At 38.7% G+C, this 69,884-nt stretch overlaps 8 protein-coding genes and 3 pseudogenes across 13 annotated transcripts; 4 read left to right on the top strand and 7 right to left on the bottom strand.

Moving 5' to 3' along the window:
- The first annotated feature begins 446 nt into the window (after positions 1-446).
- On the top strand, positions 447-7,880 carry LOC133727983 (probable fatty acyl-CoA reductase 5; annotated as a pseudogene).
- Positions 7,881-12,068: 4,188 nt separating this feature from the next.
- LOC133730357 (uncharacterized) lies at positions 12,069-12,533 on the bottom strand. Its single transcript, XM_062157966.1, has one exon. It carries the CDS (start codon positions 12,531-12,533, stop codon positions 12,069-12,071), a length of 465 nt encoding a protein of 154 aa, XP_062013950.1.
- Positions 12,534-19,498: 6,965 nt separating this feature from the next.
- Positions 19,499-22,197, bottom strand: LOC133733068 (UDP-glycosyltransferase 71K3-like; annotated as a pseudogene).
- Positions 22,198-24,062: 1,865 nt separating this feature from the next.
- LOC133731722 (pleckstrin homology domain-containing protein 1-like) lies at positions 24,063-25,791 on the bottom strand. The gene is made up of 2 exons (XM_062159128.1): positions 25,236-25,791; positions 24,063-24,216 (listed from the first exon to the last, which is right to left on the bottom strand). Exon 1 carries the CDS (start codon positions 25,693-25,695, stop codon positions 25,261-25,263), a length of 435 nt encoding a protein of 144 aa, XP_062015112.1. The 5' UTR covers positions 25,696-25,791; the 3' UTR covers positions 24,063-24,216; positions 25,236-25,260.
- A 1,622-nt stretch (positions 25,792-27,413) lies between these two features.
- On the top strand, positions 27,414-29,303 carry LOC133733724 (uncharacterized). Its single transcript, XM_062161368.1, has 3 exons — positions 27,414-28,123; positions 28,475-28,819; positions 28,907-29,303. Exons 1-3 carry the CDS (start codon positions 27,521-27,523, stop codon positions 29,159-29,161), a joined length of 1,203 nt encoding a protein of 400 aa, XP_062017352.1. The 5' UTR covers positions 27,414-27,520; the 3' UTR covers positions 29,162-29,303.
- A 291-nt stretch (positions 29,304-29,594) lies between these two features.
- Positions 29,595-30,705, bottom strand: LOC133732831 (probable fructokinase-4). Its single transcript, XM_062160419.1, has one exon. It carries the CDS (start codon positions 30,659-30,661, stop codon positions 29,690-29,692), a length of 972 nt encoding a protein of 323 aa, XP_062016403.1. The 5' UTR covers positions 30,662-30,705; the 3' UTR covers positions 29,595-29,689.
- Positions 30,706-35,417: 4,712 nt separating this feature from the next.
- Positions 35,418-37,014, top strand: LOC133730358 (uncharacterized). Its single transcript, XM_062157967.1, has 3 exons — positions 35,418-35,882; positions 36,209-36,499; positions 36,602-37,014. The coding sequence occupies exons 1-3, from the start codon at positions 35,418-35,420 to the stop codon at positions 36,854-36,856; spliced, it is 1,011 nt and encodes a 336-aa protein (XP_062013951.1). The 3' UTR covers positions 36,857-37,014.
- A 153-nt stretch (positions 37,015-37,167) lies between these two features.
- Positions 37,168-39,613, bottom strand: LOC133732830 (uncharacterized; annotated as a pseudogene).
- Positions 39,614-40,142: 529 nt separating this feature from the next.
- On the top strand, positions 40,143-42,513 carry LOC133732627 (probable NAD(P)H dehydrogenase (quinone) FQR1-like 3). 4 transcript variants are annotated; one of them, XM_062160212.1, is made up of 5 exons: positions 40,143-40,198; positions 41,001-41,088; positions 41,219-41,312; positions 41,476-41,741; positions 42,137-42,513. In XM_062160212.1, exons 2-5 carry the CDS (start codon positions 41,063-41,065, stop codon positions 42,360-42,362), a joined length of 612 nt encoding a protein of 203 aa, XP_062016196.1. In that variant the 5' UTR covers positions 40,143-40,198; positions 41,001-41,062; the 3' UTR covers positions 42,363-42,513. The 4 variants fall into 4 exon arrangements, with proteins under 4 accessions (XP_062016196.1, XP_062016198.1, XP_062016197.1 ...); XM_062160214.1 differs by having other exon boundaries at positions 40,168-40,198; positions 41,466-41,741; XM_062160213.1 differs by lacking the exon at positions 40,143-40,198 and adding an exon at positions 40,419-40,482.
- A 58-nt stretch (positions 42,514-42,571) lies between these two features.
- On the bottom strand, positions 42,572-47,787 carry LOC133732626 (anthranilate synthase alpha subunit 2, chloroplastic-like). Of its 3 annotated transcripts, none has more exons than XM_062160208.1 (11): positions 47,600-47,787; positions 47,208-47,392; positions 46,909-47,098; positions 46,425-46,576; positions 45,783-45,898; positions 44,977-45,223; positions 44,831-44,887; positions 44,495-44,647; positions 43,617-43,697; positions 43,323-43,409; positions 42,572-43,020 (listed from the first exon to the last, which is right to left on the bottom strand). In XM_062160208.1, exons 1-11 carry the CDS (start codon positions 47,766-47,768, stop codon positions 42,697-42,699), a joined length of 1,761 nt encoding a protein of 586 aa, XP_062016192.1. In that variant the 5' UTR covers positions 47,769-47,787; the 3' UTR covers positions 42,572-42,696. The 3 variants fall into 3 exon arrangements, with proteins under 3 accessions (XP_062016192.1, XP_062016194.1, XP_062016193.1); XM_062160209.1 differs by lacking the exon at positions 42,572-43,020 and adding an exon at positions 43,147-43,188 and having other exon boundaries at positions 47,600-47,786; XM_062160210.1 differs by lacking the exon at positions 47,600-47,787 and having other exon boundaries at positions 46,909-47,087; positions 47,208-47,346.
- A 6,738-nt stretch (positions 47,788-54,525) lies between these two features.
- On the bottom strand, positions 54,526-58,864 carry LOC133732029 (cell division control protein 6 homolog B-like). The gene is made up of 15 exons (XM_062159486.1): positions 58,489-58,864; positions 58,009-58,404; positions 57,720-57,794; positions 57,541-57,647; positions 57,309-57,415; positions 57,163-57,222; positions 56,980-57,053; positions 56,625-56,675; positions 56,455-56,504; positions 55,940-56,075; positions 55,548-55,637; positions 55,207-55,269; positions 55,021-55,116; positions 54,829-54,921; positions 54,526-54,713 (listed from the first exon to the last, which is right to left on the bottom strand). The coding sequence occupies exons 1-15, from the start codon at positions 58,837-58,839 to the stop codon at positions 54,681-54,683; spliced, it is 1,782 nt and encodes a 593-aa protein (XP_062015470.1). The 5' UTR covers positions 58,840-58,864; the 3' UTR covers positions 54,526-54,680.
- Between the last annotated feature and the right edge of the window lie 11,020 nt (positions 58,865-69,884).

A 69,884-nucleotide genomic window follows, 5' to 3' on the forward strand; every position in this document is an offset into this window, starting at 1 on the left:
GTGAGACGATGAGAAAAGAAAACAACATCTGATAGATGAAGATGTTGCCCAGATAATATCACAAAGGAAAAAAATAGGGTTTAAAAGATAAAATCAAGAAAGTTAAAAAAAAAAAAAAAAAAATTTCGTAATTAAGAAAACATAGAAATATAAAAATAAGAAATTATGCTTTGATGATATGGATATACCACATAAGCTGCCACCTAATGTGGGTTCTAGGTGGTTCCCAAAATGTGGTTTGCCTAGCATTACTCATTTATTATATACGTCCTGCTATAGAATTCTGGCCAATCGGTGAAGTTTACTGATGGCTAGCTATATAAACCCATCACATTAGGTTTTGAAATTATTCGATCATCCAAATTAAGCATTAGGTTAAGTGCACTACTCGACCAAAAGCTAGACTTCATTCCCTCTATCACTTCTAATTTTAATTATTTTCTTAAATGTAGTTGGAGAGCATAGTGGCATACCTACGTAATAAGACCATTTTGATAACTGGAGCCACTGGTTTCCTTGGAATGGGTACTATAGCTCTCTCTCTCTCTCTCTCTCTCTCTCTCATCAATTTGTTACGTTAATGTATTATGCAGTACTCGTAGAGAAAATTTTGAGGGTTCAACCCGACGTCAAGAGGCTTTACCTTCTTGTAAGAGCAACTGATGCTGAATCTGCTGCATATCGAATGAAGAATGAGGTATTCTATAACATGCACAACTACATAGTCGTTAATTATTTACAAATCAAAAATGGCAAGCACACATGCATGCAATAACAGTAATTGTGTTTCCATGTAATTTTGAAATATTGAAGACCTAGAGTAGTTTACTAGTTTACTTTGAATTTGTGCACCAAGATCTTAGGGAAGGAGTTGTTCAAGGTTCTGAAAGAAACATGGGGTGAAGATTTTGACTCCTTTATATCTCAAAAAGTCGTTGCTATACCGGGAGACGTAAGTTTTGAAAACCTAGGAGTGAAGGATGTCATACTGATGGAAAATATGTGTACTGAGATACAAGTCATAGTGAGTTCTGCAGCGAATACCAAGTTTGATGAGAGGTAACAAATACGTGCCACACAAATATCCAACTTTCTATAGTTAAATTTGTTTTTTCTTACACTAGTTCCATCTTTGATGTTTTCTTCCGCATAAGGTAAATTTTGTTGGATATTGAAAATCTTACATCTGGAAAGTGACAAAATAAAATATAACTTATAAGTGGGTGGCTTATTTCTAATGTATTGAGGCCTTTTTAGTTTTTGAATTAAAACTCAACACCTAATTGGTAGTTAAAAGTTTGTTCTTTTATTTTTTAAACTTCATTTGTTTTTTATTATTAATTGAAACAATTAGTCTTATATGAGTCGAACTCACAACCTTCTACTAAAAGGGAAAATTATGCCACTAGATCAAATGGTACTAGGCTCATAATTTTCTTTTTTATGAAAAGAAAAAAAATTAGTATATAAAAAAGTTAATATAAACTACAAATTGCTCACATTCTGTGGGTGTAGAGAAGTGGGTGGTTACCAGTCTAGAATTAGGTATAGTTGGTTTTTTTTTTTTTTATTGGGAGGTATAGTTAGTTTCTGAAAATAATAATTTTCTTATTCATTGTTTATTTAAGTTTTTTTTCTTTTTTCCTAACAATTTAAAAGATATATAAAAGTTATTTAATATTTGGGGTATAAAAGTAAAAAAAAATTCAGTTATGGTGAGCAAGTCCTCTTCTTTTTTTTTTTTAGGGAAGCGGAGTCAAGCTCCATTCAATATAACAAACGACGTCACTGCGTCAAGCTAGAGAGATTCGAAAATCTCTCATAATACAAATTGAAGAACAGATTAAGTCTGCACAAAGCAGAGGTGCCTAAACTAAAAAGTTCAAACACATTACAAACTGCACAAAGCAGCCAAATTATTACTAGCCAACAAAACGAAAAGCCTAAAGGAACTACCGAAAAGAAAAGCAAACAAAATAAACTTCCCTAACCCTACCCAGTCTAAAAATGGAACTACTGTCTTGAGCATCTTGACGCCTAAGACCTCCAATGGTGTACGTCACAACAAATCAACACAGCCACAGTACCAATCAAAGATCGACATAGGATTAAGAAAGGAACATGCCTCCTCCCATAGACCCCACCCAACCCAAAATTGAAAGAGAAGAAAAAGGAGAGAGATGGGCTAACCCATCTAGACCACAAAACTGCAGCCCAGACAAGTTGGAGGCCCAATGGCCCAGAGCCCATCTCCTCCCTCTGTTCCCTTCAGATCGAGCAGACCGGAGCTGCCGGAAGGACGCGCTCCATCAATCCTCTGGCGGGCGAGCGCGCTCCTCCACCATTGCCTTGGACTACGGTAGAAACTCCGGGACCTCGGCTTAGAAGCAAATCGCCTCCCCAAAACCTAGGGTCGCCCTCCTACCAAAAACTCCACAGAGCCTCACAGGGAGTCGCCGCTCAACCAGGCCGCCGCGATGCCCTAATCTGGGTACCACCACCGCCCTCGATCACAACAATCGCTACTGTTGTCTCTGTGGATCACCACCGTCGCAAAATTCGAAACGAAAACCAGGACAATCGCAATCCAGACGAGACTTCCGACTCGCGCCGCCGCTGTACCGTAGTCGCACACCACCCTGAGAGCGCGCCGCAGCCTGGCCTGGTCCGGGGAGAGAAGCTACACCACCGCCAGCAACACGAAACCCTAGGTTTCGTTTCCGAGGTCGCTCCAAGAAACTCGGAGGCCTCCAGCCTAGCTATCCTGGAGGAATACTTAGCAAGTCATCTTCTCTTAAATATAGCATAAGTATAGATAAAATAAAGGGGTTTTGTCCATTTACCCCATTTCTAGGGATTTTTTTCTCCCTCACCCCATTAAGTTTTTTTAATTCCCTCTTACCCAATACACTCTAAGGGAGTCTTCTCTAATACCCCATTAAGATTTTTTTTTTGTTTTTAATTTTTTTTTAATACCATTTTACTCCTCACCCCTTTGTTACTTAGAGAGAGAGAGAGAAAATGGAAGAGAGAGAAACTATATGAGACTTCGCCGGAGCCCGTCACCGGCCGCCGGAATCCGGTCACCGGCCGCCGGATTCCGGCCAACTTTCGCCGGAATCCGGTCACCGGCCGCCGGATTCCGGCCAACTTTCGCCGCTCACCGGAAATTGCTGAAAATCTCACCGGAAAGTTTTTTTGCCCCTAATAGACATCTATTGCCCCCTAATAGAGGGGCAATAGACGTCTATTGCCCCCCAATAGACGTCTATTGCCCCAATAGTCTATTGCCCCCTAATAGACGTCTATTGGCCCCCAATAGACGACTATCAGCCATGTATTGCCCCCCAATAGACGACTATCAACCATGTATTGCCCCCGAGTAGACGTCTATTGCCCCCCAATAGACGTTTAGATTACCAAAATGGTAATTAATCTTCCTAAAACTACACAAATAAAACTTTGATTAAAGAAAAAAAATGAGGAGATTACATCAATTCAAAACGTCTATTGCCCCCCAATAGACGACTATTGGCCATGTATTGCCCCCCGATAGACGTCTATTGCCCTCCAATAGAACTTTCGGTAGCTGAAATGAGAATTTATATTCCTAAAATTAGACAAATAAAACTTTGATTAAAGAAAAAAACGAAGAGATTATATTAATTGAAAAGCGCCTATTGCCCCCCAATAGACATTCAAAAAAAAAAAATTCACTTTCTGTCTGCCCCATTACTTTGGGCACCCAAGTCAAGAGCGCGACCAAGACCACCGGATCGAAGCACCTCTGGAGCTCGCCGCTGACTTCTCTCACCTCTCCGAATCTCCAGTCCTCGTCGGAGTTGCGAAGAGCCGCGCTGCAGGTGAAGCAAGGGAGCGGGCGAGCGGCGCCGGATCTGGGGAACACGCCGGCATGGAGCTGGTGACGTTGGAATGGTCTGAAGAACGAAGCAGCCTGAATTAGATTCGATTCGAGCTTATGGTTGCAGCGAAAAAGCCGACATTGAGCTGGTGAGGTTGCCGGAATTCGTTCATGGTGGTTGAGATAGGAAGTTGAATCGGAGAAGATTGATGGAGGAAGTCGGCGAGCTCGTCGGTGAATGAACCTCGATCAACATCTGCTGGATCTGCTTGGAGATTGGGAGTTGAATCGGAGAAGATCGATGGAGGAAATCGGCGACATCGCTCCGGTCAGTCGGCGCCGGAAGTAGAGAGAGAGAGAGAGAGTCGACGTCTGGGGAGAGAGAGAATGAGTGGCAGTTCTTGTAATTCATTAATTGAGTTAAGGGTATAATGATAATTTGCCGTCAAATTGTGTATGTGGGAATAAAAATCTGTTGCTGGGGTAAGTGAGATAATTTTTGTTTATTTTGGTGCTTTTGGTCAAGAACCCTAAAATAAAAGACAATATCTTTTTTTAAAAAAAAATTTAATGTGATAAAATATGTTGACATGATTTTTTATATTTTTTTGACTTGAAAGTTAAAGTAGATATTTCTGACAAATAACATTGAGTGGAATTTCTGACAAATGTCAGGCATTAATAAAGCCCTTTTCGTTCTAGATCTGTTTGACTGTCATTTTCTTGTTCATGTACCTGACTGCTTTCTCTGCCCCGTCTGTCTTTCTTTCTCGTTCTTCCATTATTATTACCCGTCAATCTTTTTTGTATACTAATCATGCAAATGTGATGACTTATAATAGAAAGCTTTTCTTGTTTTGGTGATCGAATTAGTGTATAACTTTTGTAGCTAGTGACCTGCAAAGTGCAAACAATCTCCATTATTCTTGGCACCCTGTACTGGTTCTAATATTATGATCAAAATTCTTCACTTATTAGGATAATTGTTAAACATTATATCTACGAATAATTCATTTAATTTGAGATCGCTTGAGAATCGAATTATTAATGCAATTTAACTATTGAATAATTTTTTCCTTGTTAAAAAGATAATCCTTGGAGGTTGATCTAAAAGAGAATACCTCTAAATATAATACTAAAGCATATATATGTTTATCTCACATTAGTAAAATAATCATATATATATTTGCTGGGTTTGCAGATATGATATATCCTTGAGCATCAATACATTTGGAGTTCTGCACATGTTGAGCTTTGTAAAGAAATGCCTAAAAATAGAGATGCTTCTCCACATATCAACTGGTAGTATTTATATCTTTTACTGTTCTAATTAATTAAGATTGCGTAACTTACATAACATTTTCTATTCTAAATAATTAGTACTAGCAAGCAGGAACCCGCTATGTGTGTGGGAGAAAAGAAAATAAAAACTGAAACGTAGTGGGTAATTTTTGAAACCTTTTTTTTTTTTTTCCTTTTTTCTTTTCCTCTGTGAACTGACTTTTTGTGTCATGTTTAAATAATTCAATTATAAAGGTTTTTAAATATTTGAGGGTTAAAACCGTAAAAAAATCTCTCTTTATTTTTTTCTTTCCATGTCTCAGTCCTTGGATTTGCATAACTAATTAGTGGTACGTGTTTTCCAGCATATGTGTGTGGTGAAGAGGCCGGACTTATACTAGAAGACTCAACTTCAATGAATAAGAGGGTCAAGGAGATGAGCCTCCCTAATATTAATATAATAAGTCAGGCGTGGGGATGAGCCTCCCAGCTTGGCTGAGTTCCAAACCCCTTTCAAAAAAAAAAAAAAAAAAAAAGAGGGTCAAGGAGATGCCTAGATCTGATTTCGAAGTAGTAGAAAAGAACCTAGTGAATGAAAAATTGAATGACTTGAGAACACAAGATGCTTCAGAAGAAGTTATTACAAATACAATGAAGGATCTCGGCATTGAAAGGTCTTAGTCATCAACCTACTTACTTTTGTAGTATTCAAAATCCTTATTAGTTAATAATCTTTCTCATTCTTTAAACTTAGTTTTCTCCAAGTTGTGATGAAAATAAAAAAGGAAGAGAAAATACTTTAAAGATTTCCTTCTATACAACTTAATTTGTAGGGCTAAACTACATGGATGGCCAAACACCTATGTATTTACAAAGGCGATGGGAGAAGTTCTCTTAAGTCATCACTCTAAAAACAATCTGCCTTTTGTCATTGTACGTCCAACTGTAGTTTCCAGCACATACAGTGAACCATTTCCAGGTTGGGTTCAAGGTTACAGGTATATATGAGAGCCTATGCACTTCAAAACACTTGTTTGGGAATTGGGAAACATTGTTAACCCCTATAGCTTATGAGAGGTTAATGATATTTCTCAATAAACCTCTATTATTTGTTTGATTTGGTCCCTAATCAGGTCAATACTAAATTTGTGTATACATGTGTTCAATGGATATCTGGGTGGTTAAAGAACTGTTGATAGCGTAATTGCTGGTTATTGTAAAGGAAAGCTGACATGCCTACATCTTGATCCTATGACAGTATGTGATATGGTGAGTTTAAGTGTATGTATTCATTCTGCATAAATAAAAAAGAGTATAAGTATTCATACTTGGTGTATTTTAAACTTGATTATATGTGAGGCAAAATATGGTGATTCATAGCACCTAGGGTCTATGAAGAACAAATTAATGTAACCCTTGAGTTTATAATATATTGCTACTATCTAGAAGGAAACAAGAAAATAAATAAGTTAATTATTTCTTTTATGTCAAAGGGTATCTAATTATATTTGTAAGCAGATTCCTGTGGATATGGTGGTAAATTCAATGATAGCAGCGATCGTGGTGAATGCAAATAAATCATCCAACATCATTTACCATGTGGGAAGCTCACTAAGAAATCCAATAAAATTCAATGATATTCATAGTTTTGTAATGAAATACTTCACCAAATATCCATGGATTAACAAGGATGAAAAACCTGTCGTAGCGAGGAAGATCCGAATATTCAAGAGCATGGCTACTTTTCATATGTACATGAAAATTCGCTACTCACTTCCTTTGAAGGTTTGTTCTAACCACTCACTAGATTAGTAGATTATATAATTAACATGAAGAAAAGTTACTTAATCTTTAATCAATTAATACATTAATCTCAAACTTTTGATATAATGGTAGAAACTCCTTAATTACTTAGCATACCACTAGAGAGAATGCTTGAATCTCTTAATGTATGCTTAGAGGAAGTGCTGCCTTTAGGAGAAGAAAAATTGTCAACCAAAACAAGATGTATGCTTAGATGGGTGGGTCATTATATATATATATATATATATATATATTATCTTCTATTCATCAATAAGATAATGTCGTATATTCATGAATAAAAATTGAAAAAGAACAATGTCGATTAACAAGATCTTGTCGTTCATAAATTTAATTTCATTCTATTTGCAAAGGGATTAAAGTTGGTGAACAAAGTATCTGGCCGATGTTTCCAAGATATATATGTCATGTATAACCAGAAACTCAGATTGGTGATGCGCATGGTGGAGCTATACCGTCCCTATATGCCATTCAAGGGCATGTACGTATGCTTTAACTGGTTATAATTAAACATAACTTGATCATTTGTAATCATGTAATGACACTAACAGTGTGAAATGTTACATAGTTTTGACGACACCAACACAGAGGAGTTGCGAAAGATAACAAGAGAAGGTTACATAGAAGTAGAAGATTTTAATTTTGATCCAACATGCATTGATTGGGAAGACTACATTATGAACACTCACATTCCAGGATTCCTGAAACATGTTCTGATCAAATGATGGATTTGCATTGGGATGCAATGATTTATATGTACGTATGTATGTATCTCTGTGTGTGTGCGCGTTGCAAACTTGTAAACTTATGTGTTGGATTTGCATTATTATTGTCTAACTACCTAGATTGCGAATAATTGTATTAGTCGTCCATATAGCTGCTATCAAATTAAAAGAAAATGCACCTCCTTCTGTCATTCAGTTTAAGCACAATTTACTATTTATTTTGGGATATGTTTACTAAATTGGAGGAAAAGCTGGAGAGAGCAAGAGTTGGAGATAGAAGGCTGTTGGTTGATCAGAGTTGCGCTTGCAAACGGTGGATTTATACTCCATGGTTTAATGTAGACTAAGACATCAGAACTTCAGAAGTTGAATTGCTGTTTCTTTATATATATGATTTTGAAAGTTAGGCAATACAGTAAGTTAATAACCTCAATATCAATTTCAATTTTGAAATGCTTTGAACTATAGGGAACATGGAAAAAGAAAGAGAATGAAGAAATTGATTTTCATTGATTTGTGCAATTGCACTCTTTACAATATATAGCAGTATACATGGTTACATTTACAGAAAGCATTCAACTGTAATTACAACAATATCAAGCTACTCAATCCTAGCCTTGTAACTGATGCTAAACTCTAGCCATAACAGATCCTTGACAATAGCAATATCAAGCTAGAGATAAATCAATTAATGGTGAAGACTTGGTTGTTGTAACTGAAGCTTGATTGGAGGAAGAATCTGTGGTTCTAAAATCCCCCCTCAAACTTGAGGGTCCTGGACTCACAAGTTTAATTTGCTTGACATCAAGGAATGGCAATGCTTATGTAATGGCTTGGTGAGCAGATCAGCCGGTTGATCTACGGAAGGAATGAAGCAGACCCTATGGCTCCCAATGGCAACCTTTCCCAGACATAGTGATAATCAAGTTCTATGTGTTTTGTGCGAGCATGAAAGATAGGATTGGAAGCCATGTATGTTGCGCTTAAATGATCACAATGCAATAACACAGGAAATTGAATATTAGCACCAAGTTCATAGAGAAGATAGCCTAACCACATTGTGTTAGCACAAGCATGAGCAAGGGAGTGGTATTCACTCTCCGCGCTAGAGCGAGCTATGGTGGGCTGCTTTTTAGAGCACCAAGAGATGAGATTTGAGCCAAGGTACACGAGATAGCCAGAAGTGGAACGCCTAGTGGTTGGACAACTAGCCTAATCAGCATCAGAATAGGCTGAGAGATTAACAGGCTGACGCTGAGGTGTAAAGAGTAATCCATGTCCAAGAGTGCCCTTAACATATCGGAGAATGCGTTTGGCAGCAGTGAGATGTGGTACATGCGGCTGACTCATAAATTGAGACACCAAGTTTACCGCAAATGCAATGTCAGGACGTGTTATAGTAAGATACTGTAATGATCCAACCAATTCCCGAAAAGTTGTAGGATGTTCAAGAAGTGGTCCATCAGTAGCAGTAAGATCAGACTTGGCAGACAGTGGTGTACTGACAGGCTTGCTCAACAAAAGATCGTGCTTAGAGAGAATATCATGAGCATATATATTTAAGCTAATTTATGTGTAGCCCATGCTGATGAGTAGTAACCTGTAAGCCAAGGAAATAATGAAGGGGACCTAGCTAGGTCCTTGATGCCAAAACCTCACCCAAGTCACTGTATAAAGCTCTGAAGAAGACGGTCATTACTCCCAGTCACCACAATGTCATCAACATATAAGAGAAAATAGATAATATGTGGACCATGGCGATAAATAAAGAGAGATGGGTCTGCAAGACTCTGAGTGAAACCAGCAGATAATATAAATGTGCTCATACGATGGAACCAAGCACGTGGTGCTTGTTTCAACCCAGAAAGTGCTTTGTTAAGCTTGCAAACATGGTGGGGTTTTAAAGGATCAACAAAGCCAGGAGGTTGTACCATGAACACATCTTCCTTAAGAATGCCATGAAGGAAGGCATTCTTGACATCTAATTGCCTGAGAGGCCAACTTCGGGAAACATCAATAGTAATCACAGTACGAATAGTTGCAGGCTTAATAACAGGACTAAATGTTTCATCATAATCGATACCTTGTTGTTGATGGAAGCCTTTGGCAACAAGACGGGCCTTGTACCTTTCAACAGAGTCATCTGATTTCCTCTTGATAAGGACCACCATAAGGTTGAGACTTTTGAAGTGGCATTGCCGGCATGTGATGATTAGCGCCAGTATCAGGATACCAATTAGGATCACCCAAAAAATGTGCACCAGCAAAGGGAGGGGCAGTGGTTGGGCCAGCGAAACTATGTGGACACTGAGAGAGATGATGCTGATTTGTGTGACAATTCGGACACCACTGTGGACCTGGGCCTAAAAGCCCACTCTACCAATTAGGACGTGCTGGCCATGAAGAAGAAGAAGACCCGTGTTGGGAAAACACGGGCTGCGATGGCACAGTGGGGAAAGGGCAAGACGCGCCTCCACAACGGCTCTAGTAGTGGCGACCGCCAATAAAGGCGCTCCGGCCGTCACGATGCGGCGGAGGACCACGGGACTGGAGATCCGTGACAGATCGGGGATGGGCTTCGACGGTAGAGCCACGGGGCTGGGCGTCAATGGCGGAACCGTGATGAAACAAGGCTGAAGCATGAGAATCAGAGGAACGGACATTTTGCTGGGCTTCGAAGGCTAAGATCCTTGCACGAAGATCAGAAAAATCAGGGAGCGTAGACTGGGCAAGCGCCTTGGACCACCAAAATTTGGTTGTGGGAATGCACCACCAAAATTGGGTTGCGGATAGTATCCACCCCTCCTTACCCCGGTGCATACCCACAACCACCTTACTCCGATGGATTCCTACAACCTCCATTCACCGGTGGATTTCCACAACCTCTCTTCACCGATGGATTTCCACCACCTCCCTTCACTGGTGGTTTCCCACAACCCCTTTACCCCGGTGGATACTATCCGCAACCACCTTACCCCGGGGGATATCCAACACAACCACAATTTTCACCTTTCTCTACGGGTGATTCCACCAACCCTAACCCTAATGATGACCCTTCAAACACAAATTGGATTGCTAGAGAGGATGAAGATCACGATGAGAATAATTAGGTGATTATGCATGTTGTGTAATTGTATTTGACTTATTCCTAGTTTTTCATTTATGTAAGCATAAATTTTATGAAATAAAAGTTGTATTTGAAAATTCCTCTTATTAAAGGACACACCTTATATTAAAAATCATAGCACATAAAAAACATAATACAAGCCAAATTAAAATCACACTGACATAAAAAACATAAACATTAGCCAAATTAAAAGCACACAAACATAAAAAACATAATACAAGCCAAATTAAAATCACACTGACTTAAAAAAAACATAGACATTAGCCAAATTAAAAGCACACAAACATAAAAAAACATAATACAAGCCAAATTAAAAGCACACAAACATAAAAAAACATAGACATTAGCCAATTATTCCTAAAAACCTATACCAGATCTAGATCTCCATGTTGCCTTGAATGTTCCAGAAATGCTCTATCAGATCTTCTTGAAGGTTTAAGTGACTGTTTGCACATCTAATGGCATCGTATCGATCTATGAATCCGTTGAAATAATAATCATCTCTACCAACAGGATCAAAGTTATCACCGGTCGGTCATTCCCAAACCGTAGCCAACTTGGGCCTCATATTGTTATCCTCTTCTTCATCGGACTCCAAATCCTCATTGCTGTCATCTAGTCTTTCATCCTTGATTATCATGTTGTGTAATATAATATAAGTCAGCATGATGTATCGAATGTCTTCTTTATCCCACCCACGAGCCGCTCCACGAACAATACTAAAGCGCGACTGTAAAATGCCGAAACATCTTTCCATATCCTTCGTGTACCCCTCTTGAGCCTGGGAAAACTTCAGATCCATGGGTCGTGTAGGCCTTGGAATTGATTTCACGAAAGTCGCCCATCTAGGATAGATACCATTAGTGAGATAGTAGCCTAAATTGTGAATTCTATTATTCACTTGAAATTGGATCTGAGGGACTCGACCAGCAGTGAGCTCGCCAAACAATGGGGACTTAGCAAGCACGTTGAGGTCGTTGCATGATCCAATAATTCCAAAGAAGGCATGCCATATCTATGTGTCATAAGATGCGACTGCTTCGAGGATGATAGTGGGGATACGTTTTCGACCGTTGTATTATCTAGCCCAACCTGTTTGGCAATTCTTCCATTGCCAGTGCATGCAGTCGATGCTTCCAATCATCCCAGGAAAACCTCTTCTCTCAGCTTTGGCGAGAAGTCTTCTGAGGTCGGCCTGTGTAGGAGCCTGGAGGTATTCTGCGAAGTACAGATTAACGATTCCTCTTGTAAATCATTTCAGAGCCTCGATAAAGGTAAATTTCGTCATCCGACAATACTCAGCGCATTGATCTGCCCCAGCACCGTAAGCAAGCATTCTTAAGAAACATGTCAGCTTCTGCTCGAGAAGTAGTCCGACTTTTTTAGCAGCATCTGATTTCTGGACAAAGTACCTGTCATAGCGACAAAGATCACTGGAGATGTTGTTGAAAACATTGTGACTCATCCTGTAGCGTGTCCGGAATTCATCATCACTGAAAACTGAACGCTCCACAAAGTAATCTTCCATCATGTTTTTCCCTCTTGATTCCCTAAATCGCTTCTCATTCGGTGCACGCCACGGTCGAGAACCCCCTCGTCGTGTTTGAGAGGAAGATTCAGCTTCAGCGACTGCTACGATCACAAGGGCTTTAGTCGTACACATCTCTTCATGATCTTCATCTCGAGACTGTCGATACTTAACCCACAATCTCTTCATTGAAATAAGGGAAGGAGAGAAAATGTGTTGGATCTGGAGATATGAAAAACAAGGAGATTTTCCAATATCAGATTGTGTGTGAATGGAGTGCTGCCTCTTTCTCTATTTATTTACAATTTTCACATAAAACGTGATCAGATGATAAGGACACATGTCCACTCCTGGTTCGACGTAATCCTATCCGAAATCTTAGATAAGATTACATCGACAATAACCGTTAGATTACATAGTATGCAAATGATCTGGTCCATTCAAAGATGTCGGTGGTTGTTTCAACCGTTTCAAAATAATTGTCAGTGGTGGCTTCACTCATTTCAAGAAATATTGTCGGTAATTGTAGGTGGCTCATAATTTGTCTACCGAAAATATTAGAAAAATAGTAAATTGCAGTTTTGAGGCCCAAAACGATCCCGAAAGCCCAAAAAACCCCACACGTCGTGGCAAAGTGACGAGTTCTCTTCCTAGAGTCATTCCCTTTCCGAAAAGCTATAGCAATCACAATTATGACATTAATTATCCATAAATCTCCATTATTACCATCTATTTACATCAAATCTATTTCAATTTTCCAATTTTAAAAAAAAAAAAAAATCAATGAACAGTAAATCTGACTGGTCAAGAAACAGAACGGGTGGAAACCCATGTCCAGTGGCAGTGAATAGTTTCTTGATTGGTCGACCCCTTGACTTTTCGACCTTGACATTTACCCTCAACGGGTGGACTTGCGCTTAGTGCCTCCGCCCTTGGTGGCGCTATGGTTTCTTTTGAAGCATATCTTGGATTTATGGCCGGCGGTTCTATCTGGACATATCTCACATGTTTTTAAATTTTTGAGGATTATCCTTTTCAATAAGCCGAATCATAAGAATGAATCACTTGGTGTTACTTTCCCTACGTCCATCTTCTTTATTGCTTATGTATTGTTTTTGCATACGCAACTTGTGGAGAAATCTGTGCCACCTCCAATAGTGGAGTTTCCTCAACATTACATGACAAAGGAAGAGTTGGTCACCTTTTGGTTTTGGGTTCCTACAGCACTGTTAAGTTTAGAAGTTTGGGTGCTTAACTTGCATGGTATGATTGTGATCGATCAAGGCTCTACTGTTAATTGGTGACATATTCTTGATAAGAGAGCTCATGTTTGATATTGACTCTCACATCACTTCCACTGGAGCAATTGCTACTAGAATTGTCTTTTATTTTGGTGAAGATTGACTTTCACATCACCCACCCAGATTCACAGATGGCGCACTATAACATGTGTTCGCTGCACATAAAGGTGATATTACTCCAATCTCACATCACTTATCCATGGACATACTGTCTGGTTGCTTCTTATTGTGGTCTTATGTTTGTCTTGAGAAACATCAATGAAGATTTTAACATGGTCTACTCTACATTATGGTGCTTTCCGCTGTTCAACGGTGATATTCCTCATGTTGTAGTTTGGTCGAGATATTGGCCACTGAATTGTATTTCAGCATGGGATCTTATGATTATGGATAATGAGATCACAAAATCTATTCTTTCCATGATTTGCAAGGGTGCAGCTAAGTAGTCAGATTCTCAGCAAGCAATGCTTCTCAAATTCTCTCTCTCAACACTCATCGTGCTCTTCTTCTTCCTCTGTTCCTTCACTGCAATCTTAGGTCATAACCATGAAGACCCAACAATCAAAACAATGGACGACTTCTCAGGCTACCCAATTCATGACTCACACTCACCTTTCTTCACTAGCTCAAAGTTTACAGAAACAGATTGATGAACTTCCTAGTTTTTCTGATACACCTGCCCCATCAGTGACCAGGGTCTTGTATACCGAGGAAAATGTGTTGGCACATAGATTCATCAAAAAATTTGGTGGGACTCTCTGGTTTGTCTGTTGGAGAGGATGCTGTCGTCGATGGGAAGGCTCTAATCCAGAGCTTTCTACCATTCCAACAGGTTCTCATATTGATGCCATTCCATACTCTGGTATCTTACAAGTCATTACATCTAAGCTGCGCAATCACACAGTGATAATTCTCGTCTTGAAGTCCCGGTAGCACAAGCACTCTATGTCTGCAATAGGAAGTGCATTGGTCGTAGTTTTGAAAGCTATGAAGGCTTTGAAGCAGAAGTTGCAGACGGGTTTATTAAAGCAATCAAAGAAAGTGGAATGGTTTCAGCTAAAGAATTATGGGCTCATTTCCATTGTCTTACATATTTAAGGCCTGAGGACATGCCTTTTTTCAAGGGAGAGGAATGTTAGGACTATTGTTTTGGGTAGTGTGTTGATTTACTTAAATGGGCTGCCTATTGGACTCGGGTCGGGTCATATTGTAAATGGATATCTAGAGTTGGTTGTAGAGAGAACTATATAAGAGCATCTCCAACAGCTTCCCTATAATTTCTTTATGGGGAAGTAAAAAATTAAAATCTCCAAAAAAAATTCTGCTCCAACTTCAACGGATTCTCTATTTTACAGATTCCATAATTTTTCCCCAAATCCTTCCCTAAAATTTTACATATTGCTGTAAATATATGAAATTTTGTTTTCTCTCTCATCACTATCTCTATTTTAGAGACAATTATAGGGAATCTGTTGGAGCAAAACGACCAAAGCTAAATGAGTTACTTCGAAAGGAGCAAAGTTTCTGGCAGCAGCGCTCTAAAGTGTTTTGGTTACAAGACTGGGATTTGAACACGAAATTCTTCCATCAAAGGGCTAGTAACAGGAGGAAGAAGAATCTAATAAAAGGGTTGCATGATGAGAGTAAGCGTTGGTGTACTTCTGATGAGGAAATGGAAGCTATTGTTATCCGGTATTTCAATGATTTGTTTTCAGTTAATTCCTTCAGTTCCGAGATTAATGAAACAGTACGTGTGGTTCCTAGAGTGATCTCTGATGAGATGAATGTACAATTAACAAAAGATATATCATCGGATGAGGTTTTTAGAGCATTGAAGCAAATGCACCCTTCAAAGGCGCGGGGCCCAGATGGTTTCTCGCCATGTTTTTATCAAAGATTCTGGGATGTTGTGGGAGGTGATGTGGTGGAGGCAGTGAGGAGTTTCTTGGGGTCTGATGATGAGGTGCGAAGATTGAACTTCACCCATGTCACGTTGGTTCCAAAGGTGAAGAGCCCACAAAATATGAGCCGACTACGTCCAATTAGTTTGTGCAACGTTTTATATAAGATTGGATCAAAAGTTCTCGCCAACAGGTTAAAGCGTCTTCTACCTGAATTTATTTCTCCTTTTCAAAGCGCCTTTGTTTCGGGGAGACTAATCTCAGACAATTCACTTGTGGCTTTCGAAATTGCAGATTTTTTAAAACGACGAAGGAGTGGGAAGGTTGGCTTTGGGGCTTTGAAACTAGACATGAGCAAGGCGTATGACAGGGTTAGTTGGCAATTTTTAGAGGCCATGATGGTTCGAATGGGGTTCGATACTGCATGGGTGACTTGGATAATGCGATGTGTGAGTATTGTTTCTTATTCATTCATACTCAATGGGGATCCTCGTGGACATATTTTACCGTCAAAGGGTTTGAGACAAGGTGATGCAATTTCCCCATATCTATTTCTCTTTTGTGCAGAGGTTTTATCTCGCTTATTCATGGTTTCTGAGGAGACTGGGAGGCTGAATGGAGTTAGGGTTTGTAGAGGTGCCCCTAGTACAAATCACTTATTTTTTGCCGATGATTCCTTCATTTTCTTTAAAGCAGAAGAGCATGAGAGTTTGGAGTTGAGAAATACTCTCTAGCTATATGAACGTGTTTTTGGGCAAAAGATCAACTATGAGAAGAGTTCCATTGCATTTAGTAAGAATGTCAGATTGGATAAACAGGAATTTCTTGCTGATTTGTTCAGAGTTTTACGGGTGGATAAACATGAAAAATATTTAGGTTTGCCTATGGACGTCAGCTACCCCAAAATTTAAGCATTTGGCTTCCTAAAAGAAAAGGTGGAAAAAATACTCTAAAGATGGAGGGAGAAAACGTTATGTGCAGCGGGGAAGGAAGTACTTCTTAAATCGGTCATCCAATCTATCCCAACCTATGTGATGAGTTGTTTTGAAATCTCAAAGCAATTGTGTCGTGACATACACCAACTCATGGCTAGGTTTTGGTGGGGAGATAAAGGGGAGGCTCACAAAATTCATTGGGTTGCTTGGGAAAAGCTATGTGCTTTTAAGGAGGAGGGGGGACTAGGGTTTCGAAATTTGATGTTATTCAACCTATCTCTCTTGGCGAAGCAAGGCTGGAGGCTCTTCACAAACCAGGATTCCTTGGCAGCCAGAGTCTTCAAGGCGAGGTATTACCCAAATTCTGACTTTCTACATGTTTCCCCTGTGAAAAACTTGTCCTTCACTTGGCGTAGTATACTTGCGGGCAGAGAAGTACTTGAAAAAGGAATGAGATACCAAATTGGCAGCGGAACTAGGGTTAATATATGGAGGGATCCTTGGCTTCCTTTGCCTTATTCCTTCAGACCCTTTTCACGGCCAATGGAGGGGACCTCTGAGTGGAGAGTTGCAGATCTCATCGATGCGGAGAACAGAGAGTGGATTGAGCCATTGGTTGACGAACTATTCACTAAGATGGAGAGCGATTTAATTTTGGGTATTCCATTAAGTTTGTGACAAATTGATGATCGTTGGATGTGGCACTTTGATAAAAAAAAAGGGGTGTATAGCGTTAAAAGTGGATACCGAGTTGCTTGTAATACTAAAGGCAGAACTGATAGAGCATCGACGTCATCTCCTTCGGTGTGGCGCTGGAAAGCAGTTTGGAGGGCTAATGTTCCTCCGAAAATCAGAACATTTGCATGGAGATTGATGCGTGCCATCTTGCCTGCGCGCGCTGCATTGTCAAAAAGGGTGCCCATTGAAAATCCTAATTGTCTTTTCTGCCAAACCACTGTTGAATCTGACTTGCATATCTACAAATATTGTGAAGCTCTAAAGTGTTTCTGGAGAGCAGGTGGCCTCAATTTGAAACCTAGAAGCTTCTACGGCAATAATTTTTTTGAATGGATGCAAGAAATGATCTTTGCACTTGGTAAGCCATAAGTTGATTTGTTTTTTTGTCAGTTTATGGATTATTTGGATGGAAAGGAAGAATATATTGTGGAGAGGTGGGGACTTTAACCCCATGCACATGGTGAGCTGGGCACATACTACTTTGGAGGAATATCAGAGGCTACATCAAAGTAGCTTGGTGCAAAAACAACATCCTAAGGAACGTTGGAGGTGTCCCCCTAGTGGGCGGCTGAAATTAAATATCGATGGAGCTTTTCAAGAGGAGTCCGGGCAAGGTGGAGTTGGGGTGATCGTTAGAGACAAGCATGGGAGATTTGTGGCAGCTTTGGCAAGGCCTTTCTCTCACGCAGGTTCTGCATTTCAAATGGAGGTTGAAGCTTGCCGTGTTGGCCTATTGTTAGCCATCCATCAAGGTTGGACTGAGGTTGATTTGGAGTCAGATTGCTCATTATTGGTAAGTTCTCTAACTAGTGATGTTACTGATTTGTCTACTGTGGGGAGGATTTTAGACGATTGTAAGCATTATATGCATGGTATAAGATCCTTACAGTGTAGGCATGTCTACCGTGAAGCAAATGGTGCTGCAAATCGATTAGCACACCTTGCTAGTTTATCGTATGCAATGTTCTAAAAATCGGCCTAGGCAGCGCCTAGGCGCTAGGCGCCAGTGTACCGTTCCGATTTTGGCCTGGGCGAAGTCAGTAGGCGTTGGGTCTTCAGGCGGCCGCCTAGGCGGACTAGACGGGGTAGGCGGCGACTAGGCGGGGTAGGCGGCCTGGGTGCTGGGCGTTGGGCAGTCGCATCTCTCCTCTCTCTCTCTCTCTCATTTCTGACGTTGATGATCAATAGCTTGAAGATTTCTCTCTCATCTCGTCATGCACTTGATGATTTGGTAGTTTTCTTTGATTTTCTTTATGGGGGAGATGAAAGGAGATTCGATGACCCCTTAGAAATGAGGGAGGAAAAGGGCCATATATTCTGAATACAGTGAGAGAGAGAGAGAGAGAGAGATTTGCAGAAACTAGAGGTGATAGAAGATGAAACATGATTAAACGTGAAAGGTGAGTCAGTTGCTTGGTATTAACTATTAAGTGGTTTGGTCAAAGTTGACTACTACAACTTAAATTAATAGTTTTTCTGATAAAGTTTAGGATAAAATGTCTATTTATATCATCTAATTAGTATTTTAAACTATTTAATGGGTGGGTTTAGTGTTTTGAATATAATTATGTAATAAAAAATTATCAACAACACAAGAATTATTCTATTTAAATGTATTTGTTATTAAAAATATTAAAATTAAAATTAAAAAATAAAAACCGCCTAGTCCCCGCCTAGGCGCTAGTCCCTGGGTCACCGCTCGACTAGCGCCTAGCGTTTTTTAGAACCTTGATCGTATGTTGATGATATTTGGTTAGATGAGACTGAGCGTGGGCCTGAGCCGCCCAGCTAGGCTGGGTTCCAATTCCAAACCCCTTTAAAAAAAAAAAAAAAAAAACCAAAATTTTCCTTAGAATAGAAAAAAATCAAGATATGGGAAAGCTGTTGGAGTTGCTCTAAGACAATCTTCCTCCAATGTAAAAGCCATGAATGAAATTTTTGTTAATTTTCTTCAGTCTTTCAATTTCTTTTACTTTTCCTTGTTTGAGTCCCAACAATGAGCCTCAAACGGAAAGAGCAGAAAGGGAATTGCACTTTATGAGCTCCTTCCCTATTGCATTCTATGCATAACAGACACATTCTCACAAAAGCTTGCTGCAATAGCCCAATGTGCATCTCGGTGTACGTATCTGAATCAATCAACTTCTTCAGTTCTCCACTATCATTTATCCATCCCTTCTCATACGGCCTTGAGTTGACCAAAACAGGGGAGCTGTTAAGCTCTTCATTGGCTTGAACCACTTTTTCAAAACCCACATCCACATCAAACTATTTGGCAAAAAGACACAATCCATCAAGAAAAATCACATCTTTGGTTGACATAGTCATAGATCAAGCAACAAATCCAAACTCACAAAAGAGATCCAAATTTTCACCATGTTCAAAAGCATTCATCTTTTTAAAGATCATCGCAGGATTAATTGAACAACAAATATAGAAAAGCTGTGATCTTTGTAAGCTTACCAGTAGCAAACCCTCTGTGGATCACTTGGTTTCTGTGGTATCAAGCAGCCCTTGATCGAATCGAAACCAACCTTGAAGCCATTTGTGAATGAATCCACCAATCACTACCACTCTCCTATTTTCCTATCTCAAGTTCCGATTTTTAATCCTTAATACTGAAAAAGAAATTCACAACGAACCCAGCTGCCTCCCCCAAGTCGGCAGATCCCGAACACCCACAATACCCCTCATTACCTAATGGAATCAATCGCATACTTTTTCTAGCACTAAAATTAAAGGGAAAATTGAAAAGTAGATGAAAAATAAAGAAATTTGAGTAAAGCACAGATTTTAGGTGTGGTGTAAATTACAAATGTTCTAAAAGCGTTCAAGGAACCTTATTTTGCAGCAAAAATCGAACGATATGAAAATGATATCTAGACTTTCTAAACAAGATAAGAACATGATGAGAAAAGCAAAAACAGTACATGGTTTCGATCAGTTTTTCAACCTAAGCATTAACCTTAATCAGAACCAAAATGATTCCTCATCACATCTTCAATTAACCGTCCAAGAGAAACGGAGGAAGACCCACCGTCCTCTACAGCTTTTCTGCTCACCACCCCCATCTCTTTAACCTTCTTCCTCACCTCATTGTCCTCCATTACACTAACCACAGCCTTCCCTATCTCATCTGCCTTCACAACCTCACCACCTCTCTTGTAATCCAACCTCATCTCCAATCCCAACCCCAACTCCTTCACCATTCAAAACGCATTCAGCTGTTGCTCGGCATACATAGGCCATGTCACAATAGGCACACCGTACCACAAGCTCTCCAAGATCGAGTTCCACCCACAATGCGACACAAAGCCTCCGATTGCCTTGTGGGACAAGACTTCCACCTGCGGTGCCCACCCGCATATCAGTCCCTTTCCTCTAGTCCTCTCCAAGAACCCATCCGGCAAGACTTCCTCAAGGTTCGAGCAGTCGATAGGAGTCAAAGTTTTGCTGCCTTTTGGCGGTGTCAAACGCAAAGACCACAAGAACCTCTGCCCACTCTGCTCAAGCCCCAGAGCTATCTCTTTCACTTGTGCTTCATTAAAGCTCCCCAAGCTTCCAAAGCATAAGAACACAACAGATTCTTCAGGATGATCATCAAGCCAGCTCATGATCTTGTCACGTTGCGCCTGGTTTAAATTGGACCGCGCCTGACCATCGTTGAGATCAAGCATCGGCCCAACTGGGTACACCGGAGGTGTAGTTTGATCTTCTGAAAACGAGTTAAAAGCATGTGCCTCTAACTCAACACATGTATTTGCTATGATACCTTTGGCCTCTCTAAATCTCGCAGCAATCCCAAGATAACTAGAGTAGCTACCATCTGTCATGGACACAGGCAAAACTGTAGTAGGAACTGGGGGGATAATACCTGGGACTAACCAATCAGGATCGGAGTCTTTAGGTGGCTCACCGGTCAGGCTATCCTGCACCGGAAAGTGGAACATGAGAGAAAGATACCCTGCATTGCTCGTCATGAAAAGATAAGAAGGGAGATTGAGTTCATTGACCACATCAATCATGGAGACACAGAAGAAATCAAGAACCAATCCAACAATTGGAACCGAGGCGGGCTTAGAATGTGATGATGAAACGTAGTTAGTGAGGGCCTCCCTGACATTAGGCACATGGTTCTCAATGTTTAGAATGAAAAATTTAGCTGGTGACTTTGCAAACTCTAATGGAGGCAGCTCTGCTTGAGGGACATCAATGAGTGGATTCGGGATTCCGAAGCAACAAGGGATTCTGTGTATGAACCTAAAGATGAAGGGGCTGCTGATTTGATGGCAAGAACTGTGATTGAAATTCGATCATCTCGCTGAAGCAGACCATTTCCGAATTGCAAGGCTGCTACAAGGTGGCCGGCCCCTGGTGCTGGGATGAACACTAGTTCTGCTCTCTTCATCCCAACTGATCTCTTTCACTTTGCTCTAATACTTCCTTTGCAGATCTGTCACATATATATAGAAGAATATTTCGTGCTCAGCAATCCAGCATCTAATGCGGTAGATTCTCAAATTGGTAATGTGAACCTTTACAAAAAAGAGCATAACCCATTTGCGCAGTCAGATTGACTATCCATTAATGAAAATATATCATTAATTGGACCAAAAATGAATGGACATGATAGGTCATTTGGTCATCAGTGATGCAAAGCTTTTTGACCACCTTACCTTCTTAGACCGCGCTGGTTAAGAAAATGTATTGGGAAGGGGAGAATAAAAATCAGAAAAAGAAAAATCACATTAAATTCTTACGATAACACAAGAGTCACCAAAGCATCTCTTAAATTTAGTCACCCCTCGTAAGATTAGCGACTTCCATAGTGTTGATTAATCTAGATAATCAGTAGCAGACCTCAGCTGACCGACAACAAGATCAGACTAAAAATCTTGGGACTTGTTTTGGTGTTTCTAGCATTTCCTCGAATGCTTCCATTGTTTTACACATCACTACTGTTGTCTTTTACTTCTCATAGATGATGATAATGGAGTGCTGATTCCATAAAGAAGATGATAATGGCGCACGCACTGTCCCTACGTAACAAACATATTTATGTTGTTTTGCATCACATTCACAAGCGACCCACTATTATTAAAGACAGGGACCAGTAAATTTCCGAGTTTGTTCCGTAAAGACGAGTCTATTGACCATGTTTTTCTATTGAAGATGGAATGGTAGGTGTCAAAGTAAGTGGACCAAAAATGCATTACCGAAAGAAAGAAAAAAGGACCAGTTCACGATGTTAAGCACCAGTTCGACTATGCAGAATAATTCAATCGCAACCAGAAGTTGCATTGAATGAACGAAAATTCTAATATGGGCAAAGACTCTTTGTTGAATGAATCACAAATCACAATGATCATTTCATCATTTTCATAGGGGTGAAATTTGCACACCCAAATTTGCAAACCTCACACCCTTTTATTTTTTTAATAATATTTCAACTCACATCTATTTACACTTTCTAAAATACCCTCAAAGTCAGATTTTCTTTTTGGGTCTTCTCTCTCTCTCTCTCTCTCTCTCTCTCTCTCTCTCTCTCTCTCTCTCTCTCTCTCTCTCTCTCTCTCTCTCTCTCTCTCTCTCTCTCTCTCTCCCCTCCAAAACCACGACAACTCTTACTCTTCTCTCTTTCTTCTTCAGACAACGACATACTCTCTTCTCCATTGAAACTTTACCAACCTCAACCCTTCCTCTTTCATTCTCTCTTTCTGCAGTCAAGCTTGCAACAATTTGCAAAGATTTTAATTCTCCACTTATCTGTTAAGAAAAGTAGGTGTTAAAGTCTTACAGCACAACCAAATCATAAGACTGCACCATTGAATATAAGACCAACAAGCACGCATAAAGGTAATATTTTCTTTACTTTTACCTCAGCTCCATGATGATCGATCAAATATCCAACAAGTCCAACAAGTTTTATGCAGAATTTGTTGGACTTGTTGGATATTTGATCGATCATCATGGAGCTGAGGTAAACAGATGTGAGTTGAAATATTATTAAAAAAATGAAAGGGTGTGTGGTTTGCAAATTTGGGTGTGCAAATTTCACCCCCTTTTCCATATTGCTTCAGTCCATAAGTCTCTTCGATCTCTATCTTCTTCTTCATCACCTCACTATTACACATCACACAGCTATCTAAATCTTGTGCACTGAACAAAATGTCCCTTATTTTGATCCACTCTAAATGCATTGAGCAGCTGAGCTATCTAAATCTTGTGCACTGAACAAAATGTCCCTTATTTTGATCCACTCTAAATGCATTGAGCAGCTGTTCCGCATATATAGGGCAAGTTTCCAATTGACATGCACCATACCAAGACGTCTAGAGTTCTTAGCATCCTTCTGGCAACAATGTACGATGGATCGTTTTGCGCTGCCAAGTATGTTAAGCATATGACTAAGAGCAAGTTCACCCGTTGGGTCACCAGGTCACATACTATTCACTGCTTTTTAGTGTTATTTTCACCCTCTGGGTCACGAGTACAGTGTATTTCGTGCCCTGGGTCACAGACACAGTGTATTTCGTGACCCAGAGAATAAAACTATACACTAAAAAGCAGTGAATAGTAGGTAACCCGGTGACCCAACGGGTGAACTTGCTCTAAGAAACCATGTATTGGCAACCCATTGCATAATCAAAACGAAGTCATCACTCTGCCTCACGTGCTTGAGCAGCTAAGATTCGATTACAAAGGGCTGAGGGCATGTGCAAAAACTTTCACTTGGAATCTGGCTAAGCACCTTTATTGTTTTTCAACGTTGAGACGTGGTATATGTTTCAAGTACATGCCTTAAACTACTATTCTACTGAGTGGTGTCAATTACTTGTCTAGTAATCAGAAATAGTACTGAAATTTGATCCTCTGCGGTTTGAACAGACCTGAAGACAGAATCATATATACAAGAATGAAGCAGGAGTTAATTTTCCCCGGTGCAGAACAGCATGAGAATATTTGGCTAAACCCGCAAATCCTTGTGAAAGAAAATCTGACAAGATCCGAACACAGAACTCAGAAAGTGCAAACAGCCATACAAATTATCAAATGAGTTCTGCATCTACAAACAAAATGAGGAATAAGGTTCGTTCAATCTAAAATTCAATTGTTTTCCATCTCAAGACAATTCCCACAACATTTAGTGAACTGTGAATACAGTTCTACAGAAGTCAATAGACTCAATACCATGGAAAATGCATAACTTAACAAAGCCACAAGGTAACCACACCAAGTCAACAGTCTGCCACACCTATCCGAGCAGCTAAGCTTGCATTTCCAGGACTTCTGCAACTAAAACTCTACCCAAATAAAGCTTCAACCTTATAATTGTTTACAGATTTAGCTAAGCACATTGATTGATTTCCAAAGTCAAGACCTTCTAGATGTCTAAAAACATGCCTTAAATGATTTTTCTGGCCAATGGTTTTGGTTATTTGTCTAGTAATCATATTCACACACATTGTAGCCTTTGGGGTCAAAGACACATGCTTGTGGTAGGAACAAGGAAGGAAAAGTGTATGCAACATATGACAGCAGAAAGCTCCCAATGTGCACACAGACACAGAAACGACTCAAATGAGTTGCGCACCAACAATATCAAATTTGACCCATAAGCTTACTTCAATCTAAAACTTAACTCACTACAATCCCAAAACAATTCCCACAACATTCAGTGAACTATGAACAGAGTTTTACATATTCCAGTGCCATCTAAAACACTTATTCCACTTGCCAACCTCAATTAGCTAGTAGAACAAATCATCTCAGTTTAGCACAAGCACACTGCACACCATTAAAGTTCAATATTTTTCAAACGAAACTATATAAATCGCTATCTCAATTACACAAAACATAAACAAAGAAGCCACAAAGGAACAAAATTCAGCCTAAATTTCTCACATTCCACAGAGAAAAAAGCTCCAAAGTTTCATCGATCAAGAGAAATATTACATTGAGCTAGTTTTTGTTTCAAAACAAAAGTAAAAACACTTAAATACAGTCGCAGTGGACCAGATGAGGGACTTCGGGACAAGCATCACCGGCGGTTATCGTAATCGACGACCTCGGAATCGGCGAGCGATCTGGAGTGCTGGACTAGCGACCGTCCGATGGAGTTGATCCACTCCTCCTTCTCCTTCTCAGTATCGGCGATGAAGTACATGGTGTCGTGGGTGGTGGTGGAGAGCTCGAAGGCGCAGGGCTTGTGGAGGACGTCCTCGGCGCCCTTGACGGTGAGGCAGGTGCCGACGGGGATGACGCCGCGTGGGGTGGAGGAGGGGGTGACGTGGGAGTCCTTGAACCAGAAGAGCTTGCCTTGCTTGAGGACGAACCAGCGGCGGCGCCAGGTCTTGATGTACTCGCCTTGCTTGGTGAGCCAGGCGGCGCGTTCGGGCTTGGACCAGAATTCGATGCCGGTGTAGTCTTCTGGGCTCGGGTCCTGGCCCGTCGCGGCCCGCCACAGACCCTCCATCAACAGCTGAGAAGACGGAGATGGGAAGAGAGAGAGAGAGAGAGAGAGAGAGAGAATTTCAGTTGCCCTTTTTGGGATCGCGGAACGGAATATGGTTCGTGATTAGCTGGGTGCCATAATACGCTGTCGTTCTCTGTGCTGGAGTATAAGAAGTTGGACCCCCGCAATCTTGCACATGACTAATAGTCAATCTTATCTTGTTTTTGAGCTGAGTGCTATGTTGGGCCTATCTGTTTGGGCTCATTGTAACTTTTTTATGGAATAGGTTGATGTTATTGACACATATGTTATTTCTGATTAAATAACATAGTCAACCAAGCGTCACGTTATGTTGTTGATATTGCAGCGTCCGTGCGCGGTGAGGAGCATCTCAAAAATGAGTAAGAAATGGACAGTAGAGGGAATCAATGATTCATTATCTTAATTTAATTTTTTTTTTTTTTTTTACCCCAGCATGGTTCCCCCCCCCCCTCCCCCCCCCCCCATTCCTTTATTCTTCTTCTTCTTCTTCTTCTGCAATTCTGCTTCTTGGGTAGTGCAGGTTTCTGGGTTTCAATTTCAGCAGCCAGGTTAGTTGTAGATGTAAATCTATTGCATGTTTTTATTTTCTATTTTGATCGAACTGAACATGCATTCTGTATCTTATTACATCCCTTAATTTGTTAATCTTCTTGGTAATGCCCTTTGCATCTCAAAAGACTCCCTCAATGTGCTCCAAAGATCTCAAGTGTAAGTGAAACAGTTAAAAATGTGTTCAAAGAGCCTCTCTAATTCTCTATCACACTCGATCTTGGTGAATTCCATTGTGAACTTTATATTACATTGTTGAGGTTTGAAAATTCGGGAAAAAAAAATAAAAATTAGAGATTGTTGTTGGATTACTCAGTTGAAAGTGGCTTGCCTTAACAGGCCATTTTGACAACAAATTCGACTAAAATTGGATAGTGTTTTTGGAGATGGTCTTTATAGAATTGATTCAGCAATGCTCTTTTTTCATATAATTAGTAGTATTGTAGTAAAGTAGTGGACTTTCCTAGCCGAAGTACCTAGAGGGTTGGTTACTAATTCTGATTACCTTTTGGTTCCACATTTTTTATTTGCCTGAATCTTTTGTTCCGGTTAAGAATTGAAACACCCCAAATTTTAGGTGCTGTTGACATCAACACTCCATAATTGTGGTTCGTAATGTGCTTAATCGTTGTAGAAGGTTAGAATTCGGTTGATACGTAGACAGTATGCAGAAGAGAGTTTCTCACGCTTTATAGTTTAGATATTCGTAGTAATTTTGGGTAACTATTGTTCTTGTACAGGTATAGTCATTTCTCCCTGTCATTTAATCCTACAGCAGAACAACTCCTGTAGCTCCACTGCGGCATCCAGCAATCCATACAAGGTGCTCTTACAGTATCAGGGGAGCCTAGCAGAAGCTACGTGCAATGACAAGTTGTCAAGTTCAAGGAGCTTCTAGTGAGAGTATAATGATGGACAGATTCAGTGATCTCCCAGATGAAATTTCTCATCATATTATTTCGTTCCTCTCTGACTCTTTAAGGAGCCTCATTCAAGTGGGAGCTGTGTCCAAAAGATGTAGGAAACTTTATCTGTCAGTTCCATCAATAATTATTGATGCAAGTAGCGTTGCAGATTGCACCAAGTTGCGAGTAAGATTGTTGAACTCTTGGGATAGGTACTTGTTTCACCGTGGTAATCCTCTTGGGAGGCAAAGATAAGTGATGAGTATTTCCGAGTCACCACATGGATCCAAAATGCAGTGAGGTGTAATGTTGAAGTACTTCACCTTGATCTGAATCAATACGACCTCAGGATGACAGTTGTGTTGCCGTCTTGCATCTTCCTTTGTCGTTCTTTGAGGACTCTATCTGTGAATTTGTATATGGGCAAGATTCAGTCACCCAACTTGTCTTTTTCCTGTAATCTCCACTACTTGAAGTTGAAGTATGTACGTCTTAAAGATGACGGTATTTTCAAATGGATCTCATATTCCTGCAAATGCATAAAGGAATTACATCTTGAAAAAGTTATTGGGATAAAAGATATCAAGATTGAGAGCTCGTCTTTGGAATCGTTTAGTCTTTTGCTTCCTTTTCAGAATTATGAGCTCTGGGATCTTAGCATTTCAGCTGAAAAACTTGAAGATATATGTATACACTGGCAATTTGATTCGAGACGTGATTCAAAGTTTCATCTTTTACCTCGCATCAGATCATTTAATCTCTTTGCTCCAAAGCTTAAAAATTTCAAATGGAGTGGGAATTTTCTGAACCATCATCATCTTGGGAACTTGATGTGTTTAGAAGAAGCTGACATATTTCTGATGCCCGATTTAGATGATTCTAGCAACCTATTTGAGGTTCTTTGCAGCATATGTATGGTTAAAGTTCTAACCCTAAATGAAGAAACTACAAAGGTAAGAACAAATGCCCTTCAGACTATGACATCTTTTTATGTGGCTATATGGCATGTCACTGCGAATACAATATGGTGATGCTAGGCTTAATGTATATTGTTGGTCAGTACGATAAAGTTGAAGTTGATAATAAGTCCCTGGTTAGAGATACCAAGCAATTCGAAAAGGACAGTAAACTGGGAACATACATGATAGTATGCTATCGGTTTAAATATCTAGCAATAGATGCTTATTCATCTAGATTTTGAAACATATGTATATATTGCAGATATGCTTTATTAGTACTTTCGTTACTGGGTTTTAGGGTTCTCAATTTTTTTTTCATTTGTTAATGGATGGGCTGTACTGCAGGCTTTATGCAGGGGAGGTTCCATGCCGGTACCATTAGATAGTATTCGTTACTTGAGTTTGCATGTTACAAGTCTGAATGCTGACTTGGTCGCGGCAATGGTGTCTATTTTTAGAGGAATTACTTCTTTGAATACTTTGTGCATAATGTATGACCTATCCAAGTCATCTGTATCTGGAACTGAAGATGACAGTGATATTGAGGAAGTGGTTGAGGATAATGATACGGAGGAAGAGGATAATGATACGGAGGAAGAGAATAATGAAAACGAGGAAGAGGACAATGACAATTATACCGAGGAAGAAGATAATGAAACTGAGGAAAATGCAACTGAGAAAGAGAATAATGTAAGTAATAAATAGTGCATATGCTATGGTAATTTTTTTCTTAATATTTTAAGAAGTTGCCAATTGATTAGCTTATTGCATTTCCAGGAATCCAGGTTCAATGTGGAATACTGGAAATCCCAAAACCTAACCTTTATTTATCAGCTCAAGGAAGTGAGAATAGACCTTCTAGATGGTAATAATGAATTGGAGTTCGCAAGGTATATTCTGGAGAATGCTCCGAGTTTGGAGAAAATGGTCATAATTCAATCACCCCAGCATTCGGATGTTGTGGAGACGGTAACCAAAAGCAAGATGATTTCCAATGCGACAGTTGTTTTACAAGAAAGGCAGAGCAGTTAGCCATGAAGAAAGAGGGAAAGGGTCCAAGTTAAATATCTTTCAGAAGGATATTTTATGATGTAATATATTTTTTTTGGTTAATAGAGGCTGGCTGTTGAGGATTATGCGACTGTTGCAATGGCTGAGCCTTCTGTCTGTGTATTGTCTAAATGCATTTTGAACTTCAGTCTTAATCCCAAAGCGCATCAAATATTTTGTCTTCTTTGTTGAAGAGGTGAGTCTATTGTATTTTTACCATATTTCTTTAGTCCTCTAGTTTTGTCATGTAAACGCTCTGTCTTGACTGGAGTTAAGGTTTTGTTTTTTTTATTTTTGACACAAAAATTAAAGTCGTGAACAAAAAAACCCAGGAAAATAAATTAAAATAACAGCCAAAAATTTAACAAGAAAGAGATGAATTAATGACTACTGAGGTTGGAAAACACTCCAATCAAAAGGAAAGAAGTTTAAAACATAAAGTTCTAGAGACGGATGAACAACAGAAATGAATCTATGCTATTACCAAAAAAAAATAACACAAAAACGAATCTATGCCCCTTTGATTAGGGCGAGGACTTCAGACTCAGTGGGGAGTGCAGGAATTGCTCCCTTCTTGGTCGTTGTTATTGCTCCACATGCATTTGCAAATTTGAGTACTTCCCTCAACCTTTGCTCATCATCAAGAACAGATTGATCATCAACAATCTTTGCGAGCAGAGCACCCACAAATGAATCACCAGCACCAGTAGTATCTACCGCAGTTACATGAAAAGCTTCCACACATCCACGGAAATTCTTAGTGTAGTATCTGCAACCCTTTTCACCAAGAGTGACAAGGAGGAGCTTCAAGTTAGGGTGCCACAGACTCATAGCAGATTCATCATCAATGTTGGGATTTCCTGTGAGAAACTCAAGCTCCACATCACTGACCTTGATCACTTCAGCCTTTTCCCATATACTCATTATCTGCTCGCGTGCCTCCTCCAGTGAGGGCCACAGTGGTAGCCGGAGGTTCGGGTCGTAGGAAAGCAAGGCACCTGCATCTTTTGCGACCTCCATTGCCTTCAGATGTGCCGACCTGCATGGTTCCACAATCAAGCTTATTGATCCATAGTGGAACACTTTGGCGGATCTGATCAGCTCGAAATTGAGCTCTTCGGGCTTGAGCAGCATATCAGCGCTAGGGTTCCGGTAGAACATGAACTCGCGCTCTCCATCAGCGCGTAGGGTCACGAAGGCCAGAGCGGTACGTGCGCCTTGGTCCAACAGGATGCCCTGTCCGGAGACACCGTTCTCCTTCAAGATTCCAGCAAGCATGTGCCCGAACTCGTCCGCGCCGAGCTTCCCGACGAAGGAGGCGTTGCCACCGAGCCGAGCCACCGCGATCGCCACGTTGGCGGGGGCGCCACCGGGGGCTTTCAAGAAAGCCGGGGCTTCTGCCAGCGAAACGCCCGAAACAGTTGGCACAAAGTCGATCAGCATCTCCCCGAAACTCACAATCAGACCCTTCTCATTAGCCATTATCAATCACTCAAAGATAAAGAGAGTAAATAGAGTAGGAGGTTGTCTGGTGGGTATAGGAGGAGAAAGAAATAATAAGATACTGGATTTTTGGGAAGGCATGCATGCAGTATTTATAGACTAGAAAGAGAGACAATCATATTCCTTATTGAAAATTAATTCATTTTTCTAATCGACTTAGTATTTCCGAATTCCGATCTTACTCGTTCATATTTTCTTTAGAAATTTTACTAATACAGTGAGACAATCCTACTCCTCATCAAAAACTAATTTATTTTTCTAATTGCATTAGAATTTTCAATCTTACACCTCACTGAAAATTATTTTAATTAAATTACTAATATCCGTGATTTGTGTGATTTAGATCACTAATGAAATTAATGCTCTGAAAATGTATTATTATTTTTTTATATATGTTCTACGTTCAGACGTTCTTACACAACCAATTGTCATTTTCTCCACAATTATGTTCTTTTTTTGAAAAGCCACAATTATGTTCTTTTGGCTACACTACAATAAAAAGAATGTTACAAGAAAAAGAGTGTTACAACAGACCAGGCCCAGTTGGCCCACTCACCAAAACAATCTCAGAATCGGGCGCCCATCACACAACCCAACACTATTTTCTCGTCTTTTTCATTTCTTGTTCTCGATTCTCGTGCGAACTCACCTCTCTCATTCCTTAGATTCTTCATCTGCAACTCTCCTTCTTGGGATAGATGTCAGCATTTGAAATGGTCGATTGAAAAGGTAAGTCTAATGTTACTATACTTACTCTCTTTGTTTTTACTACTCTTCTAGTTCATGTTATTCCCTTTACTCTCTAAAGAAGTTTTCTATGAACCAACATTTAATTGTTATATTTTTGAGATTTGAAATAATTCCCAGATTTGGTCGTGATTAGTTGTTGGATTAGTCACTTAAAAGTGATAGCTTTCAGACTATTTTTGACAAGAACTTGGCTGAATTTTGGAGAGTGCTCTTCTTTGAGTGGTTTACTAATTTTATAGACTTAATTCAGCAATGCCCTTTTCATGTAATTAGTAAAGTAGCTAGCCTATAATGGGTTTATTGAAATACTGGTTGGCTGCGCATTCCAATAATGTTTGGTTCCACATTTTTTAATATTTTTCCTGAACTTTTGGTTAACAGTTGAAAGTTGAAACAAAGAAACCTAGTGCTTTTGGTTTCACATGTCCTTAATCCGTGTAGAATGATGCTTTTATTTTCTTGGGTTGAATCGTCTTCACTTTTCTTGTAAGAATACAAAAATCATTTGTCCAATTCTTTTTTATGCTCCAGGGGAACGATTGAACAATTCTTGTGGCTCAGTTGTCCAACCAGGTGCCCTTATAGTAATGAAAAGAAACACATTATCATGGAGCCCAAGTGTGAGTTGGGAGCAATGACAAGTTCTCATGTTCTAGGAACTTCTAGTGAGAGTATCATCATCGACAGATTTAGTGATCTCCCAGATGAAATTGCTCATCACATTCTTTCCTTCCACTGTGGCATCTTAATGAACATCATCCGAGTGGGCGCAGTGTCCAAGAGATGCAGACAACTTTATCTATCACTTCCGTCTTTGATTATTGTTTCAGGTCATGTTTCAAACTACACCAGGTCGAGAGTAAGGTTGATGAATTATTGGGACAGGTACTTGCAGTGGCGGAGCCAGGAATTTAGGTTTACTGGGGCACACAAAAAAATAAAAATATAAAAACATACAAAATCTTTAAATGTAATTTCTATCTATTACAATGATTTGTCCTCGACGAGATTTCATATTTTGAAATCGCTGCATGATAGTCTCATTATCTATAGTAGTAAAAATGTCTTTCTCAATATATGAAATCAAGCAATCATTCATAAACTTGTCACCCATTCGACTGCGTAAACGAGTCTTTACAATGTTCATAGCAGAAAATATTATTTCCACACTTGCAGTCGCAACTGGTACAATCAATGCTAACAACAAAAGTAAGTACATCGGTGAATATGTGTCACATCTTTTTTGGTTTGAACTATATGTCACAAATTTGTATTATATATTTTTAGAAATTTTTTATTGAATTTAAAATTCTGTAAGTAATAAGAAATATGAATCTTTAATCGTAACAAATTCTATTATTGATGTCAAAGAAATTTAGGGAAAAAAAAAATTATATAATATTACTAAAAGTTCAAACGTGTGCCTCCTCAAACAATCCCATAAAAAAAACAAAAAAAAAACAAAAGAAGAGCACCTAAGCACTTCAGATTAAGTTGAGAAAAAATAATATAAAAATCTATAATACAAATATGATATTAATATAATATTAAACTATATACATATATTAATTTTTTTCTGAAAATCTGAGTGGGGCACGAGACCCAGTGGGCCCCTGCCTCCCTCCGCCCCTGGGTACTTGTTTCATCGTGGTGATAATAAGATAGAGTGCTTTGGCATTTGCTGGTCTTTCGATGCCGCAGTCAATGCAGAGATAAGTGATGAGTTTTTTGAATCACCACGTGGATCCAAAATACAGTAAGGTGTAATGTTAAAAGTGCTTCACCCACTACAACAATGATAGTCATTTCCAAGGGTGGAGTTTGGTCGAAAAAGGCACTTTCCCTGTCGGAAAAAGCTATTTCCGACAGCTAGGTGCCCTCAGTGGTCCTCGGAAAAAATATCATCGGAAATAGTCTTTTTCCGACCAACCCTCGGAAAAAGATATATTTCCGACAGCCAGATGTGGTTGTAAATAATTTTTCGGTGGTCGGAAATTGTTACTCCTCAACGACGACAAATAGTATTTCCGACAAAAGATATTTGTTGGAAATAATTCGTTGCTTGTAGGAAAAAATTGGTTGCTAGCCAATCCATTTTTTTCCAAGGACTTATTTCTGACGAATAGGAGTGGTCGGAAAAAACTATTTCCGATAAGAATATTTAATTCCGATGACTAGTTGGCATCGAAAATGAATAAGTTTCGAGGGTCATATTTTCCTCGGAAATTGATATTTTCTGTCGGAAAAATATAATCTAATATTTCCGAGAATGATATTGTAGTCGGAAAAAGTGGTCAAAAATGTTTTTCACGAGATTTATTCGTTGAAATTTGTCAGGAATTTTTTTTTTCCTCCCACTCAATTTAATTGTCAATTAACCTGATTGGAAGAGGTAGACGAATCAAGATAATTTTTTTATTAAACATACAAGGAGACAATTAAATCTTCATAAAAAAAATTGCATTAGAAGAAACATAGTTAATCATTCATACATGTTCAGATAAAGATAAATATTCAATATTTGGTCTTTATAATATAATCATTCTTAAGCAAGGAAGCTAACAATATATCTAATAAAAGTCCTCATTAGAGTTTGCATCATATTCATCAGCAACATCTTCATCAGTACCATCTTCATCATGGTGTGCACTTGAATCTGTTGCAATATTGTCCTATTGCAAAAGAAAAACAAAGAAGTTAGAATGCAAAATAAGAGCTAAAACGTGCAGTAAATAGCATAAAATAGCAACATATAAAAATATTTGAAAGATAGAAATAGTACCACAGAATGTGAGAATTAAACCACATACTTTGCAGGGACATATTATCATGTCATCCTCTACCCACTTATCATGGCTATATGCATAATCAAGAAACTTTGTAACTCCTTGATCATACTTTGGGTCTGATCTACTTAACTGCATCCAAGATTTATCAATCGGCATCTCCTCTCAATTTATGCTGCCTATAAATCTATGGTAATGATAAAACAAGCATTTTCATCAACACCAAATGAAGAGAATTAAATTCATAACTAAATGTAGAAATATTTTTTTTGAAGTGATTCCTATTCCATATGATTCATTAAGTTGTCTATTTAATTTGTTTAGGAGGAAGTATTTCAAGGATTGGTATAGTTTTAAGTAAACGGGTACCTAAAAAAGTACTAACACTTAATTAAGTTCAGAAATTCATAACTAAATGTAGAAATATTATTTAGAAGTGATTCCAGCTCAATATGATGAGATTTATTCGATCTTACCTTATAACCAATATATAATAAAATTATTTTTTCTTTAACATATAATGCATCAATTCTAATAAACTAATAATATGTCATCAAGTAACCTGTGGAAAAATGGTAAAATTAATTTTGAAAAGTTAGAGATCCTATGCTCAATTCTCCTCTTTTGACATAATATTTTTATAAAAATAATACAATTTAGAGAAATATTATCAAGGGTCACTAGCCGTCGGAAATACTTTGTTCATTACCGAGGGTACTTTGTTGCCCTCGAAATTAAGAAATCATTTCCGACAAAGTCAACTGCCTCTCGGAAATAGGTCTACCATTACCGACGACACAAAATGTTGTCGAAAATAATACTGGTGCCAAAAGGTCCCGCCAATTTTTTTGTTTTTCCGACGAAATTGGAACTCTTTTCCTACCGCATATTGTCCCTCGGAAATAAAATATATTTTGACAGAACATTTCGGACGACCATTTTTTGTGGTCAAAAAAAGAGTTTTTTTGCGAGGGCAATTCTGTGCTGTCGGAAATTTTCGTCGGAAATGAAGACTTTTGTTGAATTGTTGTAGTGACCTTGAATTCACTCAAAACAACTTGAATATAGTTGTGTTACCATCTTGCATCTTTCATTGTCATTCTTTGACGGAACTCTATGTGAACTTGAATGGGGGTGATATTCAATCACCCTCCTTGTCTTTTTCAAGTAATCTCCAGCACTTGGAGTTGAAGGATTCTATGGTTGAAGATGACCGGTTTTTCAAATGGATATCATCTTCCTGCAAATGCATCAAGGAATTACGTCTTGAAAATGTTAGTGGAATAAAAGATATCACGATTGAGAGCTCGTCTTTGGAAATATTTATTTATCTGTTTCCTTTTAACAATTATGAGCTCTGGGATCTTAACATTTCAGGGGAGAAACTTGAAGAAATAATAATACTTTGGCATTTTGATTCGAATGATGATTCAAGACGTGGTCTTATACCTCGCATCAGGTCACTAAATATTCTCGCCCCAAAGCTTAAACAGATCACGTGGGGTGGGAACTTTCTGGATCATCAGCATCTTGGGAACTTAATGTGCTTAGAAGAAGCTAAGATTTTTCTGTTCCCCGACTTAGATGACTTCAAGAACCCATTTGAGGTTCTCTGCAGTATTCGCGTGGTTAAAGCTCTTGTCCTAAACGAAGAGACTACAAAGGTAAAGAGACAATCCTCTAAGAGTATGAATCCTTTCTATTTAGCTATATGGCATGTCACTGCATTTACTATATGATGATGCTAGGCTTAATGTATGCTTGTTTCCAGCATAGATGAGAAGTTCAATTTCAAACTTGATAGTCTTATAGAGGTATAAATTACTGGTTAGAATACTAAGCAGTAGCTTCGACAAATAAACTGGACACATGAGATGGGTATAAATAGTCTAACGGGAAATTACTATTCATCTAGATTCCGAAGAATATGTAGTGCAAATATGCTATATTACTATTTATTGTTAAAGATTTGGCCTTTACACCACTGCAGGCTTTTTTCATGGAAAGTTCGATGCCATTACCATTAGATAATATTCATGACTTGACTTTGCATGTTAGAAGCGTGAATGATGACTTCGTCCCAGCAATGGTCTCTCTTTTCAGAGGAATCACTACTTTGAATACTTTATGCATAACGTCTGTCACATACAAGCAAGCAATTGAGGAAGCGTTTAATGAAACTGAGGAAGAGGATAATAATTATGAGGAAGAGGACAACGGAACTGAGCAGGAGAATAGTGAGACTACAGAAGAGGATGGTGCAACTGAGGAAGGGGATAATGTAAGTAATTATTGTATATGTTGCCTCTCTCTCATAGCATATAGCATGTTTTGCCAGATGAATTTAAGAGGTTGTCAACTGACATGCTTATGGATTTTCCAGGCTCCCAAGTTTGATGTGGAATATTGGAAATCCCAAAACCTTAATTTTACTTGTGAGCTAAAGGAGGTGAAACTGGAGATTGTGGAGGGTAATAATAATGAATTGGATTTAGCAAGGTACATTCTGGAGCATGCTCAGAAATTGAAGAAAATGGTGATTCTTCATTCACCGCAGCATCCGGATATTTTGGAAATGGTAAGAAAAAGCAAGATGATATCCACTGCAACAGTGGTTTTGCAAGAAGTAATATTGTAATATTGTAACGTTGGTACAGCATGTGACACTTAATTTGGATGAAGGGACTCTCTAATTCCTGTCAAGTGTAGTACTCGTATGCTGAATCGTGCAATATGCGTTTTGAACCTTCAGTCTTCAGTTCATCCCCAAATGCATCAAAACCTTTCGTTTCCTTTCTTTTTTTTCTTTTTTTCTTCCTGCCAAGTATAGTAACCCTAACACCAACCCTAATATTCATTGGAAAAGAATAGACCCTAATAAAAGAAGATGAGTTTCTTTCACTCTTTCCTCTTCCTTGCAATACCTGTCTTTTCAAGACCAGTACGATACAGAGCAAGACATGGTACGCATAGTATTTAGGCTTACATTTATAAAATCACTGATTGGTTGATACAACCTAAATACTTCAACTTAGAATAAAACAGTCCAGACATAGTCTGGCTGGCATCTACAACGATATCAGAAAATCTCCTAGAACCAGAATAGCAAAAACCCACCATGTCAAAATAGGTGAAAATAACAACAGCTAAAAATAAAAATCTACACATTAGCACCCCTAGTCGGCCGGCATACATGATTCCTTTTACGAGCATGGTCTTCATTATGGTGCTGTGTTCGACATGCATATCCATACCAGCAATTTTCCCTTTTTGATGCATCTGGGGGAAGATGAGATGCAGAAACTGAAACCCGAAACCAGTACAAGAGGAATGAGATCAGTTTCTCATAACAATCACTGCATGTATATGTCCCAGAAGTTATCAGCTCGGCATGCTTCAGTGGCATCCTGTTAGTTCGATCAATTGTTCTGTTATTGAACATTACCATCCATTCTGCAATAACATCCTGCAATGTTCTTCCCATTTGTGCAATACACCTCATAGTGATTTCTTGTTCATGGCGATTGTTTTCATGTGCTGAAGTAGGAATTCTAGAGATGGTGCGTTCTGTGATTGGTTTGAAAGTATCGCGACTGCATATGTGGTGAGAAGCACTTTGTGCAACGCCTTGAGCGTTGAGGTACAGTGTTGAGGTACACTTGTATTGGTTCGTGAAGGCATCATTCCTCCACATGCTTGACATTGCAGATGGGTAGTGCTTCGGTTGCAGAGAAACCCACCAAATTGATTACTGCATTGAGGGCAGGGAAGCTCTACACTATCAGCTTCATCTTGCACTGCTGAACGAACCCTTTTCCCAAGCAGCCCTTTTCCCGACTTTATTACCAGATTTGATCGTACTGTTGCATAGGAATCTAAAACTGCAGTGTCTTCGTTGGAGCGTCTCAGTGAAGAATCCGCATTCAGTATATCATCGGCAATGTTATGCAGGAAGTGGTTTCTTCCAACAAATTGCACAACTGCTCGACATTGGGGACAGAGTACACTTGAACGTTTCTCCTGTGAGCTCCTTAACCACTCTGAGAAGCACCCATTGCAGAAGTTATGGAAGCAAGGAGCAATGGTAACAGCATCATGCCATATATTTAAACAAATGCAGCACTTTGCATGCTCAGCATCCACACTAATCTTCAGCATCTTCTGACAAGTTTCGGGACCAAGCAACACATTGAATCTGTAGCTTAAACACCCTTCTCTCTCAAGACCTGTAATAATTTCACTTCCAGATCTGATAACAGTACTCTCTTCGGATTGGATCGCAGCTCCATCAACAAGTATTGCATTTGAACTCTTATTTTGTATAGTGGCAGAAGACTGATCGGGGTTCCTCGTAATTCTGCACCACTCACATTTGTCAATAGGAGAGCAAACTAAACTCTCATCTGAACCAATATCTTGACTCTGAGGGGTATCTTGAGTCAGAACAAGATCTCTGATCTCAACATCCGGAAATCTCGAGTCGGAAGGAACAAGCTTGGCCCAGATTTCACCAGAGGGCTTTGCACCAGAGCTTTCTCCAACTTCTGCCATTCCTGGCTTTATTCACACAGGAATCAAATTTCACAATTAAGAAACAAGTATTTCTATTCACCTGTATAACAGATCAGATTTCAATTAACCAAAAAAAAAATCAATCCCACAATCAAATAATGCTCCGCAGCCAAGTTTCAAACTAACAACAAGTCAGTTTGGCACTCCAAATACTTTGTTCCCTCAGTTCAAATTGTCCACTCCAACAAATTGAAGCATAACATTCACAATTTAAGCGATCAACCATAAAATTTCTTAACTCAGAACCTAGCCACATACAAGTATAAGTTTCATATTACATCTAAACCCATTCACATATATCACATTATCTTTATAATCTTAGTATGAACTTTCTCCATAAACTGACTCCACTGCAATCCCAATAATTCTAAACTGTTGCATCATTCATATAACCCAATTTCCCTGCAATCTTTGAACTCTCTCTACTCTAAAGAATCAATCTTTTTATCCAAAATATAACCCCTAATCAAAAATCGATTTCATTACTTAAAACAAGACAATAAAAGATTGCAACTTTACCCAAATTTTGATACTTTGATCAAAGATTCCTGATAATTCTACCAACACCGAAACAACAAACCCAGTCATTACAATTAAGAGGTAAAAAGAGAAAAGAAAATACCTTTAGGCCGAGTTGGGATGAAAAATGTTGATTGGGTTTAGCGCGAATTGGGGAAGTGGGAAGCAGCCTGTGAAAGACTGCAGAGATGATCAAACTGAAGAACCGAACAACCGGGGGAAAAGGGTTTATGAATTAGTCTGTTACGGGGAGACTTCTCTTATAATTTTTTTTTTTTTTGTTTTTCTTGGCCCTGAAAGCTTCTCTTGTAATTCATCCCAAAATTCAATTTTTTTTTGAAGCCGTGTGTCATATTCCTCAACCCTCATAAGAAAAATGATACATTTTATAGACAAATTAATGGTCGTCAATAGCTTTCAACCAAAAAAAAAAAAGATTAATAAGAAACAATTGTCGATGAATTATCATATGTAAAAATCTCAATAAAGTATGTATGAGTGTATGACGATGAAAAATTCGTGAGCACTAGCAATGTAGGTTATGTCATTCGAGAGCACCACAAAATATAAAATTAAAAAAAAAGGCCAAATGCCCTCCAAATATTCACCAGCAATGTACATCCTTCTTTATTATTGTTCGCTTGTGAAAATATAATGGATTATGTACTACAGTACAACTGTACAAGAGAAGACAATGATGCAGCAGAAGAAACAAAATCACGATAAGACTATGCCATGTCATAGTGATAATAATATAGTTGGCTAACACGTTACTTTATTGTTTCCGCTTCATAAACACTAGGCTGAGTTGGCTCGAAACTAAAACCGGATCATCATCTTAATCATCTTCTTCTCCTACCTCCATATACCCTGACTCTGCATTTTCAAGGTACCACCTACATACTCTTAGGTCCTTTTCTTGTCCCTCAAATTGATCATATAGCAGTTGTTTTGCACTGTCTGACTGTTTGATGATCTGGGTTTGTGCTAATATGTGGAAGAAAACAAAATGATTTTCCATTGTTTATGAGCTTTTGATATGTTTAGGTCTTGTAGACTTGAGTTTTGATCTTGATATTGACTAATTGTAGGTTATGTCATTGCATAATTGAATCTCATAGTTAGTTGCAAACTTGCAATAACTTGGAAATTGGATCATAGGAGAAGGATAAGGTTCTGTTTCTGTATTTTCATTATTTTAATTTCTTCTACTTCCATAACTTATGCACTCTGCCTTGACTGCCTTTTAGTTTCCAAATACTTCTTGTAATGAGGAGTCATGAGATGAAGGTCTGTTTTTATAAAACATATCAGAGACTGGGATATTCTTGAATTCAAAATCATACCATTTATGGGAGATATTCATCAAACACTTTTGCTCTCTGTGAATTTTCTCCTCTCTTGAAGTGATCGAGAGCCTTCTCTAAGTAGTAATCCTCATTAGACCTTTATCGGCAAAATTATGCCGTGATGTTCCCTATTGTATCAATTAAGGATTATCATTTGGTTTTGAATAGATCCATATAGTTGGCACACTTTCACCAAAATTCTTCACCATTCTTCTTTTTCTTCTTTGCTTTTCGTCTATGTACTGTAGCTTGTACAAATGAGCACAAGTGATGTTAATCAGCGAATATTTATTTGCACGTCAACTATCATCTCTCATTCGTTATGTGGGTTGCATTTGTCAGGGAAGCGATTGTACTTGCATAAATAGTTGGAAGTCAGGAATCAGGATCAAATTCCTACCTGTATGGCAACTACCAAGATATACATAGTGTAAGTATTTCTATATCTCCCTTTTTTTTCTTGCATACATGCATCATTTAATGAACTTGGACCATTCCTATTTGTTTCCTTAAAAACTTCTCCCTGAACAGACTTTGGATCTTGAAACTACTTCTTGCAGGTACTACTCTTTACATGGACATGTGGAGACTATGGCACGAGAAGTACAGCGAGGAGTTAATGCAGTGGAAGGTGTTGAAGGAACACTTTGGCAGGTAATTGATCTCATTGATTTTGATTGCAGTCATCTTTGATATTGAATTATCACAATCATCTTTATTACTCATCACAACTATCAAGATAGCCGAATTCTACTATGATAGTGGCCCTTTAATATTCTGAATGGAGCTTTGTTTTGACTTGATTAGAATGGAGCAGGTGCCTGAGACACTTCCTGATGTAATATTGCAAAAGATGAAGGCCCCTCCTAAGGCAAATGATGTGCCAGAGATAAGGCCAGAACAACTTGTGGAAGCTGATGGTTTTCTCTTTGGATTTCCATCGCGTTTTGGTGTGATGTCAGCTCAATGCAAGGCCTTCTTTGATGCCAGTCATGAAATATGGGAAACACAAGCACTTGCCGGCAAACCTGCTGGAATCTTCTGGAGTACTGGATTTCATGGGGGAGGCCAGGAGCTTACTGCGTGAGTTTCCACTTCTCCTTAAAACCTTCCATTTATAAACCAGTTCACTTGATTAGTCTTGGATACTTGTTTGTGTCATTGACTCCATTAACTGTTCGTGCATAAACTTCATATATGAGATAAAACTTAGGGAAGACCTTATAGTGTTGTGTCTACTTTCTTCCACAAGGACAATAATATGTTCTAAATTTTCATTTCACTTATGGTGACTTGTAGCTCCAATAATACTGAGCCTTAGACAACACTTAAGGCCAGAATTTGAACTTCCCCCTTTCCCTTTGGCCTCTGTTTGGGGTTTTGTACCCCAAAAAGAGAAGAATTTTTATTTTCACTTCTATAATACAATCTGATTTCATGAAGCTCATTCATTTTCATTCCATGTTCTACATCTGCAGATTAACAGCAGTAACACAATTGGCACATCATGGCATGATATTTGTCCCTCTTGGGTACACATTTGGAAAGGGCATGTATGAAATGAACGAGGTGAAGGGTGGCTCTTCTTATGGTGCTGGAACATTTGCAGCAGATGGATCTCGTCAACCAACAGAGCTGGAACTACAACAAGCCTTTTACCAGGGTAAATACGTGGCTGGAATTGCAAAGAAGCTTAAAAATTAAGGTCTTTTGGTTTCAGTTTCACCATCACATAAACAACTTTAAGCAGTTGTATACTCATATACTCACTGTCAAAAGAATTATTGACTATAAACTGATACATTGTCGTTCGGTCCAGTATTTTCAGTTTATCTCGTTGTTTCTTTGTCGCAAATTGCACAAAGTTTGTCATTGTTTTTGATGTCGTCAAGATTAAGTGCATTCCCAACATCTGAGACAATCCTAACATCATATCTTTTCCCTTCAAACTTGCATTAAATCCAGAAAAATTCCTCAATTCTTGGGCAAACTCGGAATTACATAAAAAAACAGAATCTGAAAGTGAAGAAAAATTTATTCAGTTATCAACAAACGATGACTCTGCAAGATCGATTGCCCGTGCAAGACCAGCAGCTTTGTTCTCACACTCTCTCTGCTCCTCAGCTGGAACACTGTCGGCCACAATTCCAGCTCCGGCTTGGAGATGAGCAACCCACTCTCGCCGCTTATTTGTGTCCTTGTATGAATACATTGTATCATATCGAAAGCTAGTTGGGAAAACAATAGTTCTCAGAGCAAGGGCGATGTCCATGTTTCCAGAAAATGAAATTCCTCCAAAACCGCCACTATATGGACCACGTCTAGTCACTTCCAGCTCATCAATCAGCTCCATGGCTTTTACCTGCATAGTTGAAAATAAAGTCATTTAAGAATCTAATCATAAGCAAGTCCATCTAAGACAGATTAGGAATCTCGATATCATGTTCCTGTATATCTAATCTACCAACTACATGTTCCCAAAATCTGTTGCAAGTCCACGACTTCATTTCCAACTATATAGGTTAATCCTCTTCAGCACATACAGGATAATGTTAGTCAACTAAGGTGACTTCTCACAACATGAATGGCAAACAACCAATTAATTAGAAACTTTGAAAGCATATATGCAGAATAAAAAAGTGTAATAGGGCTCATGATGAAAACCTTTGGTGCTCCGCTGACAGTCCCAACCGGCAATGCAGTTCGTAGAACATCCCAGCTACTTAAATGATCAAGCAACTCTCCAGTGACCTACCATGAAAAGTGGTGAGTTCAGTGGAGTTAATTCATTTCATTGCTGAGTTCAGTGGTGACATCAAACTGATGAAAATACAGTGTACATTCTTGATATCCACTCCACAAGAATAAATTGAGCAAAACTACTGTATACAAGTACGTGGATTCTTAAATAGGCTAAAGGCCACTCATGATTATTATGTGTGTAGCAAAGTTACTTACAGTAGAACTTATGTGCATGACATGGGAATAACGCTCAATGTTCATGAGCTTCTCAACTTTGACAGAACCAGGTTTTGAGACCTGCAAGAAGAATTAAGCATATGATAATGGCCACTATATACTCAATAAAATAGCAGAATGAAAAGAAAAAAATTAATAAAATTTGAGAGATAATAACTGGTCAAATCCCGCACAAACCTACTGAGCCAGATTTAAGGTTTTTTTTTTTTTTTTCTTTTGGTGAAACAGTTTTTAACGGGTAGTACAGCAATATGTTGCCTTAATTCGAAAAGACACACCAGACTGAAAAATTTCTATGCAAATCAAAGGGCACTCCATCTATGGTGTATCTCTTCTCATGCTATGGTTGGCCTAAAGTCAAGAATTAACACCATCAAATGCTCAGTCTCCAATTTGATGCAAAATAGACACATGAAATTCTAATTCAGAAAATTAAAATTTAATATCATTGGAATGGAAAGTTTAGCAATTACCATACTCCTATAAAATATAATAAAGTTTGCCTCTTTTGCTGTAAGTCTAGGGAAAGGGGATACATAAAGGAAGTGGGTTTGATTTGTTATTTTATCAGCTTCAAGAACCAAAAAGAGAAACAAAATCCACAACATGCTTAACTGGAGCTCTAGAGCAAATGCCATAGTAAGAGAGAATCAAATATGCCATAGAAAAGAGGATACACTTCTCCAAAGTAACAGATCTTTGTGGAGAACTTTGTGATATGGTAATAAATATTAAATCACTATAATATTTCAAACATCAGGGCTCTCTGATATAGAATTTCTATCAACCTGAAAACAACAATTTATGCCAATTTTACAGTCTGGAGAGTAAAGTAGCAGAGAGAAAAGAGTATAAACCTTCCCGACATCATTCCTCCCCAAGTCAACAAGCATAATGTGCTCTGCGCATTGCTTTTCATCATTCAAAAGCTGATTTTCCAACATTAGATCTTCTTTAGGTGTTTTTCCTCTTCTAACAGTCCCAGCAAGAGGTCGATTGGTGATTGTTCTCTATTAACAACCAAGAAAACAACCAAAGACAATGAGAATGTTATAGAAAAACAAAAGGAAAATAAACATAGCAAAATGACTAACACTATAATAACCCAGGCACCCAGCTAGTAACAATGTCACATAATAAATTAATAAGACGAAAACTCAGATGACAGAGGTTTTTGGATTTCCATGACTTACATTCTTAACACGTGTAAGAATTTCTGGACTTGAAGCAACCAGAATACAGCCTCTACCCTGATCACAGGAAGTAAGTAATCGAATAACATCAGATTGCACGGTAAACAAGAATCAACAAATAGTGGTTTACTCAAAAGGAGGCAAACCTGTAAATAAGTCATGTATGGACTCGGATTAACTATCCTTAACGATCGGTAAATTTCGAATGGGTCTGCAAATGTTCGCCTTTCAAAGCGCTGACTTAATACTATCTGAAATATATCCCCAGCTAAGATGTGTTCTTTAGATTTCAAAACTGCTTCCTTGTATTCCTCACTGGTCATGTTTGAATCCTCCAATTTAGCACCAAATAGATGAGTGTGTAACTTTATTGAACCTGCAGGCAGCCTCGGGCTGGAATTGACTTCTTACATCAACCTTAAGATAAAAAATAATGTGATGAGAAGTATGGAACAACAATTTTTTCCCCTGCCCTCAGGCAGCCTCAAGCCGAAAAGGACAGTTGAAAATCATGCATTTGTAAAACACCCAAAAAATCACACACAAAAAAAAAGTGATTGTATTCTAGCACACTTTATACTCAAATCCCAACCAGCACTAACTTAATTTTCCTTCAAAATAGATTAGTTCACCCTTAACATTGAAAAGTACCTTCAAACTTTTATGAGCCAAACCTTAAATTTTTTTTTTTTTTCTGATGACCATGGCAACCACAAAATGCTGCCATGTCCTCAGCTATGACCTCCCAACACATGCTGTGGCATAACTCTATTGCTATCCAGGCCATAGCAGTAATATTCTTTTTTTCTTTATTTTAATATATTTATTCATTCATTTATTTTATAAATATATATATATTTCTTTTTTAACTGAAACGGTGGCTTGAGTGGAAGGTAGGATAGAAGAAGAAACACTTGAAAATAGAAAGAAACAGGAAGAATTGATTACTCACGTGATAATGTCATGCACTCTAGATACCAGTGTTTCCAATCTATTCATCCCATCATTGAAGGCCTCCTCAACTGAAGAATACCGATCTAATTGCACCCAGTGAATTACATGTGCTTTCTATAGTCACAAGATTAACAAATAAAATGGTTATACTCAGAGAGCATAGCAACCAATATGTTCAAATGCAAATTTCCAACTAAAAGAATGCAAGTAGCTCATTCTCCTAGTTTTATTAATGGATTAAATAATTTGTTTTACCATGGAATTCTTTTTTTCTTTAAGGAAAACCATGGACTACTTCAAAAATATTGAAAAAACAATGATCTTAAATATATGAAGAATGTATGAATAAGAGTAATTGCGAAGGAAGAAGCTCTTTTTAACGAGCAGATATGTTATACTGACTTGCATTTAAATTTAGGTATGGTATCAAATTATTCATTCTTCATCTCACTATGTTTCAGTGAGTAAATTGGACAAAGGTATTGAACTCTGGCATGAAAATCCAAGTATACAGAAATCAAGGCAGCTAGTGCCACTAAATAAAATTTATCTATAGTGACAAGAAATAAAAAGTTATCAACTACAAATTAGAGTCAAAACTTGTACATAAAGAAAAATAATCGGTCATAGATCAAAGTACCTTCTCCACATGATCAAACACTATCACACTATCATACAGGCCAAGATGAAGATCAGGAAGATTTCTGTCATCTGGTGGTGCACCACTGAATGGCAGCTTTTTCTTCTCCACATAACGCACTGTATCATAAGAGAAGTAACCAACCCATCCACCTGATCAAAGATTTAACACCAATTAGTCATTTCAAAAGCTAGACAACGCAAAAAATTGACTTCTGTAAGAATCCATAACGTCAAATAATATATAGAATTTCTGTCAACAAAAAAGTACATGCAAAACAGACTGACCAGAACTTGTATCTGCATAATTTAGAACTTAGACACAAACTAAGAGGAAACAAACAAACAAAAATATGTGTTCTTCGGGAAGAAATTCATCACCACGTGACAACTGACAAGTATCTAACACCACAAGAGGGGTGGTGATATTAAGATATGAACACTATGAGTAAAATTCAAGTTTGTTATCCATGCACTTCTCTTACCACAAAATGCTTCTGGCATCTCATCAAGACGTTGCGGTATCCATCCCTCCGTGATTCTCTGAGGAACAGTCATTGGATCCTCCACAATCTCCTCTGTCCTACGCCCTTCTCTATGGTCCATAACTGTAACCATGTTCTCTTTTGCTACGATCTCAATAGTTGGTTGCGCTCCAATAATACTGTACCGCCCCTAACAAATATTCACAGAAAATTAAACATATGATCCAGTACTGTATAAAATGAGAGTCAGGTGACATCAAAAACAAACACAAATGTGCAAAAAGACTGAAGAATCTTACAACATTGGAGTCCTTGAAACCCGGATCAACTGCCTCAAAAAGAAAACTCGGAGCGTCTCTATCATCCTCCTTAACCAGACACCGGTAAGCAAGCACAGGAGTTAAGTGATCCGAAAATATACTTCGGTATAAAGGAATTAAATTCCCATTTTTCGAAGCCTCGAAAAACCTCTCTGACTGCTCAGCTGTAGCAGCATTCCAATCAAACCTCACATTAGTATACTTTGAGTGCTATAACCAAATTTTTCACAAGAACTCCATACATCATTTTTCTTCAATTTTGAATTCTGAACTGAGCTCACTACTCAGCTCATGGCAGCAAAATGTACATTTCTAATGTAAATCGAAACACGAACATCAACGGAGTCGAGAAATTGAAGAGAGCATTGTACCTACTGAAAGAGACGAAATAGCGGAGCATCTGAGTGAACGGACACGCGCGGTGGAGCGAAGCAGAGGTAGAGAGCTGCAGACTCGGCCGTTGAAATTGACGGTGACGGTGGAAGGCAATGCGAGAGTTGACGTCAGCTGACGGGAGCTGACGGCGGCTAGGGTTTCCATGGTGGAGCGGAGGAGGAGGAAGCAGCAGGACTAATTTGAACTTTCAACAGACCCGGGGGGGGTTGGTGTTAACTTGTCTCTGCGGTCCTGCTCTGAGAAGGAAGAGACAGATTATTGTGGGCCTTTTATTTGGGCCCCATGTTGTGGACTGAGATAATATCCTGAAAAACGTGGAAACAATATGATGATTTGCTCAAAGAACAACACCCAATGATCTTCTGATAAACTCAACTATAGAAAAGTATCCTGAATTGTTCAAACAAAAAGAAAAATATCCAGAAGAACATGGAAAAAATATGATGATTTGCTCAAAGAAGTTGCCCAGTTTTATACATAAATCTTATACTTCTTTTGACACTCAACAAAATGAAAATAGAACTCATAATTATTTTGATACTGTTTGCTCAAAAATTGTCTCAACCACGTGTCACTTGGTTGAAGGTTTTGTTGGTTTACGCGTGTTCTTTTGGCTTAGTGACATGTGCACGGTCGCGCCAACTCGAGGCTAGGCGAGCTTTTGTTATGGTTCTTGATCTTGCATTAATCTGACTTCTAATTAACTGATATATTGTGGACCGAAGAATATATGATTGATCTCAACCGCGGGGTTATCTCTATCTTGGATATAAAATTTTAACACGGATCGGCCTTAGTAGCTGGAATCTTTGTGATGTGGGTGATTGATGTGAAAGTATTTATGACAATAATTTTTATGATTTCCTTAATTTTTGCATACAATAAAGCATAATTAAATGGGAGGAAGTAAATAGCAGAAAAGTGGATGCAGGTAAAGAAACTGCAGGAACGTAAAGTGCATAAAATATAGTGCATGATAATAACAAGCAAGAAGATAAATTGTAGGTATATATATAAAGTGCAGGAAAGATAGATAAATACCGGTAAAGAAAAACGGTAAGATAGAACAAGTAAAGCCTGATAATTATGTTGAAATGTTGACAAGTTATTGAGATAAAATGTATAATCGCGTTGAGCGTTTGGTCGAGCACATCTAGCAAAGATGTCTATGGTCTTTTTTATAGTGAAAGATAAAACTACTGAATAAATAAAATATACAATCTCGGCTGTAACTGTCGAGACCGTATTGATTATAAGAATTCAAAGTTGAGAACCGAAACACAGTTACATGCATTTGAATAGAGTAACAACTAACTTGGGAATTGAAACTCATAAACGTGCATTCTTGGCTATAACTATTTAGACTGTATTGACTACAAGAATTCAAACTTGAAAACCAAAGCACGAATAAAACTCATAACCGTGCATTCTTTGTAGTAACTGTTGAGACCGTATATGACTACAAGAATTGAAACTTGAGAACCAAAGCATGGTTACATGCATTTGAATGGAGTAACAACTAACTTGGGAATTAAAACTCATAACTGCACATTCTTGGCAGTAACTATAGAGACCGTATATGACTACAAGAATTGAAACTTGAGAACCGAAGTACGGTTACATGAATTTGAATGGAGTAACTGCTAACTTGGGAATCAAAACTCATAACCGCGCATTTTTTGCAATAACTGTCGTGACCGTATATTACTATAAGAATCGAAACATGAGGACCAAAGCAAGGTTACATGCATTTGAATGGAGTAACGGCTAACTTGGGAATTAAAACTCATAACCGCGCATTCTTGGCAGTAAATGTCGAGACCGTATATGACCACAAGTATTGAAACTTGAGAACCAAAGCATGGTTACATGCATTTGAATGGAGTAATGGCTAACTTGGGAATTAAAACTCATAACCGCACATTTTTTGCAGTAACTGTCGAGACCGTATATGACTAAAAGAATTGAAACTTAAGAACCAAACCATGGTTACATGCATTTGAATGGAGTAACAGCTAACTTAGGAATCAAAACTCATAAATGTGCATTCTTGGTTGTAACTGTCGAGACCGTATATGATTACAAGAATTGAAACTTGAGATGTTTGCAAGTGAAATAATTGTCTCTTCAACACAGTTGCATCTCTTTTCAGAACCAAAGCACGGTTACATGCATTTGAATGGAGCAACAGCTGACTTGGGAACCAAAACTCATAACCGTGCATTCTTGCTTGTAACTGTCGAGACTGTATTGTCTATAAGAATTCAAACTTGAGAACCAAAGCACGTATGGTTACATGCATTTGAACGAAGTAATTAACGACTAACTTGGGAATTAAAACTCATAACCATGCATTCAAGCTGATTATCCCAACTTTTATTCTCTGCGGCTTTGAATGCCATAAATTTTCATTGACTCCTGCAATTAATGGATTTGTAAACTTGATGAACAATTAAGACTTGTTTGGTTGACGGAAGGAATATTAATTTCATTGTCTTTCCCATGGGGATGGGTAAAAATTCTTGTCAGGTTTCCTTTCCTATATTTGGTCAAGCAAAGAAAGCATTCATAAAAGACCATTTGATTTCCCTTCCGGTGTTTGATTGGTACAGTAAAGGAAAGGCAAAAATATATCTATGTTTCAATAATACCGTTATATTTTAAAATAAAAATAACATCATGGAAATTTAAAAGTACACCAATTTTGACAATAGCACATTTGAGCAGGAATATTGTAGTTTAAAATTTTCATAATAAATGCTGGGAAAGGAGAAGGGAAAATCAATCCCATTGAGTTTGAAATGAATGATCTTTCCTCCCTATTTTCCCTTCTGTCAGGAAAATACTTCTAAAGTTTGCGCCTGCCAAACAAAGGAAATGAATGACTTTCCTTTCCTGATTCCAAATATCCTTGAACCAAACATGGTCTTAGGTTTGGCAGGTTAGTCAAACTTCAATCTAGGTTTACCCGTCGACCTTAGCCCAATTTGGTAACGGCCACAACGTAAGCTATGCAATCTCGTGGTTGCGGTGTCAGTCAACTTCATCCATTATTATTATGGTCATTTGACCAAGGTTCCAACAATTTCGATCATTCATTACCCCGCGGTGCTGGTCAATTTCATTCAACAGCACAAACTATTATTGCGGTCCCAACCAATTTTATCTATAGCACAAACTACAAACTCAGCCCAACTTTTCTCATGCGCATACCCTGTTTTGAGGAAATCCATGCGGTATGTCAAATTACCCATGCGCAAGGCACAAACCCATGCAGCCTTAATTCCGTTTATTTTCAAGATTTTTTGTTAAATGATATTTTACTAAAATACCCTTCGCTTAGACCTAGATATGTTTTTCGTTTAGTTCAGTTTGGTAGATCTAGTTTCCTCTTTGTTCGAAACGAGCTCTGATTCTCTTCGTTTTTGAATTGAATCAATTCTATCTTCATGGACAATCAACCCCATACTTCTTTCTATTTATGCTCACGTCTTTGCTATATAAATAGTATTTTTTTGAGGTTGTGAAATATACAAAGAAACAGAGAACTATTACATTTCATCTTGACTTTTCTAATAAACTACTCATTTATATAATAATATCCCAAAAATTATTTACACATTTTACAGAATGAAACTCAACCAATATATATTTTTTTATGGCTTTGCTTCTTCCCCATATAAGTTGCTTTAAATTCCAGGTCTTCTCATGATGAAGAAGTTTCTCCAGGAGGATTTTCTCATGTGCTTGAGGCTCTCTTTGATTTTCCTTTCCAATTTTATAGCACATTCTCTACCTAAACTCTTCTATCCTTGACTCCTTGGTTATCTACAACTAGTTTAGGATATATACACTCCACAATCAAACTAGAAAACACATAAAGAAATTTAAGTGAAGGTATGCATTTAGTTAAAGCTACTGACATTGGGTAAGGTAGGTATAATGAAATCTTACAGAAAACATTGTTGCAAGCATATTCAACAGCACATACTGACCTTCACTAGCTTACTTAGTAGCTTACACATGAAATTCATGTGTTATGTATTTACACAATCATGCGGTATAAAGAACACAACTATAAGGGAATCATATAATGTATCCCACATTCTCAAAGTAATGAAAGAATTAGATGCTAGAAATCAACAGCTTTAATGAAATTCTAAAGCTATTGAAACACACCTCAATGGGGTACTGACCCTCAATAGGGTATTAACCAAAGGAGCTCTAATATTGACCAAAGAAACTAGGATATTAAGTGCACATATGTTGCATAAAAATTTGAACTCTTCCATTTCACGTAGGAAAAGAAAGGTACTGATCATCAATACTACATTGCACATATGACACATTTTAATGCTACTGACCTTCAAAACTTAGGTTTTACTCAAGCCAAATAGGCTACAGCTACTCAATCTTCACTAGCTTTAATTGCAATTGAAATTTTATTGATACTGACCATCAAAACTCATATTTTACTCTAGTTAAACATGCTACTGCTACTCAGTTCTCACTAGCTTTAACTGCAATTGAAATTTTAATGCTACTGACCCTCAAACTCAGGTTTTACTCAAGCCAAACATGCTACCTCTACTCAATCCTCACTAGCTTTAAATGTAGTTAAAATTTTAATGTTGTTGACTCTCACAACTCAAGTTTTACTCGAGCCAAACATGCTACTGCTCCTCAATCTTCACTAGCTTTAGTTGCAATTGAAATTTTAATGATACTGATCATCAAAACTCAGATTTTACTCTAGCCAAACATGCTACTGCTACTCAATCCTCACTAGCTTTAGTTGCAATTGAAATTTTAATGCTATTAACCCCCACAACTCAGGTTTTACTCAAGCCAAACATGTTACTGCTATTCAATGCTCACTAACTTTAACTACAATTGAAATTTTAATGCTACTGACCCTCACAACTCAGGTTTCACTTAAGCCAATCATGCTATTGCTACTCACTGCTCACTAGCTTTAACTGCAATTAAAATTTTGATGCTACTGACCCTCACAACTCAATTTTTACTCAAGCCAAACAGGTTACCGCTACTCAACTTTCCCTAGCTTTAACTAAAATTGAAATTTCTCACCATTTCTAAATAGTTTCATGCATTTTCAGATTTTCTCGTCCTAACCCTAACTCACTCTACTGTATCAGAAAGTTCCTAATCAGATCTCAAAACTAGTAGCCTACTATCCTATATATATAGCCGCATAAATTCGTTATTCACTTACTTCAGATTTCTCAGTAACCAAACCAAACAATCAATCATGAATCAAAGACTATACCTACTGACCCTCAGTGACTAGAAATTTCTTTTGGTACTGACCTTCAAGGCCTACGTCGGAGCCTATTTTTGTTGCTTCGTCGGAGCCTCGTTTTGTTGCTTCGCCGTCGGAGGCTCGCCTTGTTGTTTGGCCGCCGGAGCCTCGATTTGTTGCTTCGTCACAGGAGCCTCGATTTGTTGCTTAGCCGCCGAATTGGAAGAGAGGTTTTGATTTTGGGGAGAAATAGATTTGAAAGAGATATGAGAGAGAGAGAGAGAGAGAGAGAGAGAGAGAGAGAGAGAGAGAGAGAGAGAGCTGATGTATCGTGATATAGAGTGAGTGGCAATTTTTGTAATTTCATAAAAGTTTAACTGTCCTTTCTGTCTTTAATGTATAGAATCGTTACTGTAACTAGCTTTAATTAACCGCACGGAGACCGTGTCTGTGGCCCTTACGCATGGGAAAGAGATATAAGAATTTGTAGTAAATGTTCATTACCCCTTTTATCTATTATACTGCTATCCATTCGACGTTTGACATATAATCTGGGATATATGACTACGGTGTTGACTAACTTCATTCCTTATACTGTGGCAAGATGAAACAAAGTGTCGTCGGTGGTCCTCGTCGATAGCATAGTGGGAAAGCAGGTTTTAATGTTTTATGGCTTTATATGAGCTTTGTCTTTCCGGTATGTCACTATTGTGTAGCAAATGGGGTTGCCCAGTTATCTGGTATGTCAAGCCTTGCTAGTTGGTGCATGCTTGAATAGTGAATACATAGGATTATTAGGAGCTTCTGTTATTATTCAGGATGTTCTGTCGTTACTAATTGTTTGGGGTTTAGGCTTTATGTCCCCCCCCTGATGCAGAACAGATGGCAGCCAAATTTGAAGAACAGTTGGATCGTGCTAAAGGAGGAAAACGAAAAGTGACTAGTAGACGCGAAACAGCTCCTCGGAGTCCGTTTGGGACGCACCTTACATTTCTGCCCCCCCCCCTTTGTATTCGGCAATTTCATTAATGAAGGTTTGAGGGCAGCTGCACCAGCCCTTATTTCAAAAAAAAAAAAAAAAAAAAAAAACACATTTTCTACAATTTCATTCATTAGGCTGTGGCATTTGACTGCGGTGATTCTTTATGTTGTGGTAATTCAATCGCGGTCATTCATTATGCCGTAGCCATTCAACTGCAGTCTCACACGCCATTCATCGAATTCAGGTAAATAGCTATGATGTGGGTCGCGTAAACAAAAATGCTTTGTGGGCTCACCCCACCTATCTATCGCGTGGGCGTTGCCAAATTTATGTTCAAACAGTTACTCAAGACACATTGAAAGGGGTATGAGTGTATAACACTAGCAAGCGCCACCATAGTATATAAGATATTCTTAACAACTAAAGTAACAAGTTTCTATGTTAATTGTGCTCCCATGCAATCTTTAATGCTCATGAGTATTCTATGTGTAACCTAGCCGGCTGGCTTTATACAAACACTCATGGTACCAGCCTATTTGGAGTTTTGGACCCACTGTTTTAACCCAATTTGTTACTTGAAATGTTACACAAAATCATGCTGCAATATCTATATTAATCAATAATTCATATGCTTCTTTTGGTACAACAATTTTCAATGTAAAGAATGGTACTACAACAGCTAGTACAAGCAATCACAAAGATTAATCTCCTGTGTATAACCTATACTACATTTTTCTTTGTTATTCTTCTGTCATCTTTTCTAAAGGCTTGATGTCAATATTGGGAGCTTTGAGCTCTAAGCTGAACATAATTACTCAAGACAGGTCCGAAAAAACCGGATTCCCTGTTCAAAAAAAGAAAAAAGAAAAAGGTTAATGTCAAGAAGCAAACATTGAGAATCAAGAATACAACATAAATGAAATGCAGACCACCTCAGAGGCTGAGATATGTGTCCTCACCTGCAATGCAAATGTGATGTCCCCTTCATCTACATTCAATGTCACTCTCTTGGATTTTATATCTCTGGATTGGCCACTGAGTTTGAGGAGACCCTGCAAATTGATGATGCTTCAGAAACTGACTAGTTTCCCATTTTCCAAGTTGGTATGTACTATTAAGAGGAGTTATATTAACAAAATGTATTTTCTTACCTGGTCATTTAGCACTTTGCACATACTTGAAAATTCAAAACTCCCAACCGGGGGAATTAGTGTTGCTTTGCAGATGTCTACGTAAGATTTGTTTAACTGCATACGATAACAAGTTTAAGAGATCAGTAACAAAGTTTGCACATGCTTCCATTATCTTTATGGTCAAATATTAGCCAGAAAACACACCTCTCCTATAGTTGTATCTTTCTTCACACCACGGAAATGCTTTGCAGCAGAGCACATTATAATCTGTGGTCATGCAGATGAGGAAATATATCAACACTTGTTAAACACAACTACAAGGACTAAAATTTACACAACTAAACTTAGAGACATAGAGCCAAGGAATATTAGCTAGCAATTAATTTAACGGCACCTTGCAGACTGAGCTAAAGCAATGACCAAAAATTTATAGCCTGTCAATATGTTCAATTGATGGCTTGAAAGTAGTGAAATTAATAAAGAGGAGTTCAAATACTCCTGCTATGCACTAGTACAACTGAATACAATACTTGCATGAGGGTTACCTGTTGATGTTGAGGAAGACATTGTATGGTATCCACTACTGGTGACTTGAATGTCTTTGACAAAGCAATGGCCATGTGATCAATTCTCACCTGCAACCAGTGGTAAAACTCATAAGCAAAAATATAATATGAACTAGCTTTAATTGGATGTATGCATTATCAGACTTCTGCCACTTTGAGTCTCTTAGTACTAATAATACCGTGGAGTTAAAGTGAAACAATTATAGGTCTGAAATTTGAAAACTAATCATAAAACTCATGGGAAGTTATTAAAGAGGAAAATAGAAAAGAAAAAGAATAGTCTATCTAACAAAAGGGACCAAAACTCCTCTTGATGAAAATGACATAAAAGTCTACAATGGATAAGCATGGTGTCAATAGTAACTACTTACAATATCAATCTCCTGTTTTTTCACCAGAGCAAGAGCTGGAGCTGTCTGTTGTTCAGAGAATGGATTCTCTGCTGTTGATGAATTTAACTTGTCAGTAGATTCTCTCAACTCTGCTTCCAGCATCTCAATTGCACTCCTGGAAAAAAGAAGTTTAGGTTAGGCTCATGCCCAACAGAGAGCTCAAAGATATCAGTATGTTTTTTGTTTGGTCATCGATATCAAAAATGTTACCCTAGTCTTATTGATACACTTTTCAGTAACTGGGATAGAAGTGGACCAGTTCAACTTGGAGGACCGGGATTTTTGAGGGACTAATCAAAGCTAGGTTACAACCATCCTAAATTGCCTTCATACTGGAGTTGTATCAACCATTCTTGTTCTACGTTTTTCTACTTTCGTATTAAGGGTAAGCTATATATTCCAATATTTTGCTTTTAATGCTTCTGTAAGATGTTCCAGAAGTTAAATAAATGATGTTCAGTAAGATGCTTTTGAATGCCTGAGCTTTCACTAACCTGGAAATACAGAGAGCTTTCCTCATATCTCCAGATGCAGCAGCAACTTTCTGCCAATTTCATACAATTAGTACTACATCATATAAAGATGATTTTGATAAAAAGGGCAATGGCCTCAAAATCCAAAAAAAAAATCTTCTTTGAAATATTATAAATCATGGTAAGCTTACTCTGGCACAAAGTTCCAATGCATGTGGTTGAAAAACAGTGCAAGGTAGTGCCTGTTGAAACAGAATAAAAGACACAATTATTACTAAGAAAGACTAGTTAGCTACAATAATAACTAGCTTCTACTCATAATTACAAGTATGACAAAAACAACACTCTGATTACATTAAACTAATTTTTTCTTTAGCAGGATTATTAAATCCACTCTTATCCAAATCCTCCTGCCAAGGGGAAAAACAAACATTCTTAATCAAGGTTCCCGATGAAAACTATTTCAAGATTTACATACATTAATGAGTTGAACACGTAAATGAACTCTACATGTATAGTAGAAAGTCAAAAGGAGCACAAACTTACCATAAGCCTCTCTTGGAGAATCTTGAGAATCTGATCCTTAGAGTATGCCCGAAAAGTTATAACCATAGGCTTACCTAGAAGAACATATGAGTACAAGCACCAGTAAGTACTACAAAAAGATTATAGATTTCTAAACTTGTATGCAGAAACGTTAGGAAATACAAAAGTAGGTAATGAACTCACAATTTAATGACTGAAGTTTTGGAACAAAACGATCAGCTAAGTCGATTGCATTTGCTACTCCTGCAATGCGAATATATTATGAGCACTTAACATACAAATGTGGCATACATTTTAAAATAGATTGTGTTATTAACTACAGTTAGTACCTAAAAGTATACATCTTGAGAATGGGTATGTTGTGAGCATGAAAAGGTCATGGAGCACTGCCCGGTCTTTAGTGATTAAGTAATCCAACTCATCAGCTATTATCAACCTGATAAAATAGAAACCGCTTAGATTCACTCTCTTGGTCACATCAAAATTGTTAAGACGAGGAAAGAAGCATTATGAGTTCATCTGGAAATGCAATACAGTATAGGTTGCAGATAATTTGCTTACATCATCTTAGTCCCATCTGACTGAGGCTTTTGAGAATATAATTTCTGAAGAAGTTGCAGGGAGGTAGTGCCATTAGCTTTCTTTTGAGGTTGGTATTTACCAAGTATCTGCCAGGCAAAATTGGATAAGGACATCTGATACATTAATCAACAATAGTATTTGCTTCAAAATTTGAGTACCTTAGCGAAAATATCAGAAGTTTTTGTTAGTGATGTACAGTTCAATTCCAACACATCTGGTTCCTGAAATCTACCCTGGTAGTTAAAACAATTCAGCGTCAAACACTTCATACTTGAAGCAATGAAGCCATCTCTAGAAGTGAAGTATGATATTGCAATGAGATCAACACAATCACTTGATGATAACACATTTTAGGGTTTGAAAATAAATCAATTATAGCCTAGATATTTTGAAGTTCTGACATCTATACAAAGTGAACACATAAACTTTAGAAGGCAATAATCTCACCTCTCCTGCCCAATTCACCAAAAGCTGTTTCACTTTCTCCATGGACAAGGACTTTCCGGTCCCAGGACACCCGCATACATATAAACTCCCAGGCTTCTCTTGCTCTATGCATGACTTGCAGAACTCCAGAACCCTCTTCTGCTCCACATCGCGGCACGCAACAGTAGAGGGGACCGTTGACAAGTGCAGTGCCTCCTTCACTATCCTCATCTGCTCTTTATCTACAAGTTCAACACAATTTGCTAATTTAGAAACAAAACAAACACATTTTGTCCCAAAATTTAATCCCAGTTTGTTTAAACAAGGCTTGCCTCTGGGATTCCAATTCGGCTTAGCAACAACCGGTGGTTTGCAAAAGGCTTGAGGCTTTTTCTGACTGAAATACTTCTCAATTCCCTGCAAAAACAAACACACTTAAGCACTCTTGATTTGCCCAATCGTTTCTCGGATTCAATTCTTACTATCCAATCCAAATCTCACATTTGCAGGAGTGCTGGTGCAAGCATTGAGGTTCCGGCGAGCCGATTTACACTTCATCGGCGACGAGACCGGTCTCGGCTTCATCGGCGACGACGAATCGGACCTCAATTTCCTCTTCTGAGGAGTCAAATCACTGCCAGATCCGACTACCTCCTCCACGCTCCTCTCCGATTCGACCTTAACGCTGCGTAATTTCACGACGGAAGAAATTCCGACGCGCTTGCATTTCATCGGACTCAGCTTCATCGGCGACGAATTGGATCTCAGCCTCCGTTTGGGAGGAGTAGAAACTCCGGCGGATCCGACGGCGTTGGATTCGAGTTCGACGCTGCGGTCGGCGATGGAAGGCATTGTGAATCGGGCGACGGCAAATGGGGGGGGGGGGGGGGGGGGAGGTTTTGAGAAGAAGCGAAGATGTGACGGGAATCAGAGGCAAAACCGTAGGACCTTGACTATTCGAAACCGAGACCGGAGAAATGGATTTGTTCAGATTCGGAATCCGGTTCACTGTAGCAGCGCGATTGGCGTCACCACCGGCATTAGCGGCGACGGCGGGATCGTAGAGCACGAGCTCCTAGGATTGGAGATGGGACTGGAGAATCTCGTCGGAGGAGGAAGGAGAAGACGGCGGCGACGAGACGGAGGAAGAAGAAGGAGACTGGGCGGGTTTGTCGTCGTTCGTTTTCGGCTCTTGTTCTTGTTCGTCGTCTCTTCTGAGCTTGAGGGTGATCTTACAAGGACTCGGAGTCGTGGATTCCATTGGGTACAGATCCCCGAACACCTCCTGCCTGAGAAGAAACGAAAGCGTCAGAGAAACGGGGGGTTTGGGTGCGTAGCCAGATCTGGGGGGTGGTTGGTTACCTGAGGATGGATCAGAGATCTGCGGCGGTGGTCGGAGGAGGAGCGATCGGAGGTCAGGAGCGCATGGAGTGGTGGGAACTGGGAAGGTTTTATCTTCAATATCTTGTTTAGGAAAGAGGAGGAGGAAGGTTTGGGGGAGTGTGAGGCTATATAGAGGGAGACGGAGATTTCAGTGGAAATTGAAAAAGGGTGTAGGGATTTTGGTGCCTTTTAGCGGGAATGGGATTTTCATTTGGCGCGCGCAGCCGTGACCGGTTTTCAAAGTGGGGGGCGGATCTAGTAGTACTGTAACAAAATGGCGCCAGTGCTTTGGCGCGCATCACATGAGTTGTCATTTTGGCGCTATGGGCTTGGGCTGGAAATGTCGATGGGCCGAGGCTCCGAAACCGTTATTATCATATTATGGCTCATCGACATAAATTATCATCTTCAATTAAATAAGAATATAGTAAATTATCTAACACATTCTGTAATGGAATAAAAATAACGGAGTTAGAAATAGATTGTTCTTAATAGAATCAGAACCCATTATATTAAATCTGAAGAGTAGGATAATTGATTTCAAAACAGACGACGAGTATGTTTTGATTTTTTAATATTCTAGTAAATACAAAGATCATGTGGAATGTGAATGACTATCGTTCTCAGGACGTTGATGTGCCAAATTGATATTGTTAACCGACATTTAGGCCTCGTTTGGTTGTCAGACAAGAAATTTGTTCCTTGGTCGTTCCCGTGAGCATGAGAAAGTAAATTTCTCACTAGTTTCCCTACTAATGTTTGGAAACACTGGGAAAATAATCAGAAAATGTATTTTACTTTCCTTTCTGATGTTTGGTTTCTGCATGAATAAGAAAGTAGATAATATCAATTTTTCAATAATATCTGTATCATCAAAACATTAACAATTCAAGATTCAAAAGTTTCTTGGATAATTTGGTAATAACAACTATTAAAATAATATTTAGAGTAGGTAATCAATATGCAATTAATGCAGGAAAAATATAAGGGAAAATGAATCCCATGGGATGTGGGATTCATGCAAAAAAGTTATTCCTTTCCTTAGATGTGCCAAACACAGGAAATTATCAACTTTCCTTTCCCAACATTTCCATTAATTTCGCGAACCAAACAAGGCCTTAAGGTATCAAAACAACAATCTTGCTCATATAAGGGACACTGCTTCTAAAGAATATGAGGGACAAATGCATCACAACCACGTATATTTCATTAGCTGAAAGTTATTATTTATATTTTGATACTTTAAGAAATCAATACCTTGCCCGACCAGCCTGCTAAGAGTATCGGTATTTTACAGTAGAGAAAGCAACAAAGGTAGAAAAGGATTGATCAGAACGGCCAGAACCTAACTGTAAAACCCTACACAACACCCCCTCCCTCCCCACAACTAATTGTTACGGACGACACTATGGTTGACAAATTAAGAACCCTGTCTTAAAATTAATACTGCGGATGTTGAGAGTTTCACTCCTAATTCCTCACCTCATTTTAACAATAGACTGATGTATTCGGTAAACACAAGGGATCATTATATCATCGCAAACTGTTATGAAACTGATCCATAATAGCCCGAGTATTCAGTTGGATGGTGTTGCATGTGCTGTGCACATGACTCTTTTAGTTATCTGTTATGTCTGTTAATTAGTTGTTAGGGTTAATCAGGTATCATTAAGTTTAATTGCTTATCTCAGTTTCATGGCTGACATGTGTTGCCTTCTGTGTGAGCAGTATGAGATATATATATATCAGGATGTAAACGATCAACATCTATCTATGAAAATTCCCATCTGTTTTTGCTTATTTCCTCTTTCAATTTCATCTTTGTTTTGCTGTACTGGGGTTATACCCCTAACAAGTGGTATCTAGAGCCAGTAATGGTCAAGCTTAAGGGGGCAGGGACGAAACCATCGTCTCCTCCACACAATTCCGATGAGCTCTCTCACCTGGAGTTCGAGCTACAGGTACACCGTGACGAGACTACGGCTCGTCTTGAGGAGATGCAGGCGTCCTTGCAAGCTTCCTTTCAAGATGTGATGGCTACTTCGTTGGCCGGCTTCAAATCGGTGATTATGGAAGAGATCAAGCAACTTCAACTCACTAAGCAAGGTAGCACCGCCATTCCGTTGCCGGATGGCTCTGTGCGATTTGGATCTGTTTCTTCTCCAGCCCTCCAACAGATGTTGCCACCTATATCTGAGGCTACTTCATCGACCCTAGCCAGATTGGAGGGTAGTATGACTCAGATCCCTAACTTTACACTTGGTACTGATGATGTGTTGTTAGGCTTTCTTAGTGATTCTGCAACTAATACTGTGGGTGTTCATCATGCTTCTCATATTGCTCGGCATATTGTTCATTCTAGCACACATATTCCTACTACAGGCGTGACTGTGATGAGCACTAAACCTGTGTCTGTTGGTGGGTCTATTACTGTCAGTGGGGGGTGGGGATTGTGGAGCTCAACCGCAGTTCGGAATTGGGGGTAGCCCTCAACCTCATCAGTCCCAACCTTCAAATTATGGATCACAACCCTTGGGAACTACTTATGGAGCCCTTCACATTAGTAAGGGTCCTGCACTACCCCCAGCTTCTGGATTCAACCAACCAATGTGGGAACCTGATCCATTTACCATGACCTACTCTGGCCCTTATAATGTCACTATGCATTCATTCCCTTCCACCACTGTTACACCAACCTTGCCATTTGCAGTTCCACATTTCACCCAAGCTAAGAGTTCGGCTCAGGATCACACTATATATCCTACATATGCCACTACCACTACAACCAACATCTCTTCACAAAGCAACCAATTTCCAGTTATCACACCACATTCGTCATTTCCACACATGACTGGTCCGTACTCTCACAGCTCATCAATCCCATTTGTGTTCCAGCAGTCTGGTCCCTTGCCTTATATTGACCCTACTTTGCCTATAATGAAACAAATGCGGCTGGAATTCAGTATCTTCGGTGGGGGAAATCCTGTTGAGTGGCTCAACAAGGCATAACATTATTTTGAGTTTTATCATATTCCCGAAGAAAGAAAACTATCAATAGCAACCATGCATTTGATGGATAAGGCTTCCGACAGATGGTATATGTTTCGGCATGAATTTCCCCACACCTGGCAAGGGCTAGCTGATCTACTCATGAGAGAATTCAGTAGCTATAACAGGTCGGAATACCAAGCTGCATTGGCTAGGATGTCTCAAACGGGCAGTGTGGAGCACTACAAGGAACAATTCACAAAGTTATCTCGAAGAGCCCCAGGGTTTCCTCCTGAGGTGTTATTATCATGCTTCATTGGGGGATTGAAGGAAGACATCAGGGTTGATGTACAAGCACAGAAACCTAGAACTCTCTATGAGGCATGTGAACTAGCTAGATTTTATGAAACTAGGAATGAAAGTCACAGAAGCTATGCAAGAAGTTCTAATCAACCTAGGCCACTCCTTGGCACTCATTCCACTTCTGCTCACGTACAGGTTCACTCCTTCAAGTAATAACTCCAAACTGCAAGGCTCTTCAATGGCCAGAAATGCTCAGCCATCAAGTGGAAATATACCTCACACTGGAAATAGAATGTTATCTCAAGCTGAATATCAAGAACGGAGAGCAAAAAATCAATGTTTTTTTTGTGACGAGACATTTAAGCCAGGTCATAATTGTAGAAAGGGACAACTAATGGTGATGGAAATAACACAGGATGAAGGAGATATTTTGAGTTCAACAGATTTGGTTGAGGAGGAGGTTCCACCAATCACTGACCTTGAGGAGCCACTCATCAAATTGCAGGTCATGAGTGATAACAAGTCCAGTCCAGCCACTATGCAACTAAAGGGAAATTTTAACAAGAAAGTAGTTCATGTGCTTATTGATTCAGGTGCTACTCATAATTTTATTCATCCACACCTTCTCAGAGGCACCAAGGTACAGGTACACAACTTTTCTCCTTTACATGTTGTTTTAGCTAGTGGTGCAAAAATGAAGACTAGTGGGGAAGCTAAGATTGAGCTTCAACTCCAGCAATTCAGTTTCTCAGATGATTTTTACATACTTCCTGTAATTGGCTGTGAAATAGTTTTAGGAGCTAGTTGGTTGAGGTCCCTCGGTGACATTCTGTGGAATTTTGACACCATGCGTATGAAATTTTGTGTGCACGGTTTTGAGTACCAATTGCAAGGGGACACTACTGCCACAACGACTGTTATTGGTTGTAAAGCCATGACCAAGTTGCTTAAAAAAAAAGAAGGAGGCCATGCTAGTCCAAGTGCAACCGGTTTTGGCGAATGAAAAGTTAGATACACCAAATGCACAAATTCAAGCCTTAATCAACAAGTATGAGGAGCTGTTCACAACGCCAACAACACTGCCACCAAGCAGGAAGCAAGATCACAAGATTGAGTTATTCCCTAATACACCACCAGTAAGTGTGAGACCTTATCGGTATCCTCATTTTCAAAAGGCTGAAATAGAAAAAATTGTGCAAGAATTATTGGCTAATAGGGTGATTAGACCTAGTGTTAGCCCTTTCTCTTCTCTTATACTTTTGGTTAAGAAGAAAGATGGCACATGGAGAATGTGTGTGGACTACAGATCCTTGAATGCAGCCACTGTCAAAGATAAGTATCCTATCCCTGTGGTTGATGAATTATTAGATGAGGTGCATGGTTCCACAATTTTTACAAAGCTTGACTTACGATCTGGTTATCATCAGATTAGGATGGATACTGTTGATATAAATAAGACTGCCTTCAGAACACATAATGGCCATTATGAATTCTTGGTCATGCCGTTTGGTCTAACAAATGCTCCATCTACATTTCAGTCAGTGATGAATGATGTGTTGAGGGAATATTTGAGGAAGTTCGCTTTGGTCTTCTTTGATGACATTTCGATCTACAGTTCATCACTTGAAGATCATTTGGACCATCTAGAAAAGGTTTTTTTGAAGTTGCAGCTCCATTCCCAAAAAGTTAAAAAGAGCAAGTGTAGCTTTGGGGTTCCATCCGTTGAATACTTAGGGCATGTGATCAGTGCAGAGGGTGTGTCGGTTGACCCTGCTAAAATTGCATGCATTCGGAATTGGACTAAGCCAAATACTATTAAAGGTTTGAGAGGGTTTCTGGGGTTAGCTGGTTACTATAGAAAATATGTAAGGAACTTTGGTTTGATTACTAAACCCTTGACTGATATGTTAAAGATTGGTGGATTTCAATGGACTTCGGAATCGGAAACAGCCTTTGAAACTCTTAAGCAGGCTCTTATGAACACTCCGGTGTTGGCACTTCCAAATTTTGCAAAGGAGTTTGTGGTGGAATGTGATGCCTCTGGGGTCGGCATTGGAGCAGTGTTATCACAAGAGGGTCACCCCATTGCATTTCTCAGCAAGGCATTAGCCCCTCACCATGCTGCATTGTCCGTGTATGACAAAGAAATGCTTGCTGTGGTGTTTGCTGTACAGCATTGGAGACCATACCTGCTCGGAAATCACTTCACCATTTACACCGATCATAGAACCATTCAATATTTCTTGGACCAGAAGATTATCACACCAACTCAACAAAAATGGTTGCTTAAACTAGCTGGTTATAACTATTCAATCCTTTACAAGGCTGGTAAGAATAACTCGGCACCTAATGCTCTTTCTAGAATGGCAGAATGGAAGAATCTTGAAACTCAAGTTGTTACAAAGTATGGGACTCTAAACACTAGAACTGAAATCTCTTCACCTGTTCATGGTTTCATACAAGATATTCAAGCAGCTTATTTAGTTGACCCTGAAGCTAGTGTCATCTTGCAGCAAGTCTAACTAGAGCCTTCTACTTATCCTCAATACTCGGTGTTTAATTCTCAATTACTATACCGAAACAAGATATTTGTTTCAAAGCAAGATAGTTTGAGGGATAAAATCATGACTGAATTTCATAATGGCTTAAGTGGAGGTCATGCGGGTTGACACAGAACATTGAAGAGAATCACAAGGTCATTTTCATGGCCTGGAATGCATCAGGATGTCAAGAGGTTTGTAGCTACTTGCCATATTTGTCAGCAAAACCACTATGAGACAATAAATCCTCCAGGTTTATTGCAGCCAAATGTAATTCCAGACAGACTAACAAAGTATGGTCATTTTATGCCTTTAGCTCATCCTTATACAACTTCTATGATTGTGCAACAATTCATCAGCAACATCTTCAAGCTCCATGGCATGCCGGAATCAATTATTTCTGATAGAGATCCAATCTTCTTGAGCAACTTTTGGAACGCATTTTTAAAAACTCAAGGTACTGCTCTCAATATGAGTTCTGCTTATCACCCTCAAACCGATGGGCAAACTGAGAACCTTCATAGGACTTTGGAACAATACCTTAGATGTGTCGTGGGAGAAAAGCCTCATACTTGGGTTGAAGCTATCCCTTGGGCTGAATGGTGGTACAACTCAGCTCATCATTCTGCTATCGGCATGACACCATTTCAGGCTTTGTATGGTTATGAACCACCATCTGTTGCTCCCTACATTCCAGGCTCTACGGCTGTAGATGCAGTAGATCAGCAGCTTCAATCAAGGGATGAGTTGTTAGCCATTCTCAAACGCAACTTACATATTACTCAAGCTCGGATGAAGCAGTTTTATGACAAAAGGCATACGGAGAGGACTTTTGAAGTAGGAGACTGGGTATATTTGAAGTTACAACCATATAGGCAGCACTCCGTGGAGAATAGACTTGAACACAAGCTGGCACCAAGATACTATGGCCCTTTTCAAGTTGAGAAGAAAGTTGGACCCGTAGCCTATAAGGTCAAGATCCCATCTTCTGCTAGGGTACATCCGGTATTCCATGTGTCCCTTTTGAAAAAGAAAATTGGTGATGCTTCTGTGATTTCTGCACACCTCCCTCTTAATGTTGACCCTCATAATCCAAGATGGTATCCGGCAAAGGTACTAGAAAAGAGGATGTTTAAAAAAAACAATGCAGCTGTGACTAAATGGCTTGTTCAGTGGTTAGGGTCATCAGTGGAGGAAGCCACCTGGGAGGAGGCCGAAGAACTACTACAGCGCTTTCCTGACTTTCAAGCTTGAAGTCAAGCTTTGTTTGGGAGGGATGGAATGTTATGAAACTGATCCATAATATATAGCCCGAGTATTCAGTTGGATGGTGTTGCATGTGCTGTGCACATGACTCTTTTAATTATCTGTTATGTCTGTTAATTAGTTGTTAGGGTTAATCAGGTATCATTAAGTTTAATTGCTTATCTCAGTTTCATGGCTGACACGTGTTGCCTTCTGTGTGAGCAGTATGAGATATATATATCAGGATGTAAACAATCAACAACTATCTATGAAAATTCCCTTCTGTTTTTGCTTATATCCTCTTTCAATGTCATCTTTGTTTTGCTGTACTGGGGTTATACCCCTAACACAAACCTCAACTGTTCATCATTTTTGACGCGAAATTAATCTAGACAAGTCGAGTATATATGCATACAGCAGCTTAATTAAATATTTTGGCATATGATGGAGAGAGACGTAATTGACTTGTCCGTCATTTTCGCATCCTGTATAATTCCCAAAAGGGAAAGAAATCACATGCATATTAAGAGAAGAAGAAGAGGAACAAGAAAACATATAAGAGAGAAAGAGATGGAAATAGATCCAGAATGCAATAAAGATATAGTAATAGCTGGTGGCGGCATATGTCAAGCCACATCTGCACTTGCTCTTCAAAGATAGCAAGCTGTTTAAATATTTCTTAATTTACTGTTTCTTTCCTGCTTTTCATCCTTCTGACTTCTGAGTATCTATTAATTTTGTTTGGGGTTTTGATGGAAATGCATGCATAATAAACCACTCATATGTGTAGGAAGGGCATATGAATCATAATAAGTCAATATATTAATTATCCGGTTCTTGAAAGATCTGATGCGCTGCGAGCAACCAGAGCAGCGATTGGAATCCAAACAAACGGCTGCGTGCTCTTGAATCTTGATCATCTAGGTGTTGGGTCAAAGCTTAGACAAACTTCGATCAGTTCCAGTACTCTTAGGGTAAGCAAGGTTGAATGACTTTCATTTAGGAGGGTGTATTCAATTCAGATTTGAAAAGATTTTAGCTGACTTTTAATAATCCATGGATTGTTTTAATTCCATATAGAGTTGAACAAATTTTATTAGATTGACTTATCAGTATTTCTTTGGATTTTATAAGTCCATAGATTGTCGTAATAACAATAATTAAAAGAAAAAATTGACCAAAACAAAAACAATAGATGATTTTTTTTATTTGGTGGGAAAAAAGTACTGTTGATATAGATGTTGAGATAAAATAAAGGTTTGAGAGAGATGGTAATGGCAGATACTAGGCCAATATATTCATCGCATCTCCCTTAAACTCTATCAAGACATCAATGTATAGTGAAATATACCAAAACCATGCATAGAGAGATGATGCCAGCTATTATGCCAAATCAAGAAATCAACTAAATTTTCTGAACAAGCAAACATAAAGGCAATAACAAAGAAATGATGCACCTCGATAGTTCATCTAACAGACCTATTTTGTCTTAAAGTTCATTTTTGGAAACGTCTTTGTCACAATGATCCAATTGCATAGATCACGATGTTTCTAACAGCGCTTGATAGACATTGAATAACTAGGGGTATCTCACCACACTGAGTGGCAATTGTTGCATTGGCCGGATCAGGGCAACAATTGCAGATTCCGCCTACACCAAATTTCACAAGCCTCTTATTTGGTTATGTTATGCAATCCAGAAAAGGTCCCACCAGTTGAGCTGGCGCAAATAGGTATAATTATAAGGATCATAAGCAAAGGCCACCATATTAGCGACAGTCTTCTCTTTTGATTATTCACAAGGTAGTACTCTGAAATTGAGTCACCAATTCCCGAAAGGTAGTGCAGCCTTGGAGTACCATATCTTCTGGTTCACTCTTCTTGCCTCCTATCATTGGTAAACAATTGTTGAATTGGTGAATCTAGTTGACCTTTTGCTCAATAAAGTCCTTGCTTAGTCACCTAAGTCTGCTCGGGCGTTGCCTGAAACAAATTAATTTGGTTAGCATGCAAGCCTAACTACATAAAAAGAGCTTTTGATCAACAAATAAACTACAAAAACTGTAATGAAATATAACTTAATTCCCATGAAACGATAACTTAATTAAGCTGTTGTTTCACAGTAGTACCTAACTAAAACACTTTTGCTAGAATCCATTATGGCATACTGCCCTTGTTTATCATCTTTGGTTACTAAGGTCAATTTTTTTGTAAAGGTAGTCTTTTTTTTTTGCATAATATCTGAAACGAGGACTACCTTTTACAAGAAATAACCATGATTTCCATCTTGAGAATAACCTGATAGTGTATTGCATTCCATCAAATCAGATCCTTAGTCTTAAAATCATCAAACACACTTGTAGCTTCTATCAAATGTCTCCACCAAGAATACATGCATATAAGTGCATTCCCAACAAAAACTTCAGAATGCAAGACAGACTCAAATACAAGAGAATGCATGCATTTGTAAATCCAATGAGCAAGTCTTCATGATCTGCAAGAAAAGAAAGGACGGAGTATAATTCATCCCTAGAGATTGTATTCCGAGAACTATAACAGTAAGACACATATTCTTCAAGGTAGATAAGACAACATCAGATTGACCGGCCATTAATCAGAAATATGAGCATTTTAGGCACTAGTTACTTTTCTAAAATTGCTTGAAGCTTAAAAAAGAAAAGGAAAAAAAAAACATATCTATCCTAGAAGGTTGCTGTACCATCATCCCATGCACTTTGCAATCGATCAATAGTAAATTCTTCACATTAAGCATCAAGTATAGTGTCAAGAATTTAAGTCATATATAACAGAGGTCACCACAAAGTAGCCTTATTACTAGTTGGATACATGCAACTCCTATTGGTCATATCCATGTAATGAGATCATGTAATCATCATGTTTTGATGTGAAAAACCAATTAAAGGCCACAGAAAACTGGGAAGCAACACAATTTATGGATTGAAGAGGTAGACAATTGTCCATTATCTGATACAGCATGAAGATCAAGCAAAAAAAGATAATCAAATCTAATACAGTGGCATACAAAATCAGATTAGACCCTAAACAAACATCAAGTTCCTAAACAAGGAATCCATCAGAATCCAAAAATGAAAACTAAACTACCCAAATGATGATATATATATATATATGGAAGACCATGAACCAATCTACCAAAGAAGAGAGCTTGAAAATTAGAAAACAAGTCTTTGGGAATAAAAAAATGTACAACGCTATGAAGATTAATACCAAAGAAAGAAGAGAGCTTTTGTTCTAGCCTGAAATCTTCACAAGCCCTCAACCATCATTAAAAGTTACGAATCAACAGCAACCATCAACACCTCTAGGGCTCAAACAACTCCAACCACGAATCAAGATTATGCAAAAGTATTGAACACGAAGTTATCAATTTATGAAACCCAAACCAAGGACAATAGATGA

The sequence above is a fragment of the Rosa rugosa genome, chromosome 2, assembly GCF_958449725.1.
Source record: "Rosa rugosa chromosome 2, drRosRugo1.1, whole genome shotgun sequence".
NCBI lineage: Eukaryota > Viridiplantae > Streptophyta > Magnoliopsida > Rosales > Rosaceae > Rosa > Rosa rugosa.

What these genes read in the sequence shown, in the direction of transcription:
- LOC133730357 (XM_062157966.1), bottom strand. Translation starts at nt 12,533, where the DNA reads ATGAAGAGATTGTGGGTTAAGTATCGACAGTCTCGAGATGAAGATCAT.
- LOC133731722 (XM_062159128.1), bottom strand. Translation starts at nt 25,695, where the DNA reads ATGGAGGGTCTGTGGCGGGCCGCGACGGGCCAGGACCCGAGCCCAGAA.
- LOC133733724 (XM_062161368.1), top strand. Translation starts at nt 27,521, where the DNA reads ATGACAGTTGTGTTGCCGTCTTGCATCTTCCTTTGTCGTTCTTTGAGG. An exon ending in TAAATGAAGAAACTACAAAG is followed by an intron (nt 28,124 to 28,474) that starts GTAAGAACAAAT and finishes GCTGTACTGCAG; the next exon opens with GCTTTATGCAGGGGAGGTTC. An exon ending in CAACTGAGAAAGAGAATAAT is followed by an intron (nt 28,820 to 28,906) that starts GTAAGTAATAAA and finishes TTGCATTTCCAG; the next exon opens with GAATCCAGGTTCAATGTGGA.
- LOC133732831 (XM_062160419.1), bottom strand. Translation starts at nt 30,661, where the DNA reads ATGGCTAATGAGAAGGGTCTGATTGTGAGTTTCGGGGAGATGCTGATC.
- LOC133730358 (XM_062157967.1), top strand. Translation starts at nt 35,418, where the DNA reads ATGGTTGAAGATGACCGGTTTTTCAAATGGATATCATCTTCCTGCAAA. An exon ending in TAAACGAAGAGACTACAAAG is followed by an intron (nt 35,883 to 36,208) that starts GTAAAGAGACAA and finishes ACACCACTGCAG; the next exon opens with GCTTTTTTCATGGAAAGTTC. An exon ending in CAACTGAGGAAGGGGATAAT is followed by an intron (nt 36,500 to 36,601) that starts GTAAGTAATTAT and finishes TGGATTTTCCAG; the next exon opens with GCTCCCAAGTTTGATGTGGA.
- LOC133732627 (XM_062160212.1), top strand. Translation starts at nt 41,063, where the DNA reads ATGGCAACTACCAAGATATACATAGT. An exon ending in ACTACCAAGATATACATAGT is followed by an intron (nt 41,089 to 41,218) that starts GTAAGTATTTCT and finishes TACTTCTTGCAG; the next exon opens with GTACTACTCTTTACATGGAC. An exon ending in GGAGGCCAGGAGCTTACTGC is followed by an intron (nt 41,742 to 42,136) that starts GTGAGTTTCCAC and finishes CTACATCTGCAG; the next exon opens with ATTAACAGCAGTAACACAAT.
- LOC133732626 (XM_062160208.1), bottom strand. Translation starts at nt 47,768, where the DNA reads ATGGAAACCCTAGCCGCCGTCAGCTCCCGTCAGCTGACGTCAACTCTC. An exon ending in TATTTCGTCTCTTTCAGTAG is followed by an intron (nt 47,393 to 47,599) that starts GTACAATGCTCT and finishes ATGCTGCTACAG; the next exon opens with CTGAGCAGTCAGAGAGGTTT. An exon ending in GTTTCAAGGACTCCAATGTT is followed by an intron (nt 47,099 to 47,207) that starts GTAAGATTCTTC and finishes AATATTTGTTAG; the next exon opens with GGGCGGTACAGTATTATTGG.
- LOC133732029 (XM_062159486.1), bottom strand. Translation starts at nt 58,839, where the DNA reads ATGCCTTCCATCGCCGACCGCAGCGTCGAACTCGAATCCAACGCCGTC. An exon ending in AAAACTTCAGTCATTAAATT is followed by an intron (nt 57,054 to 57,162) that starts GTGAGTTCATTA and finishes ATGTTCTTCTAG; the next exon opens with GTAAGCCTATGGTTATAACT. An exon ending in AAAAACAGGAGATTGATATT is followed by an intron (nt 55,638 to 55,939) that starts GTAAGTAGTTAC and finishes CACTGGTTGCAG; the next exon opens with GTGAGAATTGATCACATGGC.